Here is a 52,275-nt window from a genome sequence, read left to right on the forward strand (position 1 = left end):
CTAAAGAAAACATTTTTAGAAAATTTTGATAGACCAAATATAAAAAAATTTAAAAAATATTTTCCTCCATCCAAACACACCCTAAGTATACTATTACTTCTAAAAGTTGTCATACTTTATATGTCTCTATGCATAGCTACCTACTAAAAGGTGAATAAGCTTCAATGTATCTGTAAAACATTATTGTCTTTTGGCCAAAGTTCATGTGCTCTATAGACTATAGCTAGCTTTATAGTCATCACCAAGAAGTTGATCATTGTATGGAATATGAAAAAGTTATATTGAAAAATAATAAGAGGTCCATCTGCATAAACATAATTTAAACTTGTCCCACTGGTTACATTATCATCGAGTCCAAAAGCACATGTTTCATGTAACTTGTGTTATACAAATGCATGTATCATGTAACTTGTAGTATGCCTTATAGAGCTTTTTTACTTTCATGTCCCATATATCATGTACACACTTTCTTCAGAAGATTGTCAATCTAGAATCATGGAGTCCTTCTTTGTGATCCGTCCTCATCAGCCAACCCTTCTTCACGGATCTTGTTTAATGACAACATGTGTGTGACGACAACACAGATCTTTTTCCATATGTGTGTGTGCGCAGAAGAAAAAAGAACATGAAAGACTCTATCGATATATAATTTTGAACTCATTAACTCTAAATTCTGAAACAGAGTCAATGATATTACATCACAAGAATACAAATGTATATTATTTCTTTCGTTTAATTCGTTTGTTTGTTTTGATTTGACACAAAATTTAAGAAAGTAAAAAGAATATTTCGAATTTTGTGGTGTTAAACTAAAAATATGTAGAATATACCAAAATATTCTTTAATTCTATGGTCTTAAATATGTCATGTACAAACTTAAAATTAAAGAATTGCAAAAAAGGGGGGGGGGAGACGTTCTTTTTTAAAATAAATAAATAATAAAAGTAAGACAAATAAATTGAATAAAAGGAAGTATTTGAGATCATAAGCTAGCTGTGTGAAATCTTTTCATATCAAACATGTTCCTTTAAGGGATTGATAGTATGACACAATCAATCATCAATAACTTGTTTGATGTACCTAAAAAGGGAAAAAAATCAAGAATCAAACAGATAATTTGTACAAAAACACATGTACTGAAAGTAATCTGAAAATGGTCCACAATTGTTTATTTGCATTTTGTTCTCATGATTAATTTTAGCCTCTTTTTTCCTTCAAGAAACATTTTTAGATGGCATCCTAGGCTGAAAATCATGGAAAATACTTACCTATAATTGACGCATGCATCCAAATAATAAGCTCATTCATGTGTTTTTCTAGGATATTGATCTTAACTTTTTATGAACAGTTACTTATAATTATCTTTTGTTATATTGTTACTGTATGAACAATTACTTATAAAAAGCTCATTCATGTGTTTTTCAAGGTTATAAAATTATCTTTTAGGTCGCTTGATAGGCAAATAATTTTCATAATATTCGTGTATAGATGTTAAGAAAGAAGTCTTGGAGCAACGGTAAACATTGTCAACGTGTGATTAGGAGATCAGGAGTTCAAGGCGCAAAAATAATATACTCTTGCAGACAATACATGCAAGGTTGTTCAGTGACAGAGCTAGAATTTTCACTTAGAGAGTTCACAATATGAAAAAGTAAACATACGAAAAAGCCAAAAGGGTTCAACATCTGCTATATACATATAAAAAATAACTTTAACCATATATAAGCAATATAATTTTCCGCCCTGAGTAAAGATGCGTACATAAGACACGATGTGGTCCGACCATTCCTCAAACTACATGCATAAGAAGCTTTGTTTTCAAGTAAGAAGCTTTGTTTTCAAGTAAAAAAAAAAAGACAGAACTGAGAAGGGTAGGTGACAAAATCATGCAGCTGTCACAGAATGCATTTATTATTAGTAATACTAAAAGACATTAATCCATTTGTTAAAAGAATTTCACTTACTGATAAAGAACATTGACAAAAATAGTACCAAGACTTGCACCATTTTATTTATTGTTTTGACAATCAATAGTTATTTACATACTCATTTGACAAACAAAGATGAATAGTAGTAGTAATAAGAAAGAGAAAACAAATATTTTATGTTCTTGATCAATAGAAGTATAACAACAAATAGACAACAAAAAGCTTGCAATTTAGAGCAAGAAAGGCCAATATTCAAACAGACTTTCCTTCACAAACAAGTGGAGATTACTACTGTTAGTCAATATGTATCGCGCCAAGCAGTGATTGTTTTCCATAGCTATCAGTTAGATACTGCAATCCTCTGCAATGTGAAGCTTCAGTGCTAACCAAGAGAATGTGAAAAGGACATTGTTTGATTGTTTCATTCAGAGGAAGGTGGTAGTCTTTCTAATGCATCAGATATGTGTCTCATTGAAGGTCTTCTCTCCGGGCTGCTGTGAACACACGCCATTGCAATCTTCAAAACAGCGATCATTTCCTCTTCTTTATCAGCATCATGAGCTAGATGCAGGTCCAATACATCTGAAAGTGGCTTCTTCTCTTCAATGCACCAGTGAATCCAGTTCACAAGATCCATTTCTGTAGAACCTACTTGGATAATCGGGGTTCTTCCCGTGATCATTTCAAGCAAGATCACTCCATATGAGTAAACGTCCCATTTTTGTGATGGTTTCACCACTTTCAATGCCTCGGGAGCTTGGTAGCAAGAACCAGAAGTTGTAGTTGACGTAACTGTCCCGGACTCTGATGGTGCACTGCCTTGCTTACTTTGTTGGGGTTTCTCAGAGGTCATGTGGTTGGATTGCAATGCAGGGGATGCTCCAGCTATATTAGCAAGACGTCCAAGTCCAAAGTCGGAGATTTTGGGTTCCATGTCGTGCCCAAGTAATATATTAGATGGCTTTAGATCACCATGAACATATTTCTTGGGACTATACTCATGTAAATAAACCAAACCTTTTGCAGTTCCCTTCATTATTTTCAGTCGAAGCAACCACGAAAGAGGCGTAAATGACACCATACCGGGTTTACCTAAGAGTTGATACACAGGCAAAAAGATAAGTCAACAAATTAATAATCGCGAAAGCTTAAAACAGTTATAGAAATCAAAGAAAAAACGATAAGCAAGAATGCAACAGCCAAAGTTTGAAGCTTACCGTGAATTGCAGTGGCAAGGTTTCCATTTGGAATGAAGTCATATATCAGTAGTTTCTCATCGACAGACCAATAATAGGCACGAAGAGTCACGATATTCTGATGTCTTAGTTTTCCAATTGCTTCTACCTCTGTCTGGAATTCCTTAAATCTTTGCGAACCACCCTCACCTAGTCTCCTCACAGCCAAGTTAAGCCCGTCTTCGAGCACAACTTTGTACACAATGCCTATGCCACTTTTACCAAGAACAAAAGCAGATGCCTTGAGAAGTTCATCTAGATCAAATGCCACTTGATTATCTAGTGCCACAAGATCATATTGTTCAACATTTTCCGATAACGTCTCTGAGTCATCCTTCCTAAAACATAAACACTCTTTCCTTCCTTTCCCTCCCCCCTTCTGAAAACCAAAGCCAGATCCATCCTTTTTCCTCCCACAAGCACAGATTCTAGAATAACAATATGAGAATAGCAACCCAATAACACAAATTCCAACTACATCCCCCACAATTATCGCGATTACAGCACCTCTACTCAGACCTCTAGCATTCCCATCCCCTCCAGCACCATCTAAGGGAGGTAAGTTATTAGGCAAGAAAGGTTCTGAGGACGGTGAACTCGCCTCACTTTGTGCGGAACACGGGTTTTTCAACGGAGGTCCACAAAGCAAAGGATTTCCAATAAAAGCAGTAGGTCCTCTGTTAATCAGAGCACCATTTTGTGGAATTGGACCACTCAAATTGTTATAAGTCAAATCAATATACACCTTCTCAGGAAGATCACCAAGACTAGCCGGAATCGAACCATTAAACATATTACGAGACAAATCAACAGTTCCTTGCAAATTAGACAGATTTCCCAAATCCCTTGGAATTGTACCATCAAATTTGTTGAATGCAAGATTAAGTTTTTCCAATGCAGACAAATTACCCCCAAACCCCACTGGTAAAACACCAGTAAAACTATTATGACTTAAATCAAGAACCTTCAATCTCTTACACTGAAGTAATGTTATAGGAACAGACCCATTCAAGAAATTTTGTGATAAATCCAAAGTTTGAAGGTAATTTAGCTTTCCAACCTCAAAAGGTATAACCCCAGAAAAGGAATTCCCATAAAGAACCAAACTTTTCAAACTTTGAACTTCAAAAAGCTCAACAGGCAAACTACCAGTAAACAAATTACTCCTTAAATTAACATGTCTAAGCTCACTAAGAGATCCAAGACTAGAAGAAAGAAACCCAGTGAGTTTCTTTTTAGGAATACTAACAGATACAACTTTAAGGTCGTTGCATGTAACACCATTCCAAGAACAAGGGGTTTCATCTGAAAAGTTCCAATTTTTCAGTGACCCTTCAGGGTCCTGTCCAATACCTTTCTTGAATGACCAAAGAGCTAAACCTTCATCATTCAAAGAACTCACTAAAACACAACAACAACTATACAGAATCAAGAAAACGCAGAAACACAAAAAAGATTGCATTTTTATCTACAAGATTGATGAAATCAAGAACAGTGACAGCTGAAAATTTTCAGAAACAAGAAGGGTGTCTCAAAGACCTTACCTTTTTGTACACAAGAAAACCAAGAGTGGAGCTTAAGAGAGAAAAAGAGAGTGTGAAAGGTTAGACTTTTGAGAGTGAAAATAGTGGAAAGAAGAAAAAGGGGGTACTGTGTACACTCTCTCTCTCTCTCCCTCTCTCTGTTGAAGAAAGGTAAAGTTGATTTCAGCAAAGCAAATAAAGACGTTGGGAAAATAGATTAATGTTTTTCTTAAACTTAGAAAAACAAACAGAAGAAAGAACTAAAAAGAAACTTTAATGTATAGTATATCAATGCAGTGGGGTTGATATAATGGGACAATTTCTTGTTTTTCTTTTCGAAAATAGGCATCTATTTTTATGAAGCAATTATAAAATTTGTGTATATTTTATTCTCTCAAATTTTATTTAATAGAATTTCACAGAGTATGTTATTATTGTTATTAGAAAAAAACAGATTTGGAATAGATGAAATAACAACAATGATAGTCAAATCTAATAAATGGAGTCTCCAGAATATAGAATATACCTAAATTTTATCAATATCTCATGGAGATAGTAAAAACGCTTTTTAAGGACTCTCGGCTCAAATACAACAAATCAAAGTGGTTACAGAAAAACAAACGATAGTTGAAAAAAGTATTTAAACTAATAAGAAAAAAAGTACATAGCATTTAGAAAAAAGAAATATTAAAAACAACAAATGGTAACAGATTTCGAAAGCAAGAAACTACATGAATAGAACTAATACTACTATAGACACATTGCTTCGAATTGCCACCAAGCCTAGTTCCATAAAAAAATAAGACAATGTTCAACTATCTATAAATTTTTTACTCTAATCATGACTTCTATACCCTAGTGTAAAAAAAATTAGGCGATTATTATTATTATTTTGCATAAACTTTCATCACATTTCGGATAATCGAAATAATATGTGTTTAGATGAATACATCATGTTGATATTTGTATTATAAGAATTCATCATAAATTAATAAAAGTTATGTTATTTGTTAGGTACCACAATCCTTCTCTTTTATTGAATTTGAGACTGACAATTTAATCAAATTTTTAGTATAAACATCAAACCTGATTAAATCATCGACACTTGAGTTAGTTAGAATCAGCGAATGATCGAGCTTTTAAAATTTTCTTCAACTCCAATATATGATAAATCAACATTCAGATATCATATATGTGATATCTGAAGATAAAATTAAAAGAATGAATTTTTTTTTTACATATTTATCAATTTGATTAAAAAGTTGCTGCCATGTGACCAGGAGGTCACAGGTTCAAGCCTTGGAAACAGCCTCTGGCAGAAATGCAAGGCAAGGCTGCGTACAATAGACCCTTGTGGTCAGGCCCTTCTCCAGACCCCGCGCATAGCGGGAGCTTTAGTGCACCAGACTGCCCTTTTTTTTATTTTTATCAATTTGATTAAATAGGCTAAACATTGTCATCGTTGGCCGATTTCTCCTCTTTTGCAAGTGGTTTCACTACAAACACCACTCCTCTAGCTAATAGTCCCCAACATAGTCTATAAGAACTCTTTAGAATCATCAATCTATCATTCTGACATAATTTTAATTCGTCGAGCAAAAGTCATTTCACACACTGATGACATATTTTTATAGTCATTGAAATCTCATTGTAAATTTCAAAAACATATTTTAAATTTTATTGTCTTTTCTCAATCTATATATCCAATCAAATTCCTTTACTTAAATCTTATTTCTTTCTAGAAAATTGGAAATATGTACCAAGTGATGAACCATACCTTATGATAAAAAATTAAAGCAATGACAACTAAGAACACATCAGGCTTATCAAGAAATTGGTAAAAGTACAATCTAGCTAGTTTTGTAATAATAAACAAAATTTGAGGACCACTTTTTGTTTTTTTTTTGTTTTTTGGGGGACTAGAATTACAAGAAGATATGTAGGGCCAAGATATAAAGTTGGTAAAAAAGTGACCACATTTGACAGTAAGGATTGTCTTTATATTGTTGGACAATTGAGGTAAGTTAATCCATTGTTTAATTAGCAAAATTAAATAATAATTAACAGATTTCTATAAAAGCATGCACTTTGACTGATTAATTAATTACTCCATGCTTTATTCGACCCATAAATCACCCCGTGCCTTAATCTTTTTCTTAATGAAAATTAAACTTCCATGCTCTGATAGTATAGAAATAAATTTGAACTATTAAATTATTCTTAAAAATAAAGATATAACTTTTGTAACAAAAAAAAACCTAATCAATTAATTAATTAAACCGAATAATTAACAACTACGCTCCATAGTAGCAAACCGGACAACCGACGATTGAACCGGTCCGTACCCGGTTCATCCATGGGTAGGCCCACTACATCGTGCCTTTTATCATATCTCGAGAAAAAGCTCAAATTCTCGTGATAAGTGAAAATAAACGAGAAATATAAAAATTTTGACATGTGAATTATCAAATTAGAAGGCGTGAGAAGTTGGTTGTGATAGTTTGAGGTGGGGTAAATGCATGTTGAAGAAGTATTGAAAAAATATGGTTAAAAACGACGTCACACATCTACAATTTACTGAGAACATGATTCTAGATATATAATCGATAGGAGATTGTGTTGGTTGAAATATTCTTTCTTTCTATTCTGTGTTGAATATACTTTTTTAAAAAAATCAAAAGTTTCTAAAAAATATCTTTATTCCACAAAAATAAAAATAATATTTGTATATGTTTTACCATCTTCGGACCATATTTATGAAATTATTCGAAATATGTTATTATTATTGTATGAAATATTTGCATTCTCAATATTAATATAGAGTACATGTGGATCCAATAATTTTGTCTAAGAAATGCTTCCCATTTTTGTTTTGTTTTTCTTTGTTTTACTTTAAACATTGCCTCTATTATATACAAGTTGGACCCAATTAACGTATTTATAATTATATCCCAAATGAAATAGACGCCACGTCGACTTGAAAATAAAAAAAGAATCTCTAAGTAAATTTGATTGATATATCGATCAATCAACTGTGCTTTATTTTTTCAATGTCAAACCAGTTGATGTACGTTAAGACTTGATGTAATCCGATCATTTTTCAAATTATGTATATAGCGAAAGATTAATGTATCGAACTATTTTTTAGACGTTCTACGACATATAGAAAAGTTTAAACGCAATAGTAAGATGTTGTCATTGTATGATAGGAGGTAATGACGAAATCAAGATTTTCATTAAAGTAAGCATATAAAGAAGTCAAAGGGCGTTCAACCTATATTATATTGTTTTAATCATGCATAAATAATATAAATTTTCATCGAGTTAAAGAGGATTCGAATGACTCCCTCTATTCTATCTGGCTCCGCCCCTGATAAGAGGTCACAATTGATTAAAGCAACGAAAATAATCTCCAACAAAAATACAAGGGACCTAGGTCCGAGAACATAAAATTTAATGTTGGGGCGGAGCCACATTATGGCTAAGGAGGTTCATCCGAGCCTCTTTCGACGAAAAAATATACTATTTATATATAGTTAAAATAAATTTTTATGTATAAATAATAGACGTTGAATCCCCTTCGATTAATTTTTATATCTACTTTTTCAGAATTTGAATCCCCTTATTAAAATCATGGCTCTGCCATTGCCTTTTAATCCTTTCTCGAACTCTTATGCGCAAATAATCACAAATGATCTATTCAACATTCTTAATTTTGGCGTGATTAAAGGAGCAGTCACGGAAATGAGTCAAATTGACCTAAAATCCAAGTCATTAATTGAAATGTTTCTTTAGTGAATGACCAAAAATTTCAAGTCATAAATATTTAACTTTGAGAATTCAATGGAATCTATAATTTTTAACACAAAATAAGAATATATATATATATATATATATATATATATATATATATATATATATATATATATATATATGTGAAAAATAACAAATTTTTCACAAATTAATTTTGAATTCACAATTTAAAAGATAAATTTTGAAAGTTGAACCCAACAAGTAAAAATAATCTGCCTTGGGTGGGTCAAATAACGAGTTTAATTTATTATATTATCAACCAAGCCTCATTTGAAATATTAATATTATCACGTTGAATTGTTCATTGATTGAAAGGAAGATCGCTTAACCCTTCGTTTCTATTTATAAGTAGTGATTTATAAAAATAGTTATTTTAAATTATTATTATTTTAAAAAATTAAGAAGAAAGCATGATTAACAAATCAATCATTATAGACTATTATGATTGATGACACATAAATAGAATAAAAGAAAAATTATATTTTAAAACATAAATAAGAGTAAGCTATAACCTTTGTTATTAACCGGCATGATAATCGTTTGCTTTGAATCATTTTTTCTTAAGCAAAGAATTTATTAAAATTAATATTTCTTCCTCCACAAAATAAAAATAAAATTTGTGTATAAACTATCCTCATCGTGGCTCACTTATGAAATTACGTCATATATTGTTGTTGTAGTAGTTGTAACGAAACGTGGCAATAAAGTATTATAATTTGACTTTCTAGTAAATTATATTCTTAAATTTTTGTAAAACATTATGATAATTTTCTGATTTCTGATTAGTGCGACCAAACGACGCCGTTCGGACGAAATAAAATTTGACGGAAAAAGCAGACAAAAGCGAACTGATCGTATTCGTCCATTGACGGCGACGGCGATGGCGACGATGACCGATAATTACCGCCGAGCTCTTGTGGAAGCTATACATTCTTCTCCTACTCAAGCTGTCATTTATCTCTCCGGCGGAGCCTCTCAGGTCACTCTCTTGTCTCTCTCTATATATAGATTTATTGTGATAAGTTTATTGATTTAGCTAAATTTAGCAGATTCTTTTTTTTTTTGATGAAATGTTATGAATTTGTTCAGGTGCTGGGTTGGTTGATGTCAGTTCCGGGAGCATCGAATACTGTACTTGAATCTGTAGTTACTTATTCCAGAATGTCTATGATTCAATTACTTGGCAAGGTCGTTTGATTTTCAAGTTTAATCATCATTTTTCGTTGATTTTGATTGATTGATTTTGAAATTATCGTTAGTTCACTGCTAAAAATTTGTGCAAATTTGTGTTTTTCCTTTTTCTGGAACAGTTTCCTGCTCAAGCAGCTAGTTCGCAAACGGCGGAGGAAATGGCGTTGTTGGCTTATAATAGAGCATTAAAGCTTTCTAAACCAGGTTGTGATTTTGAATCTGTTGGAGTTTTGTAGTTTGATTGTGGATTTTATGGTTTTGTCTTGTACATTTATCTCTTAGCTAAACGAATTTAGCCACTCATTTTTAAAACTTTCTAGTTTAGTTAAGAGATTTGAGAAAACTCTGTTTATTGAGCTCAAAGCATAGCCTGTTCCAAGCATAAAGGAGGTAGGTAAATAGATTAAATATGTGAAGGAAGTGATCATACTATCAATAATGCCATGGAGATCATCAGAACTCAGAAGTTAAGCATGCTTAGGCGAGTGTAATACTAGTGTGTAATCTCAGGGGAAGTCCTCATGTTGCATATTTTTCTGAACCTTACTAGTTTAGTTGATTTTACTTGATGATTGTTAAGCATGTAGAGAACGATTAAAAAGATAAAAGCTTTTTAGTGTCAAATTGAAGTGTTGGAAGACACTGAACAGATGGTTCATATCCGAGATGACTCCTTGATTAATCAGGAGTTGTTTATTTGATATATGTGCGTGTAATAATTTGAATGCCATGCCTAAATGATGAAGGTTTTTGGTTTTCCTATCATGACAAAGCTATAATGACATTCTAGTGTGTGAAATTTGTGCTTGCTACTGAAGATATATTAAGGCAATAAGTCCGTACAGCAAAGAAGCCAAAGAGGGTACTATCCTTTCAGTTGCTAGGTTTAGCAGCATAGGTTTATTTTATTATTGTTCCATCTGATAAATATTCTCTCACAAAAAAGAGAGCCTCTAATTTTCTCATTCTTCCTCATTTTTATATTGGATTGTGTGCATGGTTGTAAGAATAGTGAGGTCACTTTGAGTTAAAGTCATCTGACTATTTTACATCTAGATGTGTATTACAAAGTTTCACCATTTATTATTTAGTAGCATTTTGTTCCTTGATACGTGTTGTTTTATTTAAATGACATGATTTCAATTTGTTTGAGCGTACAGGTTCACCAGTTCTAGGTGTGGGTTTTACTGGTGCCTTGGCTAGTGCACATCCAAAACGTGGAGATCATAGGTATTCTTGTTGCATCAGTCGGTTTTTCCTGATATATCTTCTCAGATTCTTATTCCCTTAGGAGCAGCTTGCATTCAGGAGTTGTCATTTTTGTTTCATAGATTCACTAGGAGGGGTATAAACTGGTTTTCTTTGAATGATTTACGTGAGATTTCTATTCCATAAGAAGAGGTGACTATCCTGATTACCAATCGCTTTTACTACAACATGAAATGGGTCAGATTAAGGCAAAAATGTAATATATGGTAAGATGTATTTGTTTATTCCTCTTTGAAAAATGGAGGTGGTTGACTAAAGGGTAGTCATCCAAAGCACAAGATAGTATTAATGACAGCAGTTTCCTCCTTGATCTTGTGGTGAAAATAATTGCTTTTCTCTTTTGTTGGAGACATGACAAAAGATTCTGCAGTCAGGAATAGTATATTTTGTCCGTGTTGATGAACTGTTTGTTAATATTTCATGCACATCCTACTTTTTAAATTGGTATCAACAAAGCACAAATTTTGTTTACATCTTATATGTATGGACGTAAAGAACACACAAGGATTCTTCTTTCTGAAAATGTGGTTGAGTGGTGTTCATATTGGAATCATTTCATCTGTCAGTTGTATCCCCTAAAGGGAAGAATAAAAGCACCAGACTTTTTTGCTATTATTAAGTTTGAATGCTCTGCATCCCTTCAAAGATGCATGTGGACCATGTTTGGATCTGTACAAAGATGCCTTTCGACCAAGTAATTGGTATTCCTAGCATTGGAATTTTGATTTGAGAACTTATTACTCTTTCATTTGTACTTTAAATTTGGATCTCTTTCTGAGCTTTAATAGTGCTTTATGAGTAGGTTTCACGTGTCAACCAGAACATCTGACCGGTTTTGGACCTCGACGGTTACTTTGACTAAGGTATTATTCATGCAAGTTTCTCCTTTAGTCATCTTTACCCTCTTTATATTAGGATCTTTGGATTTCAATGACTGAAGTACTGCTTTTGTTTAAACTGAATGGATGTATACAGGGTCTCCGAACTCGTGAGCAGGAAGATGGAATCTCGAGTCAATACTTAATCAAGGTGTGCATACAATTTCGAGAGACCTTCTAAAAGAGGAATTAGAACATTTCATACTCCCATTACAAGTTCAACATACAACTGCACTGGTTTAATCAACTAAATGTACATAGCCGTGAATGAAATGTATAAGTGCATGGCCAATTTGGAATTCAAAGGTTCCAATACTGCTTTTTAGGCATTTCTCTATTTTCAAATCCAATGCTAGATGCTATTTATTTTATTGTATATAATCAATGTTATAATACTAGGGTCCTTAATGTATTATATATCCAAAATAATCAAAAGTTAAGCATTTCCTAATAGTGTTCACTACTAGAACCCCATACTTTATTGCATTATCTTGATATTGGGTAGGTTAAAGTTAAATGTGTAATGGAAGGTTACATTGAATGGACTTGTTTCCTCTATCAATTTATCCATGCTTGTTTGTCCAGGGAGATTATAATAGTTTCTCTTAGGTTTTTCAGCTATATATTTGTTTATCTTACAACTGAACGAGTCTAATAAGTACATATTTTGCTTGTTTGAGCACCATTGAGGCTTCAAGACAATTACCGATAACCAGTAGAGTTTTGGTTCAAAGTGTGGGTTTGTAGATACCTAAAATGTAACTCTGCTGCCGTTAAAATTTTCTGTAGATCCTCTCTAGCTCAGTATGCAATAGTATTTGCTAATCCTTCTATACTGGATCTTTTATCAAATCAATCCCGTAGATTATTATATTAGCTTCTGTCTTCTGGTTCAGGCAATTGCAAATGCTAGCAAGGTTCCAGGAACTTTTGTTCCAGACTTGACTGAATCAGAAGTTCCAGATGAATATGAAAAGCAATTCGATGAAGACGAAGAGCTAAAGCAACTTCTCAGTGGGATTATATGCTGCAAAGTGTATCCTTTCTCAAGTGGTATGTGTTAATGCAATCAACATAGTCACATTCAGAAGCCAAAGATTCACCGCATATGTTGATACAGGAATTTTGCAGACACATCTAATGAAGAGAGGAAAATAATTCTGTCTGGTTCCTTTAATCCATTGCATGATGGTCACCTTAAGCTCTTGGAAATTGCAACTAGGTACACATCTCTAGCATTAAACATGATTTTTAACTATTGAAAAGATTGATTTGTATATGCATCAGGAAAAGATCTGTTTATCTCTTAAGGAATTACATCTTTCTGCAGAATGCCAAACTTTTTCCTTCAATTTTCACAAGTAAAAGAAAAGAGAAGATGTGTAGTACATTGTAGAACTTCGAATTTGGAAAATCATTCACTTCATTTAATTATTTCATGCAGCATTTATGGTGGTGGATATCCATGCTTTGAGTTGTCGGCTGTCAATGCGGACAAACCTCCATTGGAAATATCTCAAATCAAAGATCGTGTTAAGCAATTTGAAAAAGTTGGTAAGATCCTAAAATATGATGCTTTACGCACACAGATAGTAAGGGTTGAGAAACGGCTGCATTGACCTGTTTTTTTAATTCTTTGCCCAGCTTCTCAAATGCTTCAAATGCTAAATTATACTTTGAGGTTATTTCCTGCCAAAAACTGTTTTACACCACTCAGTCTTTGATGCAATACAAATAGGAAAGCAAGAAAAAGAAATTTGAGAGAACTATATGCGTTCACTACAGTTTATCCATAGTAGTTTCATATCTGAGTATCATTACATTCTTACCTGTTTTCATATTCAAAATATGCTGGTGTTTGAATGGTTTCGGCCTTTGAAAATGCAGGAAAGACGGTCATAGTGTCTAACCAGCCATATTTTTACAAGAAAGCAGAACTTTTTCCTGGAAGTGCTTTTGTCATTGGTGCAGACACAGTTGCAAGACTTGTACATGTAAGGTTCTTTCATTTGCTTCTACAAGATTGAGATTACATGAGATCAAGAATATAGTAAATTCAATAAAGCTCCAACCTTTTTCTGAATGGCAAACATGTTGTCTTCCAAGAACACAGGGAAAGTATGCTTCATATTTTGTTCTTTTGATGATAGTGAACAAAAACATTGCATTGTTGGCGGTACTTGATAGTCTGGTGGCCTATTTTCATAAACTAATCATGTGTTCTCCTCTATTACAATTCATGGTGTTGTCTACTTAGTTTGGGAATACAATTATTGGGAGGAAGAGAATTTGTGTCAAATTTTGTGATAGAGAATCCTGCTATCCCGCTGGTTTCTAAGAGTATCTGCTAATCTAGCACCTGATGCAAGTTATATTCATGTATAGAAACACTAGCACTCAAATATTAAGTTTGTATGAAGGAGATGAAACAAAAGTGCACTCGGCTACTCGGAAATACCAAAAGTGGTCCTTATTTGTGATTTAAAGTTCGGATTTTTGCATAACCAACCTTTGCTGATAAATGAGGCGATATCCTGCTATATAAATAGGAAGGTTCCCAAAAGTTTATGTACTGATCTTTGCAAGTTGCTCTTTCCAGCCAAAGTACTATGGTGATGACTATGGAAAGATGTTGGAGATACTTCTGGGATGTAAAAACATGGGATGTACTTTCCTAGTTGGTGGTCGAAATGTTAATGGAACTTTCAAGGTACACTACCAAACTCTCTGCGGCCTTCGTGTATTTTAACACTTCAGATCTTCGAAACTCTTATAAATTTTATATCATGTCTATCTCTCTAGGTTCTTGGGGATTTCGACATTCCAGCAGAGCTAAAAGACATGTTTGTGCCTATACCAGTCGAGAAGTTCTGTATGGATATATCGTCCACTGAAATTCGAAAGACTCAAGGACTCTTGTAAGCTGTTTGCATCATTTTCGCTCAGGTATCTGCATTGGTACTTAGTTTCGTTTAAACAATTAACTCTATCTACGTAACATTAAAATAAAGTGCCAAATAGGAAAAGGAAAAAAAACAGAAAGCTTTATCCATTTTTTATTGTTTGCTCTTTCCAGTCTCAACAGAACTGAGAATGTTTGAAATTGTTGTTCTCTGATTTGAGTTTCCTTTTTTACATTTGTATATTAATCGGTTCTTGGTTTTAAACATAATCAGGTTATGTCGATTTTATATCCAAATCATTGACTTAAGCTTTTCTTTTTCTTCATTATGACGTTTTCTGGGGTATTGCTTACCGTCTACTCAGAAAAAATAGCTGTCTGAGAATTGTACAATTGAACATTGCCATCCAAGTATTACAAGGACATGTAATTGAGCTATCACCCGCCCCCTCCCCCAGCCACCCTCATTATAAGTAGAACATATGCAGAAGGAAAGAAATTTCCTAACAAGACTTATAGTCTAGTGGTATTAGTGGGAGTCATCTTCCACGTAATAGGCGTGGATTTGATTCTCACTATTTCCTTTCTCCTCCCTTTCCCTTTTTCATAGTCAGGCGCCACAGGCAGCTCCACAACCTGTACCACATCCGGCACCATAGTTATCGGTATGAGTTGTTGCTTCTTTCTCTTTAGAAACACCATCTGCACAAGAGAAAATGATTGTTGAAATAATACACAAGCAAACCAAAATCATTAACCACAGACTCCAAATGCCAACATTTGTTATATCTTCAACACCTCTTATTCCTTCCCAGCTACTTCTTCCCACAGTTTCTCTCAATTCCCTAACCATATTGTCTAAGTGGTTTATAGGGGGAGATATTTTCAAGTGTGTTATGATAAGAGCAGTTTGACAAGACTTTCTTATCACAAAAAATGAGTTTCTCTTATCAAGTGATGGCTTTTAAAGATGGTTGGAGACTTGATAATGAGTGGTCTGAATAAACTACCTTGTGTTTTGGGTAAAGTGTTCTGACTTTTTTTTGGTAGTGCTTATCCAAATGGTTGAATACTTGGGCACATGGCTAAATGTAGTGTGAACAGATTCTTGTTTGTGATTCACACAATAGCAAAAAGTTGTTGAGCTTGATAGGAAAGCCAAGTAGAGAAAGTTGAGAGATTATTTTAAAGTTGAGAGATTATTTCGGGGGCGTTTGATTATGAAAATTGCTGAAAGTTTTGAAATTTTATGATCAAACGTGTTTTTTGGAGTTCAAATCCGAAAAAAAAATAATTCATGGCCAAATGCCCCCTTAATAAGTGTTTTGTTTATCAACCTGGCCAATTATTTCAACAAATGTTATTTTTTAACTCCTGCTAAGAATCGAAATTGCCTATGAGAATTTTTTATTTTGTATTTGATTAATCAACATTTATATTTATGGGATTATCCACCATTTACTTTAATTAATCCTTCATAAAACTTAAAGAGGTTTGACAACTTGAATTTATATACTCTTGGGGTTTATCTTTCAATAACTTTAGTTAGGTCATTGCCTCGAAAAAGTTCATAGCATGCCATCTTTCTTTGAAAAAAAAAAAGTTGCTCATGCACTACCTGACTACCATCGCACTTATTATATACAATAATAAAATAATAATAATGTCTTGAATTTATTTATTCATATTTGACAAATAATTTATTGGCAATTTGTTTGCAAGTTCAAGTGAGTTGGTTGGAAATTTAGTATTGGTGAAGAATCCTATCTATGAGTAGGCATTTCATTTTCATTGTCTAGTTATGACATGAAGGGGAGCCTTGGAGTAACTGGTAAAGTTGTTGCTATGTGATCAGAAGGTCACAGATTCAAACCTTGGAAACAGCCTCTGGCAGGAATGCAAGGTAAGGCTAGGTAAGGCTGCGTATAATAGATCCTTGTGGTCAGGCTCTTTTCCGGACCTCGCGTATAGCGGAAGCTTTAGTGCATCGGTCTGCCCTTTGTCTAGTTATGGCATGGGAAATATAAATTTATCTATAAAAATTCATTAGCATTGTAATAAATAATAATTTGAAAATACAATAAGTTTAACGAGAAGAACTTTAAAGATTGAATTCATATAATTTAAATTTTGGATTTATTTCTACGTGAAATGAAATATGTGAATGACCTTGATAGTCTAACTATTTGAGGGTTGTGAACGAAATAGCAATAATATGTTTAATGTAGTTTCACAAACAAATTATAGAGAAAGTGATGTGTACATAATTTTATTTTTATTTTGTGTAGGTGGAGAATCTGATTCAATAGACGCTCAAAATAAAATAGAAAGAAAAAAACAAAGTAGACAATCAAGTTTGAAAACTGGAAACATCAATAAAGACCAGTGACATGTGGACACTTGGTTTAAATTTTAACCACTTGCACTCCATCGAAACTTCTAGATTTTCACATTCTTGTATGACACCTCCACACTAAGTCATGAACTTTAATATATGCATAGAATGGATATCGAATCAAAGTCTTGAGTTTGAGTTTTAAGAATTAAATTATATTTGATAAAGAATATTTGTTGATTCTTCGGGGCGGCCCAGTGATTTAGGTTTGGAACTTTTATATTGGATGTCTCAAGTTCGAATTTTTTTGTCAGCGAAAGCAAGGTATTTGCCTTTTGGATCGAGCTCGTTGCATCGGACTTGCCTAGTGTGGGTTACCTCTTCTATGTGGTTTGCGAGTTATTGCATAGGAGCGGGAGTTTTACCTTGTGCGCACCCAAATGATAGCGACTGTGGATTTCTCTTGTCATAATAAATAAACAAATTATCTATACAGTAAGACCTTCAACGCAAATATAAATTAATTAAATTTTAATTAAAACGGATATCGAATTCGAATGAAAATTTTGATTTTCTAGTAAAGTTTGTAACCTAATTCTTTTACTTTCCCAAAAATCTTTTGATTTTCTAGAGTTCTCTTTTTTTTCTTGAAAATGTTGGTGGAATAATTGGCTCTTTGTTATATTGACGGGACAAGTAAATATGTAAGGATGATTTATTTTCATCTCTTATTTAGATGCAACGACCGTTTGTTACAATAATATATCTTTTTCCCAGGTGAAATCTATAAAAAAGAATTGATTAGAGTTTCATTATTTTAACCAAATAATTATAAATTCAAATATAAAGTTCCAATCATACACATGGGTCATGGAATAATGACTTCTTATTACTTTCATATTATAATGTACTGAAAATACAAGTAATTACATGAACAACAATACAATTCCTGCATCATTGAACCATTTACATAAATTACAATTACATTGTTCATAATTTAAACACAATCCACAGCCAATTCTTGAACTTTTTTCTTAAAATATAATTTTGAGAAATGACTCAAAACTTTTTCTTTTGCTTGACAGGTCCTCTTGGAATCTTGTTGAGCACTTCAGTATCAAATTTATTGTATAGTTTTTTCATATCTTGGTTACCTTGCTTTACTAAATAATCAACCTCATTTTGATACCTTTCATATAAAGCTGGTAACGTTGCCAAGCAAACAAACCCTATAAATCAATTAAACACATCATAATTCAAATCATAGAGTCACGAGTTTGAATCCTGCTCGCCTTTTTTTTTTGGGGGGGGGGGGGGGGTTGTTCCGTATTAATTATTACATCCGTTTTATTTTATGTAGTTGTGTTTGACTAGATGCGAAATCAAAGAAAAAAAAAGACTTTTGAAACTTGTAATTTTAAACATGTCATGACATTTCTGTGGTTGTAAAAGTCGGGAGTGGGGATAGGTTTTGACATATAAGTTCGGCTAAACTTTATAGTTTTAGTACAAATGATGTATATACGTTAAAAAAATCCACCAAATATATACACAAATTGAATGCAGAACCTAGTTACTAATACTTGAGGTCACTGTCCCAGAATCAAAAACCTATAAAGTTCAATTTCTGAATTCGTTTCTGATAAAAGCATATCATTACTTAAGAATAAAATGAAAAATTTAAAGTTTATTAATTGCTTCGAAATGTGAAAAGTTTCCATCTTTTTGGACACTTTCATTTTTAGTTAGTTATAGTAAAAGAAATGTCATGACATAATAGTTTTAAAATTTCGCGTACTCACTTAAATAGATTCACATAAAATGAAACTAAGAAAATATGTTATAAAGAAAAAAATAAGGTCCAAATTCCAAAACCTTACCTAGATACAATAAATTCAGAGAGCTGAAGTAACTTCCAATAACTGATAATATCCATAGGAAAGTGATTACCTAAGACCAAATAAACCAAAAATTGGAGTTAAAACAAAAATTCAATAGAAAATAATAGGAAAACAATTAAATGTGATAAAAAAAAAATGTACCAGGAAAAAAGTTCTGAAATCTTTCTCAGATGAAATTTCATAGAATTTCACTAACATAGAGTTGAATTTCCCGCATAACCATCTAAATGTTGAATCTGATATCATAAATGCCCGAAAATCGGGAGGATTCCTGAAATATTAAGAATTTTCACACTATCATATCATCAAATAACCCTTCATAAAAGTAAATTTCTAATCTTGAAAATTAACATTCCAAAAAATCCCTATATTCCAATTGGAATTTTCAACTTAATCCATTGAATTTTGGCTTGTCAAGAATCCCTTGCCACAAATCAAATTCCAATGGGATATCCATTAGGAATTAGTGATTTCTTGATAAGTAACAAGACATGACAAGTTATTTGTTACAGCAGATAAAATCGACCTGATAATTTAACAATTTTGTATATTTTCATTGTATATAGTTAGATTCGAACATCTATAATAAAAGATTACCAATCAACAAATCCAGCTCCCACAGACCAAATGAAGAGAATTAACATCACGCTCATAGAAATGTGACACAAAAGTGTCACAAAATTGTACTCCATAACTTCAAAAAGGGACCAAATTACTGTGAATCCAATTAAAATTGATGCTGTTAATGTCTTGTCTCTCCATAACAATATGTCAGCAACTGTCAAAAAAGAAAAAACAAGTTATAATCAATAAAGATCAAACAAATAACATGCCATATAGGCTTATATGCTGGTTTGTGAATAAAGTTTCATATTTTTCAAATTGATCAAAAAAAGAAGAAGTTATATATAAAGAAGAAGTTGCTTTTGAAGAAAATCATGTTACTTTAACACAAAACAAATGTTACCATACATGTCTTATTATTTGGGATGTACCAACAAAGTCTCGCATCGAAAATTGATGAGAAAATTTGAGGGTTAAAATTCACAAATAGCCATTTTTAACTGTTCTGTAGTTGAAAAATATATAGTCATTGTTTTTTAGCTTTAAATTTCAACAGGTGTAACTCCCAAGATAATATTCTGGAGTATTTTCACCCGTAAATTTTAAAACTCATGTGATAATGACTATTTTTTAAAGACAGGGCTGAAAAGTGACAAGTGGGAGCTATTTCTACAAAAAAAAGCTACACATAAAGTATTGGAATAATCTTGTAGATTTTAAACTTTTTGGGGAAGTTTATGCGAATTTTGCGCAAAACGAATAATATCACACCATGTTAAGAACTTCTCTTTGTGCTAAATTAGCCCAACATGCCTCAATCAATATATATGTTATGCTAAGTTCAGATCAAAAATAATGAATTCAATTGAACACACGAAAACGCAATGAAGAAAATTAAATGAATATACCTTTTCCTCCTCCAAGAATTGAATGCATTGGTCTATCATGAGCCAAAAATCTTCTTGTGGGTGCTGAATGTGAAGGGTGTGGGTCATCAGAATCAGAAGAATAAATTGGCATATTGTTTTATGAATTTTATCAACAATATTGAATTATTATGAATAATAATATTATTGAAACTTGTTGGAGTTTGAATATAATAGGGAAGTACTATGGTTTTAATTTTATTTATAGTTTGTTGTAATTCTAAATTTTGGGAGACAAGTAAGTATACATACAATAGAACAAGCAAAGAAAGGAATAGCTTTAGCATGGCATTGAAGTTTTGCTGTCACATAAGAAACCTAAGCTAGCTAGCTTCTTTGTTGTTATAGTATTATATTACTAATTCATCTTCTTTGGCATGTGTGTGTTTTTAACATAGAAAAAGTAAGTTACCACCGAAGTTTGTGATGAGATGGATAGAATATGTTCTCGGGTTCGAATTCTTGAAATGAAAAATGCTCATGATAAGAAGCAGTGATGGAGCCACTATAATTGACACCCCTTCATCGAAAAACTACATTGCTTAGCTATATGTTAACTCTCCTATTTTTACGCTTGTCTCTATTGTTTTATATTTTGACATTCCTTAGTAAAATTTATAGTTCCGCCATTGATAAGAAGTATTTATCTTTTTAATGGATCGTATGCAACACGAATCTGAAATAGTCGGGACCTCCCAAGAGGTGCTGAACACTAAATGAAAAAATTACGTTAGTACTCTACTGACTGAAATTTCATGATTTAGCCTATAAATGGACTACTCTTTAGTTTTTGTTCTATGAATAGGTTGATTTTTAACTTTTACCTCTAGAAATCGAATTTATGTCTAGCGGGACATAAGTTCTTTAAGAGTGCGGAGCATAACTTATGCGATATTATGATCCAAAAATATAAACTTATGTCCTGCAATGCCTTAAGGGGTAAAAATTTAAAGAACCAACACAAAATATGTCCGAAAAGTGCAAATGATCTAAATTACAATTCAATTCACTAGGCCCGATTTCTTTTACAGGCCCATTTAGAATCAAACGGATCATACCAGGCAGAAATTGCATTAGGTAGCCACAATTTCAAACTTCAGATTAGAATTAGACTGCACTAGTGTTAAATACATTACAAAATTCGATTATGTTTTAAATGACGGTCCTAAAAGCTAATATTTATGCGCTTCGACTTAACCTTCATGCTATGTTCAACCTATGAACTTCATTGCTATTTTGCTCGTAATTATCATAAGAATTGATTGTTTAATAATAAAATTTGTTTGTCGCTAAATTCTATTTTTTAAAGTACTGCTAGATTTATTTTTATATATAAGTTGTTGGTAAAATTAAAAGTAATTGAGCCAAAGACATAAATCAATGTCATGTCATTTTCCAATTTATTTATGCAATCTGAACATTAGACTTAAATGTCCACTTTTTGTAATAAAAGTTTCCATATTTATTGGCTTTTTATATAATATAATCAAAGATTAGATAGGATCTTTGACCACTAAATTGTCTTAACAAAAAACATTTTAACTTTTCCTTGCTGTGGTGATCTTATTAATCATCAAAAGATTTACATTTACAGTTTAAAATTTTAAAATTAACCTCTTAAGTTCCATAGGGTATCAAAAATTCTACAATGAAGCAATCATTAGTGATTCTTATTAGTTATGGTACATTTTAGGTCCTGTTTATAGACTAATCATTGCCAAAATTAATTAAAGCATTTGTTTATTCATTGAATTTCAACTCAATTTATGCATCAAAACTTTTGATTCAAAATTAGTTCCCCCCTCCTTTTTTTTGGGTGGAGGTTGAAGTCGGTGACAAATTTATGTTATTCGGAAGCTCGTTAATTCAGATCCGCATTATGTAAAATTTTACAAATTATGAAAGTTTTTTATTTTTCAGTACTCGAACTCAAGAGCTCATGACTACGCCCCTTGACATTATATCATAATATATTATACAGTATGGTCAGGGGTGGAGCCACATTGTGGCTAGGGGTTCATCCGAACTCCCTTCGGCAAAAAAATATACTATTTATACATGGTTAAAGTAATTTTTTATGTATAAATAGTAGATGTCAAACCACCTTCGGCTAGTTTGTGTGTCTACTTCTTCAGATTTTGAACCTCCTTATTGGAAATCCTGGCTCCACCACTGAGTATGGTACTTGTAATATTTGACTTACTGGTGATATATTATATTTCAGTCCATAAGAGACTTTAACAATATACTAGGTTTTTCGTATATGAGTGAAGAGTCGTATATATACATATACTATATAGTATAATCTAAATGTTGAATATTTATACGTGATGCATGCCAAGATTGGGCCCTTTCTATAATGATGAAATCATATATTATCTTGACTTATAATAACAATAATAAAAATAGTAGACAGCAATAAAGTGTGATACTATATATATATATAGGAGGCGCATGCCCAAAAGTTAAATGATCGGATCACATCACCGAAAAGAATGTCTCCTTCATGATTAGAAGACACTATTTATTACATCAAATATTTTACTCGCACCTGATAACTGATAAAGTTACTGTCATGTGATCAGGAGGTCACGGGTTCAAGTCTTGAAAACAGCTTCTGGCAGAAATGCAAGGTAAGACTGCGTACAATAGACCCTTGTGGTCAGGCTCTTTCCCGGACTCCGCACATAGCAGGAGCTTTAGTACACCGGACTGCCCTACTTGATATTTATATCACATCAATATATAAATATATAATCATTGGAATTTTTAAGGTGTTATGTCGATAGTGTTCTCTCGTTTTTTTAAATGATAAATCACCGAACCAAAATTTATCTTACATAGACAAGGGCTTGTTGGATTTTCTAAGCGTAATGAATCGAAGCTCAAAACGGATCAAGATAGTTTAGAAAGAGTAAATTACGTTCTTGTTACATTCTCTACAATTCGCCTGTCCAAACGAATATTAAAATATAAACCTTGATGTCAATAAATTTTTGTAATGCAAGACTTACATCGAATAACCTTTCAACTCAACTCCATACGAGAAGGGGGCTCAATCGAACATGATATTTTTAGTTTAAATATTATATCTATATTAAAATAGTGCTAAATTTCAAAATTCATAAATTTTAAATTTTAAATTCGTCTCCAATTCATATAGGACCACCTAAAAAAAGTTGAAAATAAAAACTTTAATTGATTCATAATATTTACTCATACTCATGATTGTTATGATAGCTTCTACTAATGGTAAGCATGCCGGTATTATTACTAATAATGCGTAAATAACTTTAAACCATATGTCGACGCTTCGTTACATTGAATTTATCTAGTGCGAATTATATTTTTAACGTATTTCACAAATTATTATACATGAACGGATTTACACAGTACACATTTAAAAAATTGCGATTATAAGCTTCCCCAAAAAATAGCTTTAAAAGTCTTATTTTTTAAAATATCAACTACTTATAGTTGGCTCAATCTAGTCCACTTTCTACTAATTAATAGATGTACATTAATAACACTATAAAATAAAAGAGGAAAAAGAAATGGAAATTAACTACGAAATTTATTGTTTATTTATTGCTAAGTAATTCGTAGCTATCATATCTTTTTGTTAAATTGTTGTTAAAGAGGATTAACGACAGACTTTCATTGTTTAGCGATAAAAGCTATCCATCGCTAATTCTTATTTTCTTTTTGTAGTGTAAATCCAGAAAACCAAAAAAAAAAATCAAGAAAAATAGCAGGTAGATGTTCATAATTAAAATTAGTTGGTTTTATCATTTTTTTACTTTATTCTGTAGTTTTTATTTTATATACTTTTTTTTGCATGACACTTGTTCAACCACAGATAAGAAGACTAAGTTTTTTTTTTTTAATAATAAAATATGTACATGACAAAGTTATTTCTGTGTGGCATAAAAAGTGGAAAGATTTCAATCTTCCAAATCAAATGATTTGTGAAAAATAAATCCTTAGTTTACTTTAACCAAGCACATGAAGGGGAAAAAATTGGAGGGAAAAAAAGAAAATTTTCTTTTTATTATACTTTTTCAATATATGTTAAACTTTATACAAGTGAAGTCAGCATTTTCGACACAACCATAGATATAAACGTGAAAAATAATTAAAGTTTGGGCTAATATAAAGTTATGTACCTATAAATTTCACAAAAATGAGATATTTCATCTTTGCTAAGAGCTTTAAAAGTTGAACTCGTCAAATTTACTTTTCACTACTAGCAATAGAGGGTTTTTTTAATCCCAAAAATTAATGGAATATTCGTATTATAATACATGATTTTCCCACTCATTTCCTGTCTAACCAGCTCACTGGAAAAATGCATGGTGGAAAAACAGATTCTCACTGAAATACCGAATAACTTTCTAACTTTTTGTATAAAAACACACTAAACATTTTTTAATAGTGTTTGGGTCAGCCTATAAATAGAGCTTACATGCCAATGCATTCATCGCAACACAAACAACAACAACAATAACATTGTACTCTCATCACTTACAAACAATTCTCTCTTGCTACCCACACAAACACACACACTAGATCATTCCAAAATGACAATGAGGTTTGTGGCTATTATTGCAATTGTACTTTTTTTTGTTCTTGTTCAAGAAACTAAGGTAACAAAAGCAAATGTGAGTTGCAATCCGTTGCAACTAAGTCCATGTGCAAATGCCATAACATCATCCTCAACTCCAAGTTCAATTTGTTGCTCAAAGTTGAAAGAACAAAGGCCATGTCTTTGCAAATACATGAAGGATCCAAGACTTCAAAAGATGATTTCTTCTCCTAATGCCAAGAAAGTGGCTTCTACTTGTGGTTCCCCTTTCCCAAATTGCTAAGAAAACTAATGTCCCACTTCTATATGATTAGCCTTTAATATTGGCCTAAGACGAGTTTATATGGAGTAGCATGGTACGATCAGTGAGGAGTCATATAGTCGACCCTTCCTTGTTTACGTAGTAGCTGTTTGTTGTTCTCTATAATTAGCCTTTAATGTTGTTCTAAGATGATTGGAGTAACATGGTCAGAGAGGAGTCATATTGTCAATCCCGACTTGTTTGCGACTGAGCCGTATGTAGTAGTTGTTGTTGTATTCTATAATTAGCTTTTATGTTTAAGATATAACTAAGATGTGTATTTTCTTTTTGTTGAAGAGTGTAATATATATCCTTAATGTTGTTCTTCAATAGTAATATTGGTATTAATGTTGGGAGTTAATTATCTTGAAAATGTTACTCTTTTTGTAATATAAGTTTACCAATGTTGGTTGTTGTAATTCTAGTTTTCTTCAAGAAAAATGTGTTTGATTAATAGTAAATGTGCTTTTCAATTAATGATGTCTTCTATATGAATAATTTCATTGATTTTTCTGCCTCTAACCAACTAATTAAAGTTTTGTTAACCCACGATTAGTAGTACAAATTACAATAATGAGTTCAACATAAAGAAGGGATAATTTATAACTTAATAACACATCTCTTGGACTAATTCAAATTCGCATTGTGTAGGCCTTATTATTGGGAAAGTGCTGCCAACATGGGTTCTTTCATTCCCCGTTTATTTTTCGAATTTGAACTCGAGATTTTTAGTAAAGAGGGAAGATATTGTATCCATCACACAATTAATACCCCTTCATGGTTAGATAAAACTGATTGTAGATAGACAATTGGCATGTCCAAACTCCAAACCAAACTAGGAATATAATTTGAGAAGACTTAGGCAAGAAATTGTTTTTCTATATACAAAGAAATAAGAGCAAGGGGTGTTGGCTGTAATTCAGACATGTTTTTCAAACAATATGAATTTTTTTCAAGATAGTTAACCACGAGGGAGATCATTCAGAATCCGTTGGCTTGATGAATTGATCAACTTGTTGTATTGGTCTTTTTTTTTTAAAGAGATTTAGTAAGTCTATTTTAGCTCGTATAATTTCATTAATGAAAATCAATATTCAAAAACATATCCAAACATTGAGAAGCTTTTCACCCTCGAGTTTGCTAGTTTTATGAGTCATTGTGTGTGTATATATCACCTAATTTATCATAATTTTTGGACATAAAAGTGTGAGAATAAAAATTAGAGTATGAATTGAGAAATAAGAATCTTTTGTCATGAGAATCATAACCCAAATTCAAAGATAAATAACTCTCAATATATACAACAACAAGATTCATCATGAATTGATAAATTTTACATTGATTATCAGTCTACTACAGCCTTCCTCCATTATTAGAACTTGCGACCAGCAATGTGACCAAGCTCATACAGAGTTAAATTGGGTCTTTATATCTGAACAAAAATTGTGCACATTCTATCGAAACAAATTCGAAAAAAGAAATAATCTTTTCATCCTCTACAAGGAAAGTGAATACCATTCTTTCATTTCATAGTTTGTCCACTGACATAGAATCACAAAATAAACTGCAGAAAATAGTTTCAAACTGTAAAATTGTACCCTTTTTCAAGTTCACTACCAAGAAAATCATACCTCAGAAAAGCTATTACAGACACGACGTGGACGTGGACGCGGATGCTGCTAATACGACTTTACTTAAATTCCTATGGACTACGTTCATATATAATATATTATGTATGTAACTAAGGATGGTACAAACCCAAACAAAGAACTAGAACTCTTCATGTTTAAGTTCCTTATCAAAATACCTTGTTCGATTTGTAAATGTAATGGACCTTTAGAAGAAACACGGATTCAGCCCTTTCTTTCAGTAGATTCGGTGTAGTTAGATGTTGCCATTCCAAGTCCTTCGTTTTGGTGTTTTTGCCATCCACCGGTATCAGCCTTTGAGTGTATCCAGTAGTAGAAAATTGATCCGATCATTGATAATAAGGTCAGGGCAGCGCCAGCAGCAAATACACCTTTTCGGAGGGTGGCACATGACAAGTTTTCAACTCGGAAAACTGCGCGATACTTTGTATGATATGCATTCCTTGCTGATCCTGCCAATAAGCATGCTTCTGCTCCTAAAAAGCTAACCCTGTGTATCATTCAAAAGAGGAAGTAAGCAATATATTTATGTAATTCTAATGCGATCAAGTTTCCGTGGCTGCTATAGATAGGGAGGTTAAGCAGGGGGGAAAGATCAACAAAGTAACTATCGTGACAACGGCCATAGACTGTGGAGCCAAAAGGTAAAAAGAATGTGACAGAGAAGAAAATGTGTATAAAGTAATGAAAGTATCTCCGAGAATTTTGCTAGTACTCTCACTCCCCTCTCCCTTGCGCCCTCACCATTTTTCCGCTAGCATTTGGCCATATATTTGGGAGTAGTTTTTGAAATTTATCTTCAAATATATGTTTGGCCATGAAATTTGATCAAATATTCAAACATTTTCAAGTTCCCAAAACTGGCTTCGGACTAGTTTTTGGTTTTTTGGGGACTTCTACTCACAAAACTTCAAAAAACTTCCAAGTAAAATGATGTCCAAACACAACTTCAAACGGGAGCGAATCATTTTCAGGGGAACAAAGTTGAATGTGTTTTTATTACTTCATATGTTTATTTTAACAGGTCTTTGCCTATTGTTTGCATCTTAACTTATATATTCATCATTTCAAGTAATGGATTATTTATTTCAATTTGGCATCTTAATATCACTTTATGTTCTTTTACATACGAATGTTAATTAAATCTTTTGTTACTTTAATCCACCACTGCAAACACCACCGTCAACATCGAAACCAATGAGAATAGCCTCATGCACTAGCCAACTATCTAAACTAGATATCACCTATCATCACCATCAAAACCATCCGCGTCTATGAGAATTTTCCTGGTAAAAACTAAGTTGTACTCTGTGTTTACACCAAACAAATGAATGCAACACCAGTGTCTTTCATATACTTGTTCCATGGTTAAGTGATATGTATAATTACTGTAATTTTTAACTGCTATAGTTATATTGTTCGGTTTGATGTAAACACCAAGCACGAGTAAGTACTTAGCATCCTTCTTATCCCTTTTGTAATCTTCAACTCTGTTACCATTTTTAATTTCTGGAGTTGCTGGTTCAGGACTTGGGCACTATAAGAGCAGGACAACAACAAACTACAAGAAAGTTCTCTGAATGGGTTTTCTAATTTAACATTAACAAATAACTTTTACTTCCCTTAATTAAGTCTCCACGGAAAATGACAAAGAGGATCAATTTAAAAATAAGAAATATGGTCCAAGAATATTATTTTTTTGTGGGGAGGATTAAGAATTGAAAGTGCAGGGAGAAGAGAAATTACACTAGTCATTGTAGCTATGTATGAGAAACAATAATTTAACTTACCAATAAAAAGAAAATGAAAGACAAACAATTTTTTTGGATGACGGTGGTAGGCAAGCCAGCTTGTGAGTACCTCGACTAATTCCACTGGGTACTTATAAGCAATTACCCACAAAGGCTTGTCACGAATGGGAAGAAATCACCTAGTATTATTTTTTATTGCTGTTGGAATTTGAACCCAAGATCTCGTAGTTCTGCCCCACTCCACACCCTTGAGTGCATAAGACAGCAAATTTAAAGTTATCTGCCATAGGAAGGCATTGAGATTGACGTGTTGGGAGTTTGAACTGTTAGTGTGAACTTAAGCTTTCTAGTTTGGGATGAGGTGAACATGAGGGTGAATAAGAATACGGGAGAACAACAATTAAGATTCTCCGGCGAAACAACTGGAGAAGCCCAAAAGGATCGATGATCAGTAAACTAGAGTTTGGACGAAGAAAAGTGACGCAGTCAATGGTGCATAGCAGATGGGCAAGTGAAGCAGTCATTCACGCTTACTCCATCAAACTAGAGGTAGAATTTACTTGAGTCGAGGGTCTTTCGGAAACAACCTCTCTGTCTTCACAATGTAGGCATAAGGTCAGCATACACACCACTCTCCCCAGACCCCACTTGTTGGATTAGACTAAGTATGTTGTTGTTGTCATCTCTCTCCTAATTTAGAGACACTAACTTACAGAGGTGGAGCCAGGACTTAAAGCTTATGGGTTTGGAATTCCAGTGCTTTCAAGTTATTGGGTTCTAAACTAAATAATTTGTATGTATTTGACAGATTTCTTAAGAATGCAAAATTAGGACTAAAGCTATTGGATTCGGCCGAACCCAAACACTGAGCAGAACTGGCTGAAAGTTACATATGTATACTTCCAAAAGGCAAAAACTATCATCATCGATTGTTGAAGTTTCCTCTTTCAAATTCAGTTACAATATTTATGGAAATTGCTTTTCATGTTTCTTCCTAATTAACTTGTGTATACATACATCACGAGATAACCAGACTAACTGTTGTACAAAAAGAGAAGTCAAAACTCACCTCAGCAGAACTCCAAAATATTTTCATTATCTTTATCTATTCAACCACTTATTTTAGTGCCGGTAAGATTGGGGCAAACGTCAAGTGGCAATTCAAAGATCCATTAAGGGTTTGCACCTGTTACAGGTGCCACAGCTACTCACAAACAACTTAAAGAATCAATTTCCTCGGTGAAAAAGTTATATTGGTTTTGACCTTTATAGCGTAACTCTAAGTTGTCATTGTACTTGTGCAATAGGTGAATAAATGCTCAAGACCAATATAACACTTTTTTAATCTCAAAATAGGATATTGGTTTTGAGCATTTCTTTACCTATTGCACAAGTACGATCACAATTTAGTGCACATTATAAAGATCACAATCAATCTAGTGGCACCGTTTTGGCTCAAACAAAAAGGAATCTAGAGGCCGTTTGGATTGGCTTATAAGCTGTTTTCAGCTTTTTTTGAGTGTTTGGCTGGCCAACTTAAAGTCATTTTGTGCTTAAAATAAGCCTCAATAAATAGTTGAGTTTATTTGGATGAACTTATTTTAAGCAGTTTATAAGTTGAAAACAGCTTATAAGTCAAAAAAAAAAAGTTGGCCTGCACCTACTTTTTTCTTTTTAACTTATAAGCAATTTTCAACTTATAAGCTGCTTAAAAATAAGTCAATCCAGACAGGCTACTAAACCGTGAAAGAAAGAAAAGGGTACAAAACTCCATCAAATGGTGCAAACAGACGGGAAGAGTAAGATGACTAATGAAACCCTAGAATACTTAGCACCCAACTATGGTTACTTTATGGCAAGATTAAGTTTCAACAAGGTATGATGCCTTCATTAGTTTAGAATTGCAGAAGCATCAATCTTAAACTTAACAAATAACAATTAAGCCAATCAACAAACCAATCTCATCACCTAAATCACATGAATATTTCGTAAACTCAAGGGGGTAAACGCACTACAACCAGACAAAAGAATGTGAATAAACTAAAAGTAAAAGAGAGAACAGTAATTATATTCTTACCAGGAGAAGACAAAGAAGAAAATGGCACAAGTAGTAGAACTACCACCCATCATTCCTCTTCCAAAACACAAGCACTTGGTAACGCCGTTAACCAACGTTTGGCTAATCAGAAGCAACCCAAATGCCGCCAATCCATAGGCTGTAGAAGCATCCGTTCCATACAAACAGTACGTCCTTTCATCATACTCATCCGGTACAACTTTCGCCTTCACAAACACAAAACAACATTCAAAATTCCATCTTTAACAACCAAGAAACCCACTACTACTACGCCTCAATCCCATCTCGAACAACAACAACAATTACTATGCCTCAATTCCAAGCAAGTTGGGTCGGCTATATGAATACTTGAAATATGAATCCTCATGGACCATGCAACTATACCCAAAAAAACAGAAGAAATTCAAATCTTTAACTATACCCCAGAAAAAAAAACACCAAAAAAAATTGTTCTTCAACTAGACTCATTAGCAACAAAAACAACAACATACCAGTGTAATCCAACTATGGGGAGTACGCCTTACCTTGGAAGGTAGAGAGGCTGTCTTCGATAGACCCTAAGCTCAAAGAAGACTCATTAGCAAATAAACCCAAAAACTCAATCTTTACAACACTCAGAAACAAAAATAGCACCAAAAATATTCAATCTTTAACTACACCCAGAAACAAAAAACACCCAAAAAATTCATTTTTTAATTATTCAACTCCATCAAGAAACACCAAACACCCCAAAAAATCAATCTTTAGCAACACAAGAAACCAAACACATCCAACACATCCCAATCTTTAACAACACCCAGAAACAAACTCACTCACTAACACAGTAACACACAAAAAATGGATCTTTCCCTACCTCCAAGAAACAAAGAACAAAACACAATCTTTAACTATACCCAGAAACAAAAAACACCCCAAAAAATCAATCTTTAGCAACACAAGAAACCAAAAACATCCAACACAATCCAATCTTTAACTACACCCAGAAACAAACACACACACACACAAAAAAAAGAATCAATCTTTGCCTATCTCCAAGAAACAAAGAACCAAAAAAGAACCAATCTTTAACTACACCCACAAGCAAAAAAAGCAAAAAAAACAGAGAAAATATAAGATAAGGTAAAAAGGGTACCGTGCTACGACGTCGTTCAGCACCGACAGCAAGAACAAAGGCAATGAGATGAAGTGCAATAACAATTACAAGAACAGGAATAGAAACCGCCATTACTGGCCAAACTGGAAAACAATTTCTTTACTTTCCCCTTCTTTATTTCTCAAATTCACTCTACTTTTTTCTTTGTTAAGTGGGGGGCTTTAACTTTACTTTTATTCCAATATATTTAGCAGCACTTAGCAGCTGCTTTTTTGAAGCTTTGGGTTACTATAACTAGTGTATATCATTTTTGTTGCTTTATGAGAAAAAAAGAGTAAAAAAGAGTGAAAATGATTAATCTAATAGTGTTTTTGGAAGGTAGGGTCATACATTTTTGTTTGATAGTTGTGGAGTGTACGTTATAGTTTGAATGTCGACCCGTGAATTAAGTTATTTCGAGATTGCTAGGAAAATCCAATGGGACAAAGAGAATTTAGAAAAATATTTGAAGAATAAGTTCATTTTATAAAATATTTTTTTAAATATTTAAACTAATCAATCATGAGAGAATGGAAAAAATATTTGTACTAGTATAAGTATTCCCCTTTCGGCAAAATACGTGATGCACTTTCTATTATAGTTTTATTTTAAAAAGATTATAATTTAAAGTTTAATTTCTAAATTTATTACTGCTCAGCTATATATTAACATGGGCCCAAGAAGAGCCCAATCACTTATTGGGTTGTCTAGTTCCTGGTCCAATAGCTTAGCTTGTAGCCAACCTCTGTCTATATAACTGGCCCATAAACTTCATACAAATTGATCTTTTGAACTTACTTCAAGCTATCATGGTAATATGTTCCACCAATCTTGGGAGGGGGTTGGGGGTGGGTGGGGAGAGTAAATTATCTCTATTACTTATGTTTATTTTATTTTCACTATCTGGTTCTTGTACATAAAAAATGAGATGAAGGGTATGTTCGATACAATAGAAAATGTTTTTCTTCATATCGAACACATCCTAAGTGATGTTATTACGCACTCTTTCAAAAATGTTTGCTTTTAGAAAAGCCTTCTTTGTTCGAGCTTCAATTTCAACTACATTTAATCCTCCAATATGCTCATGAACTTAAAGTCGTTCAAATCGCTAGTTTGATTTACAAGCAAAAGTTATTGAATTCAGTCGAACTCGATTCTTGATAATTTCTACCTCTACCCCTTTATTAGGGTCAGAGTACTTCTGAGGATGGAGTCATCTTTGACAAGACCCTAAAACATATACCGAACATGAAGTGGAGAAAATAGGTGTTTGAAACAAGCTTATATATGATTTATCCAAATTAACTGGATCTCAAAACGTATACCGAACATGAAGTGGAGAAATAGGGATTTGAAGCAAGACTATATATGATTTAGGATGATTACAAATAATTTATTCTTATAAAATAAATTAACTTAGCAATTTATTAAGAAAAGAGATAGTAAAAGAATGAGAGAATTAAGAGAATTTCTTGTGTGTTCTTGTTGTATAATTGCTGCAAATGGAAAAATAAACAAGTGGGGGAGGGGACAAATTGAAGTGGAGAGAAAAGTAAAAGAAGGAAGAAAATGAGGAAAAGGGGAAAGGGACGTCCATAGTGGACATCTACTTTCATAATACTCCCCCTTGGATGTCCACGTGTAGTGTGCCTCATTAAAATTTTACAAGGAACAATATACATAGTAGTTATTCTGAACCCTCATAGATGTTGTGCCTCGTTAAAACCTTATTAGGAAAAATTTAGTGAAAAAAGCCTAACGAAGGAAAAAGAATACACACATCTGATAATACGCCTTGAGTGCTGCCTCATTAAAAACATTGCTAGGAAAACCCAATGGGACAAAATCTAAATTAAGAAAAAAAGAGTGCAGCGCGTATTATACTCCCCCTGATGAAGACATCATTTAATATCTCGAAGATGACTCATTCCAATCCTGTATCTCAATTTCTCAAAGGTTGAAGTTGGCAATGCCTTGGTGAATATGTCTGCTAAATTATCACTTGAACGAACTTGTTGAATATCTATTTCACCTTTCTTTTGAAGATCATGGGTAAAGAAGAATTTTGGTGAAATATGTTTTGTTCTGTCTCATTTGATGTATCCTCTCTTTAATTGAGCTATACGTGCAACATTATCTTCATACAATATTGTTGGAGTATCTCTTGCCAAATAAAGGTCACACGTTTCTTGAATGTTTTGAGTTATTGATTTTAACCAAACACATTCTCAACTTGCTTCATGAATAACTATTATCTCTACATAATTTGAAGAAGTGGCAATCATAGTTTGCTTTGTTGAACGTCATTTGTTATATCCCATATTTTTTTTAATTTCCACAATAGGACATTTTTGGGATAACGGTAACAAGTCAAGGGCAAAACTATGTTTGATTTTGTTGGATACATAATTCTTATGACTAAATTGGGATTTGGAAATATTGGAAAAGTTTAAGGGTAAAATTGGAATTTCACATGTGGAAATACTATAAAAGGTTAAGGACAAAATTGGAATTTCACATATGGAAATACTACAAAAGGTTAAGGACAAAATTGGAATTTCAACTTGAGAATATTAGAAAAGGTGAGAGGCAAAATTGAAATTTTACATGGGAGTCATCATCCAATTCTTAGAAGATTCAAGAGAATTGGAGAAGATAGAAGTGAGAAAAATTGAGGAAAACAAAGAAGAAGAAGAAAATCGGCTAAGGAAAAAAAATAGGGAGAAAATTAAAATCTTGCTCCAAAAAATATTTTCTCCTAGTATTCCTACTAATTCAAGGATCCTCTACAACATGAGGAAGTTATTTTGGAAGATAGGAGCCTTGTTTGGTTGATTGAGTGTCATGGTTAAGTGAAGAAGTTAGAAGGAAAAGGTAAGAATTAATCCAATTTCTTTGTGTTATGAAGTTTGTTGATGTTGTAGTAAGTAGGGGTGTGTAGAATTTAAGGAAATATGAAAGTTTGTATGGTAATATGGTGCCATGTATACATGTTCTTATATGAGTAAGATTTACTCAATTTTTGTGTAGTATTTTTGTGTAATATTTTTGGTGTAGTATTTGAATAGTAGTATGATAAATATTTGATGTTGAAAATGGAAGTTGGATGAAATTAATTGAAGTTGGAAATATGGGTTAGGTGATGAGATGGGAAAAATTAAGGTTGTATAGCTTGTTAATTATTGTTGTGATTCTTGGAACATAAGGGAAGCTTAAATGGTTTAAGTTGGTATTAAAATGGATTGTAGGGAATTATGTATTTTTAGTATGATTTTATAATATTATGGAAGTAAAGTTGTTCAAGTATGGATTGTTGTTGTTGATTATGAAGTTGAAAGAAGGAAATGAATTTGATTATGAAGTTGAAAGAAGAAAATGAATTGTAATAGTTTTGTTGCATTTATGGAATTTTTGGGTGAAATATGGAATTGAGGAATAATGGAATAGCTTACTTGGAATATTTTTCACCTATGTTTGAATGAGTTTAAATTAGTTATGAACATGAAATATTCATATTTATTTGGAAATGCAAAGTTGGGTTGAAAGTTATTGCATTAGTTGGAAAAGAAATCAATTCATGTTATGGTGCGTTTTAAATTGATTGTTGATGGTATCGGTGTTGTTGTTGGCTTGGTTGTTGATATGGTGGCCGAGTTGTAATCTCGGGGTTGTCATATATATAAGGGAGATGCTGCCGAAATTTTTGTAGACAAATATTGGTAGAACTGAATTTTTAAAGTCTTGTGAATAGTAATTGATAAATGTGACCAATTGTAGATTTTGGAGGAAACGGGAGTTGAATTTGGACAAACGTGAAAAGCCGATAAGGTATGTAAACTTTACATTTTCTTCTCTTGGCATGTCCTACATGTAATAGGAGTGAATACGAACCTCGGGGATCACTCTACTCTTCGAAATCGACGCTCGAAAATTTCCCTTTTCTATTCAATAGAATTGAATTAGGTAATTATGAATAGTTTTGGAAAAAATGTCTAAACTTCTAGATTTTGCACAAATGAATTCCGAATACCTTGAAACTCTTCTAAATAATGTTATGAAGTCTAACGCACGTGATTTGTATACGCCACTTCATTTGATCGAGGTGGGCCCCACTATTCCGAATTTTTCTTCGTTATTCCGTTTGAATTACGGTAGATAGAATTTGAAAGAAACTCTTTGCTATACTTCCTAATATTATATGAATAATTATTCCGTTAATTCCCATAATATATTTGGAAGTACGGAGATGATTCGGAAAATACTATTTTTACGTAGACTATTGTGATATTGGAAGTACTTGTACTATTATTATTATTCAAGTTTCCTTTTATGATTTGTTATCAAAATTATGCCATCGAGTCTGTATAAATGTTTTGTAATTTAAATTGCATTTAGTTTCTCACTACTCCACTCGTGGATGCCTCAATGCTTCTTTCACTGAGCCTGAGCCAGGATATGTTTTCGTGCATATTTCTCTGCATTATTCGCCGTGTCCCGACGTGAGGGGGCAGGTATGACATGTACATGGGGTGGTAAATGTTATGCCACGGAGTTATGCTGTGCCATGTACATATATGTTTGTGATATGATATGATTTGATATGGCCATCTGATATGATATGATTTGTTACGGAGATATTTCCTACTCTGGTGTTATGCTGTGCCGTGGTGCCGATGATGGGAGGGCAACCACACTTTGTTCACCGAGTCCATAATGGGTTCGGATATGGCATATGTCTGTGCATATATGGTTTGAGATTTTGATAAGCATTTTGAAATTCTAAACGTTGATTTCATGTTTTGCATATACTATTCAGATTATGATTTTATATATTACAGTGCATGCTTTCCATATTCGGTACATTTTCCATACTGACCCCCTTTCTTCGGGGGGCTGTGTTACATGCCCGCAGGTACCGAAGTTCGATTTGCTGATCCATCTGTTTAGGATATTTGTTGCGTCGTTGACAATGCTCCCTTGTTTGGAGCTTGTATTTTGGTACTGACTTTATCTCTGTATATTTGGATATTTTGGTCAGGGGTACGACGGGGCCCTGTCCCATCATATGACTATGCTATCATCTGTAGAGGTCTGTAGACAGATTTATGTTGTGGGTTTTGTATATATGGTTTGGGTTTTGTGTGTTTTGTGGCGGCCTATCATCCCTCGTGCCTACATCTATTTTTTTTGATCTATTTAGCATTTTTTTTATCACTACCTTTGTTTATTCGGTTAAAAGGCTAATTTGGGATAAGGGTACGTTTGGGTGCTCAATTCGGGCACCAGTCACGACCTACGGGGTTGGGTCATGACATCATTATATAGCTGTACCACCACATGTAAATAAATAGCCCATCTGCAATCGACCTTTATGGGGATCAGATAAATATCCTGCATCTGCATAACCAATCAATTCTGACATGGATTCATTTGAGTAAAACAATCCCATACCTATGGTCCCTCGGAGGTATCTGAATATATGTCTAATTTCATTCCAATGTCTTCGCATTGGGAAGAACTAAATCTTGCTAACAAGTTTACTGAGAAAGTTATATCTGGTGTAGAATTATTGGCAAGATACATTAATGCACCAATTGCACTAAAGTATGGTATTTCAGCACCAGCAAACTCTTCATCATTTTTATGAGGTCGAAATGGATCTTTATTAATATCAAGAGATCTCACAACCATTGGGATACTCAATGAGTGTGTTTTATTCATGTAAAATCTTCTTAAAATATTTTTTGTATATGTTGATTGATGGACAAATATTCCATTTGCAAAATGTTCAATTTGTAAATCAAGAAATTTTGTTGTCTTTCTGAGGTCTTTCATTTCAAATTCCCTTTTCAGATATTTTACTGCCTTTGTAAGTTCTTCAGGAGTTCTGATGATATTCAAATCATCAACATATACTGCTGTTATGACAAATTTAGATCTAGACCTTTTCATAAAGACACAAGGGCAAATTGGATCATTTTTATAGCCTTCTTTTAGCAAATATTCGCTAAGACGATTGTACCACATTCGCCCTGATTGTTTCAGCCCATATAAAGATTTTGAAGTTTTATTGAACAAGTTTTTCGGGAGTTTTTATATATTTCAGGTATTTTAAATCCTTCAAGATTTTCATAAAAATATCGTTATCGAGAGAACCATATTAATAGGCTGTAACGACATCCATTAGATGCATGCCATATTTTTCATGAACTGTCAGATTTATAAGATACCTGAAAGTGGTTACATCCACCACAGGAGAATATGTTTCCATATAATCAATGTCCAGGTTTTTGCAAAAAATCTTGTACCACAAGTCGTGTTTTATATCTTACGACTTCATTTTTCTCATTTCTTTTTCGCACAAAGACCTATTTATACCCCACTGATTTTATACCCTTCATGTATTCATATTATCGTTCCGAAAACCTTGCATTTTTCAAGCGAAACTAATTCAACTTGAATTGCATCTTTCTATTTCGTCCATTCATTCCTCTGTCTACATTCATCGACAGATCTTGGTTCAAGATCTCTATTTTATTGCATTATTTCAATAGCAACATTATAAGCAAAACTCTTGTCAACAATTATATTATTTTGGTTTCATATTTTTTCTGATGAGACATAATTTATTGAAATTTCTTTATCATTTACAGACGCCTTAACCTCTTGTAAGGTCTTATCAATTGTTACGTCTCCTCACTCTTCTTGAGCAGGTTCTTTCATATCATGACCATCTTGATTGTTTGCTCCTTTTATTTTTAGAGGATTTTTATCTTTGGAACCGATCGGTCTACCACGTTTTAAATGTGGTTTAGACTCATTTGCGTTAATTAATTGTCCTACTGGGACATCAACTCGAATTGGAGCATTAGCAACTGGAATATAAGATTTAGTAACTCTTGATAGGTCAGTGAATACATTTGGCAGTTGATTTGCAATATTTTGCAAATGAATTATCTTTTGAACTTTTAGTTCACATTTATTTGTACGAGGATCTAAATGAGATAGTGATAATGCATTCCAATCTATTTCTCTTTTCAACTGCTTATTGTCTCCCCTAATGTTGGGTATGCTGATTCATCAAAATGACAATCAACAAATATTGCAGTAAATAAATCTCCAGTCATAGGTTCCAAATATTTTATGATAGAAGGTGTTACAACCCGTATTTTGTACATTTGAACATTTGGGATAATTGTAACAAGTGAAGGATAATGCTATGTTTTGGTCTTGTTTGATACATAAGTTGGTTATGGAATTTTGGAGGTGGAAATATTGAAAAAGACTAAGAGAAAAATTGGAAGTTCACAAAATAAAGTTTTATAAAAACATATGGGCTAAGAGGTTGGGCTTGGAAAGAAATCAAAACAAATAATAAGAGAGGCCCAACCATAAGCCATGGCCCCAAAAAAAAAGGATTTAAGCCCATGTAAATTCATCCATGTGATGAATGAAATAAAGAGGGCTATTTAGTCATCCAAGTCCTAGAACTCTCTAGACAATTTGAGAAAGGTGAAGAGCAAAAGAAAGAAGAGAAAGCAAAGAGAGAAAATCGGCCATGGCAAGGAAAATATGACTCCTTGAAATCTTGTCCTAAAAATTATTTTCTTCTAGTATTTCCACTAATTCAAGGGTCCTCTATAACATGGTGGAGTTATTTTGGAAGATTGGATGCTTGTTTGGTTGATTTAGGACCTTGGTTAAGCGAAGAAGTTAGAAGAAAAAAGGTAAGAATTAATTTCTTTTTATTATGTTATGGAGGTTTGCTCATGTGTAGTATGTAGTAGTGGGTAGAAGTTACGGAAATATGAAAGTTTGCATGGTAGTATAGTGTCATGTATACATGTTCTTATTTGGGCAAGATTTATTAATTTTTTTCTTGTAATATTCTAGTAATAGTTATTCTAGTAGTGGTTATTGTGGATTTTATATTGGAAATGAAAGTTGGATGAATTTAATTGAAGTTGGAAATGAGGAGTAAGGTGATGAGATGAAAAGAATTAAGTTTGTGTAGTAGGTTAGTTTTTTTGTGATTCTTATAATATAAAGGAAGCTTAAATAGTTAAGTTGGTATTGAAAATGGATTATAGGGAATTATGTCATTCTAGTGTGATTTTATAATATTATGGAAATAAAGTTGTTAAAGTGTAAATTGTTGTTGTTGATTATGGAGTTGAAAGAAGAAAGTGTATTATAATAGCTTTGTTGCATATATGGAGATTTTGGGTGAAATATGGAAATTGTAAGTATTGTATAAATTAAATTGGAATTTTCTTGGCCTATAATTGAATGGTCTTAGAATGATATGTATAAACATAATATGTGGATATTGACTTGAAACTTGAAAGTGCAAAGTTAGATTGGAAATTATTGCACTATTTGGAAAAGAAATCAATTTATGTTATGGTGTGTTGTAAATGGATTGTTGATGTTATTGGTGGTGTGGTTGGCATGGTTGTTGACATTGTGGTCGAGTTGAAATCTCGGGGATGTTGAATTTATAGGGGAGATGTTGCCGAAATTTTGGTAGACAAGTATTGGGTAAGATTGAATTCTTACAACCATATAATTAATATTTGGTAAATATGACCAATTGTAGATTTTGGAGGAAACGGAAGTTGAATTTGGACAAGCGTAAAAGGACAATAAGGTATGTAAAGCTTTACCTTTCCTTCCCTTGGCATGTCTTAGGTGTAATAGGTTTGGATACGAGCCTCGGGGATGACTCAACTCTCCAAAATTTAAGCCTAAAGTTGTCCATTTTTCATTCAATATAATTGAATTAAATATTTATGAATAGTTGGAAAATAATTGCCTAAACCTCTATAACTTGTACAAATAGAATCCGACTATCTTAACACTCTCAAAAGTAATGTCATAAAGCTTAACGCACATAATTTGTGTACACCACCTCATTCGACCGAGGTGGGCCCCCTATTCCCGAACTTTCTTTATTATTTCATTTGGCTTATGTTGAGTAGAATTTAAAATATTAAACGACTATTATTTAATTAGTCCATTAAGCTCCATAATATATTTTAAAATATGGAGAAGATTGCAGAAAAATTATTTTGACATAGACTAACGTGATATAAGAAAGACATGTGCTACGATTATTGAGTCTCTATAAGTGTTTTGTATATTAAATTGCATTTAGATTCTCACTACTCCGCTCGTGCATACTATTATGATATCGTTCGTCGAAACCCGAGCCGACTTTGTAATTGTGCGCCCTATAATATATTCGGCAGTATGATGTGTTACGGGTCCCGAGACCTCGCCATAGGGCCGAGTACCGTTTATGGTGTTATGATGTGATATGACATATGACATATTGTGATGATATGATGTGTTCGGAGTTTGTACGGAGATTTGAAACCTTCCGGAGTATGATGTGTTGTGGTGCCAGCGTCAGGGTGGTTACCACATTCCCGAGCCTTATGCAAGATTTTTATTTGCATTATGTACATATGTTTTGAGTATAGATTTTGATGTCCTGGTTTGGTATGTACTCCTTGTACCTTTCCTTTCAGTTACGATCTATATTTTTTTATACTTCATGCTTTACATACTCAGTACACATGTCATACTGACCCCCTTTCTGTAGGGGCTGCATTTCATGCCCGCAGGTACAGACGTTCGTGACCCGTCAGCGTAGGCTACCCACCTTCTGCTACTACAGAGTGCTCCTTTGACTTGGAGCCGCACTTTGGTATATGGTTTACCTATGTACATACTCTTGTATATCTGATCTTTTGGGTACGGCGGGGCCCTGTCCCATCATATACTTCCATTGTGTTCTATAGAGACCTGTAGACATATGTGTGGGTCATGGGTCGTGTCTGTTCGTCTGATTATGCCTTGTGTATTAATGCGGTCCCTTTTGTTATAACGGCCAAAACGGCCCATATGTTTGTATATATGCACGTATCCGGTGACGCGCCTTCCGTCGCTCCTTTTGGTTTGATATGTTATTTTCTGCACACGCGACTCGTTAACGTAATGATCGCCTACTGTTCTGATTGGAACAAATATTAAATTTGAATTATTCTACAGTATGGCGATTTGGTATATGAGTTCGTTTGGGTATCCAAATAGGATGCCAGTCGCGGCCCATAGGGCTGGGTCATGACAGAAGGAGATTCATACCCAACATATATCCTCATTCTTCTTTGGGTCCCATTTTTGTGCGTTGTGGTGGAGCAATTGGAACATATACTGCACATCCAAATATTCTAAGATGGGAAATGTTCAGCTCCTGACCAAAAGTCAATTGTAATGGGGAGACTTTATGATAACTTATGGGTCTGATCCGCACAAGACTTGCTGCATTCAAAATAGCATGACCCCATAATGAAATGGGAAGTTTTGTTCTCATAAGCATTGGTCTAGCAATTAATTGGGGACGTTTAATTAATGATTCCGCTAGACCATTTTGAGTATGAACATGAGCAACCGGATGCTCAAATGTTATTCCAGTGGACAAACAATAATCATTAAATGTTTGAGATGTGAATTCGCCAGCATTATCAAAACGAATTGTCTTTATTGCATAATCTGAAAATTGTGTTTTTAAGTTGACTATTTGAGCAAGTAATCTCATAAATGCTATGATTACGAGTTGATAATATGCACACATATGACCATATTGTAGATGCATCTATTAAAATCATATAATATTTAAATGGTCCACATGATGGGTGAATGAACCCACATATATCACCCTGTATATGTTTCAGAAATGCTGGGGATTCATTTCCCACTTTGATTACTGTTAGTAAACCTTTGGTTCACTGTGACATGTGTTTCAACCATGCTAATACTTGTGAAGTATGAGTCGGATGAAAGAGCGGGTAACTTTTCAAGTATAAATGTTTTGTCCGACATCATTATAGTAATGTAAATATATTCATTCTTTTCATCATTTGTAGTCTCAATATGATAACCATTTTGATGAATGTCTTTGAAACTTAATAAGTTTCTTTGAGACTTACTACAATATAATGCTTCATTAATTGTTAAATTGTTCCTCCGATAAGAACAAATTTAGCTTTTTCGAATCCTTCAATTAATCTTGTACTATCAGATATTGTATTAACATTAGCTTCTTTCATAATCAAACAAGAGAAATATTTATTATCTCTTAAAATAGTGTGTGTTGTGACACTATTAATAAGACATATATCATCATAATTGTTTTGGATCCAACTGATGACTGGGAAATTTCCATATTCTGATATAGAATTCAATATGTCTGAAGAAAATTAAAGTTTCGTGTTGATAACGTGTTATAAAATAAATTAACTTAACAATTTATTAAGAAAAGAGATAGTAAGAGAATCAGAGAATTGAGAGAAGCCACTGCGAATGGAAAAATATATAAGTGGGGGAGAGAACAAATTAAAGTGGAGAGAAAAGTAAAAGAAGGAAGAAAAATGAGGAAAAAGGGAAAGGGGCGTCCACAGTGGACATTCACTTTCATAATATTTGTTAATTATTAAATCACTTCTTAATTAGGTTCAAGATAATTAATAGGGCATAACTCTATGTATCATGATCTAATCCAAATTAAATTTTATAACAGGAAGAAGCATATCTTGATTGACCTTTTGCTAACCAAACAAGAAAATAGATAAAATTTAAGTTATTTTTAATGTTCAAAATGTGACTATGCCAAATTAGAATATGGTTGCATTCAAAGAACCAATGGATTAACGATAGGGATGATAAATGGACAACTATTAAGATATTAATATACTATTAGTTGTGTCAATTAATAGGTGGTTGTGCCTAATCTTAAGTTGAATTTTTTTTATATTAAAAGGAAACACATAACTACATTAATAAAATAATCTCTTAAATTTATCATTAAATTTTATTGACATTCGAACTATAACTTGATTCAATTGAACACATAATAAAGTGTTCTTATATATTAGACATTTTCGATTCAAATTTTGAAAGACAACTAAAAATAAAAATAAAAAAAATTATGGCATTCAATGAATACTTGACACACACACACACACACATATATATATATATATATATATTAAGTAATTAAACAATATTGTTTATATTGTCACCTTTATTTACAACTTAATCATGATAAATCTATTTGACACTGATCATCGTGTGAAAATAATATTTTACAAAAAAGTTACATATAATAGCCATGTTTTAATTTCGAATAATTTTCATTTCATTTCATTGATCATTAAGTCGGAACATAATTATATAAATATTATTTTAAAAAGGCACCTCTAAAATCCGGGTGGCATATTTGTGAACATCCGTTAAAGTTTTAATACACTCATCAGCACGTCAGCATATCATCAAGCCTTTTGACTTCTAGTTTAGATAATGCTATAAAAAAACTGATTTACAATATGAAATATAAACTAATAATACTTTAATCTCGAGACGAGAGTAGAATTTTGAGTTTTTAAATTATAGATAAATCACTATATATCTTTAACGTAATTTTAAATAAAAATATAAAATTTGAGTCAAAAACTATTGAATTTCGTGATATAGACTAGAGTTGTGGTATCAGATTCATCTGAACCCTGTATTTTTTTTAAAAATATATAAAAATTTACTAAAATTATAATAAATAGTCGACATGAACCCATAAATATAAAAATAGCTAAGAACCTCAAAAATCGAACCCACAAACCCTAAATTCTGGTAAGCTGAACTGTAGCTCCACCCATGCAATTTCACCCATCAATCAAACCAATATATTGTTTTGTGCGGCGACTCGACTACGCCTATATCTTAATTAATAATTTTAATTTCTTTATTTGCATGATCTACCCCTTATATATATATATATATATATATATATCATGATCATGTTTAGAGTCTTATATATTTCAAAAATCTTTTGAAAGATTTATATATATTCATTAAGATCTTGATATATATAATCTTTGGGGATTATTTTTAATTATCTCTTTAATTTTTTAATTTTTTTGATTTTGAAGTATAGAGAAAGATATGGCTCCAGATCTATCAATGATTCTTCCTAGGGTTCTAATCGTCTCTAGAAGAACTGTTCGTAAGAACAAATTTGTTGATTTTGTTGGTACGTAGTCGATAAATCTCTCTTTGTTTTAATTTTCTTTATGAAATTCATCATTAATTCCTGTTTTTTTCTTAGAGTTGTTTTCTAGAATCAGAGAGAGAAAAGTACGTTTTTCTTATAACTAAAAAGTGTAGCATGATTGAATTTAACTGAGGTTCGTGTTGGTGGAGGAATTGGATCGAGGATAAAAGAGGGATTTTGGTTGTAAGATGTTTTATGAATAAAAAAAGGATTAACTATGATATCTTTGAAAATTTGTCATGTTCATGGTTACATCAATTCTTGTGATGGTCTTCTTTTGTTTATGGAAAAAAAATATATTCAACGTTTTACTTTTCTATTTTTATTTGCTTTTTATTGTTGTTGAGAATTGATTTAATTGATAAGCAAAGAAGATCTAACACATAAATATGTGTAATCATAATCTTGTTTTGATGATTCATTTCAGTTGTTGAATTGTGTTAACGACTCATCTAAAATTATTAAAAGTTGGAAACAACACACTTATTTTACTTATTTATACCTCCAAGACTAATATCATCATTGAATGTCTGAAGAGCACATTTTTATTTACTTAATTATATCTTCAACGACTGCAGGAGAATATCACTTAGATCTCATCGTGAGTTATGGAGCAGCGCCTGTTATAGTGCCGCGAGTTAGTGGTGTACACTTGTTACTAGAAAGCTTTCAACCAATTCATGGAGTTCTTCTATGTGAAGGAGAGGACATTGATCCATCACTTTATGATGCTGAATTATCTGGATTATCACAAGAAGAACTTGAAGAAATCAAGAAAGTACATTCAAGTGACACAACAATTGATAGAGAAAAAGATTCAATTGAACTAGCTCTTGCAAAACTTTGTCTTGAGAGGAACATACCTTATTTGGGAATTTGTAGAGGTTCACAAGTCCTTAATGTTGCTTGTGGTGGCACCCTTTATCAAGATTTAGAGAAAGAATTGTCCAAGAATTGTCAATCACTATCTCGCTCGGACTCTCCAGAAATGTCATTAATGTTGCACCCGTGTCTGATTGGAGAATCAGACACGAACCCATCGACATTATTGAAGTGTCTGAACACCATAGAAGAAGAATTGTCCAAGAATAGTAAAAAACTTTGCTGGTCAGACTCTCCAGAAATGTTATCGCATCCATGTCAGATGGGAGGATCGGCTGACATGCACCCGTCGATAGTATTGAAGTCATGTCCGAGTAATATAGAGAAAGAATTGTTAAAAAATTGTCAGAAGATATGTTTCTCGGACTCTCAAGAAATAGGTCAAAAGTATGAAAAAGTTGTACATATGAACTATGAAAATTATGATGGACATAGGCATGTGGTGAAAATAGTTGAAAATACACCATTACACAAATGGTTTAAAGATTCATTAGAAGATAATGATGATGGGAACAAAATGGAGATTTGGGTTAATAGTTATCATCATCAAGGAGTTAAGAAATTAGCACAAAGATTTGTGCCAATGGCATTTGCTAATGATGGATTAATTGAAGGTTTTTATGATCCAGATGCATATAATCCTGAAGAAGGCAAATTTATTATGGGTTTACAATTTCATCCTGAACGTATGCGTGGACAAGATAATGGTGATTTTGATTATCCAGGTTGTGCTATGGCTTACCAGGTAGATAAATAAACTCTCAACTTGCTAATTAATTTTATTGAGTTCAGATATTTTGAGTTCGTGTCCTAGAAATGAAAAAACGTTTGATGACGGCGTATCCTGATGAACAAATTCATGAGGTTTTTGGGTCAAAGCATATAATACGTGTCATGATCTTGAATTTTAAAGGCCTTACGAAGATCGAATATGAATCAGTCAGTTAAATAAATATCGAATACCAGATGATGATGATACAATAAAAGGTATAAAAGAGACTTTTCTAATGTTGGATAGTATATTGACCACTTGTTTCTGTCCTTTACCAATTGTGTATCACGAAATCATGTGATTGATCAACCATAAAGTGTTAAAAAAAATTAATGAACAGAAAGTATGTAAAGTAAGCTTTGAAAGTGAAAAAAACAATATTGTGTGTTATATTATAATTTATAATTAAGAGAAATGCAAACAATTTTTTTGAGAATACATACAAAAAACAAATGTATCATATCAACTTAACCACAGTGATTAGTATTTATATAACTAATCATATAAGTGAAACTAGGTCTTTTCTAAACATACATTTTTTTTAATCATCTGGTATTCAAAATTTAATTTTCCGATTAATTCAAATTCACCCCATAAAAAACAATATAGGAATGTTAGCTCTCCTTACCAAGAGGATTCTCCTTTCAAGACTCGAACTTACGACTCCTGATTAAATGTGGGAGACCATTTACTATTCCACCACATCCCTTAGCTAGTTCTCTGAACAGAGTACTTAAATTACTTGATATTAATATTATTATTTTTATGTATTTTATACTGACAGTGCATAGAACTTGACTTTAAATGTATTTGATTGGTTTTGTAGGAATTTGTTAAAGCAGTAATTGCATATGCAAAGAAGCTTAATGGTTCTGGAAATATGCCAAGTAGAGGTGTAAAATTCAACCATGAATTAGAGAGCAAAAGAAAAAGCATTGTTAAAAGTTTTTCAATTGCAAAAAATATGTATAGCACAGGATGTGGCAGAATTTCAGAAAAAGAATCTGAACTTGAACCTGGAGCTGAATTTCTTCAGGTACAATTTTATATATATATATATTGAAATTTTTTGGAGCAACAATAAAGTTGTCTCTGTGTAACCTATAGGTCACATATTTGAACGGTCACTAATACTTGCATTAGGGTTGGTTGTCTATATCACACCATTAGGCTGCAGCCCTTACTCAGACCCTACTAACGTGAGGTTATAAACATGTTTTTCATGGTTGACCCTACTACGTCACAGTCTCTCTACTCTATAAAAATCTGCGTATATCCAACCCTCCCAAAAACCCACTTGCGGGATTACATGCACTAGGGATGTTGTTTTATATGCATATGTCAGAGGTGAATTCTATTGGTTCACGCTCTTAGTAGCTCAGTTGGTTGACTACCTGAACTTTCAACTTTTTGGTAAGGGTTTGATTCTCGGCCACCTTGTAATCCTTTCCTCCATTTCCACTTCCCCTGCCGAAATAAATAAATATGCATAATAAAATCACACTCATTTGGAAGAATTTGAACTCACTGACTCTAGATTTTGAACGTTTTTGCGTATGACATGTAGGCAAACACAGCATTGAGTGTACAACAAGAGAATAGGTTGAAGCAAATGGGAGCAACAGTGAGGAATGCATCAACATACATGAACAGATTGAAGATGAATGAAGAAAGAGAAAAAATGGCTAGGGCTATTCTTGCAAAAATGTCAATTGAACAACTCTCAGATATGGTTAGTTTTTATCATAAAATGGGACAACTTTGTTCTGAGGCTTTAGACAAAAAGTTCAATGACATGGAATTAGCTTGAACTAAAAGGCAAGGAAACTCAGTTCACTAAGCTCCTGTTATATGTGAGGTCCAAGAAAAGATCGAACCACAAGGGTCTATTGAACTATACATCTCTTTTTTCTACAAAATCTCTCTCTATGTTTATGATATGAAATCAAGTTTTGTTTGTTTTTTTGTTGGTTGCTAATATTGTGTTTTTGAATAATGGAGAGGTTTTACACTACAAGAAAAACACAGATTTATGAGGGAATTTTTTAGCACATTGCTTAGCGTTACTTACACATGGATTACATCGACAACTACAACTACGCCTCAATTTCAAACAAATTAGGATAGATTTCATCGACAATCTTATTATTTTTTTTAATAAAATAAGATCGTCAATCTACAGGCTGATGGTATATGCTGAGAGGTACTCGAACGTGTCAATTGAAGGGAAAAAATCATCATAAATTGGCTTATTTTACGTTGATTGTCAACCTACGGGCTATGGGCTATGAGCAAGATCACACAGTACTATAGTTAATCTCACATCTGAAGTAATTTAGCAGCATATGCATCACTACTTGAATTGCTACCAAGTACCTAGTAGCATATTATCTTTCTTATGTGGCACATCGACCTCACAACATATATGTTGTTCGGATTCTTCAAAATTAAATGTTGCCATGTTAAAGTCAAAACTTTAAAATATAGTGCATATTTGGAGATCCGACAACATTTTGGAAAGTACGAACCAGATATCCTCACAACAGTAAAAAGGCAACCACTATATTTCGACCGCTTCATTCACGACGTAACAATAGGAAATGACTAAGCTTTCGAAAAATGAAAAAAATGCCTAATTCCGCTTGTGCGGTCCCTAAAAGCTATGAATTTGTCGTGCAACGTGAAGAGGCTACACGTAGTGATCCCCCGGGTACTTACAGAGGATCCCATAAAGGTTTCAAAAAAAAATTGGCTAGATGCAAAATCACCAAAATATTCATTGGCTAAAACACACGAAAAAGGAGAAAATTGCCTAATTTCGTTTGTGCGGCCCCTAAATGCTATGAATGTCTCATGGATCATATCGAGACTACATGCACTGATCCTTCGGATACTTATGAGGGGTCCCATAAAGGTTTTGGAATAAAATTAAATGAAAGTTAGTTCACCAAAATATTCATTGGCTAACACACATGAAAAATGAGAAAATCGTCCAATCCCGCTTGTGCAGCCCCTAAATGCTATGAATTTATCGTGGATCATGCTAAGGCTACACGTAACGATTCCTCAGGTACATACGTAGGGTCTCATAAAGGTTTCGGAAAAAAATTGACCGAAAGTCAAACCACCAAAATATTCATGGAATAACACATACGAAAATGAGAAAATCGCATAATTTTGCTTGTGCGACCCCGAAATGGTAGGAATGAGTCATGGATCATGCTGAGGCTACACGTAGTGATCTCCAAAGTATTTACGGAGGATAACATAAAGGTTTGGGAAAACATTGACCGAAAGGCAGTTCACCAAAATATTCATTGGCTAATAAACACGAAAAATTAGAAAATCACCTAATTTCGCTTGTGTGGCCCTAACATTTTGAATGTGTCATGGATCATGTCGAGGCTACACGTACCAATTTCCGAGTAATTACGGAAGGTCCCATAAAACTTTTGAAAAAATTGATCAAAAGTTAGTTCACCAAAATACTCATGGGCTAACACACACGGAAAAAGAGAAAATCACTTAATTTCGCTTGTCCGGCCTCTAAATGCTATGAATGTGCCATGGATCGTGCCGATACTATACTTACTCATCCCTCAGCTTACAGAGGGTGCCATAAAGGTTTCGAAAAAACTTGAAATGAAAGCCACTTCACCAAAATATTCATGGATAACACATCCGAAAAAAGAGAAAATAGCCTAATTTTGCTTGTGCGGCCTCTAAATGTTATGAATGTGTTGAGGCTACACATACTGATCCCTTGGATACTTACGGAGTGTCCCATAAAGGTTTCAGAAAAAATTGACCAGAAGCCAGTTCACCAAAATATTCATGGGCCAACATACACGAAAAATGGGAAAATCGCTTAATTCCACATATGCGGCCCCTAAATGATATGAATGTATCGTGGATCAAGACGAGGCTACATGTATTGATCCAACAGGTACTTATGTTGAGTCCAATAAAGGTTTCGGTAAAAATTAATCGAAGTCGGTTCACAAAAATATTATTGGGCTAACAACTACGAAAAATAAGAAAATCGCTTAATTCCGCTTGTGCGACCCTGAAATGCTATGAATGTGCCGTGAATCGTATCGAGGCTACACATACTGATCCCCCGTGTACTTACGAAGGGTCCCATAAAGGTTTTAGAAAAATTGATAAGAAGCCATTACACCAAAATATTCATAGGCTAATACACACGAAAAATAATAACATCACCTAATTTCGTTTGTGCAGACCCTAAATGTTATAAATGTATTGTGGATCGTGTCGAAGCTACACTTATTGATCACCAGGGTACTTATGAAGAGTCCAATAAAGGTTTCGAAAAGAATTGATCGAAATTCATTTCACCAAAATAATCATAAGGTAACACGCACGTAAAATGATAAAATCGTCTAATTCCGCTTTGAGACCCCTAAATGCTATGAATGTGCCATAGTTCGTGTCGACGCTACACGTACTGATCCTTATGGTACTCACGGAGGGTCCCATAAGGATTTCAAAAAAAATTTGATCAGAAGTCAGTTCACCAAAATATTAGTGGGCCAACATAAACGAAAAATGAGAAAATCACTTAATTTCGCATGTGCGTCCCTTAAATGCTATGAAGGTACCGTGGATTGTGCTGAACCTACACGTATTGATCCCCCAGTTACTTACGGGGGATCCCCTAAATATTTCAAAAAATTTTTAAACAAAAGTCAGTTCACAAAAATATTATTGGGTTAACACACAAGAAAAATAATGGACGTGGATCATGCTGAAGCTACACATACTGATCCCTCTAGTCTTACGAGGGATCCCACAAAAGTTTAAGAAAATAAATTGATCGAAAGCAGTTCACCAAAATATTCATGGATAAATCACACGAAAAATGAGAAAATAGTCTAATTTCATTTTTGCGGATTCTAAATGCTATAAATATGTCGTGGATCGTGCTGAGACTACACATACTGATCCCCAGGGTAATTACAAAGGGTTCTATAAAAGTTTTAAAAAATAGACCGAAATCCAGTTCACCAAAATATTAATTGTCTAACACACACGAAAAATGAGAAAATCACTTAATTATGCTTGTGCGATCCCTAAAAGCTATTAATGTGTCATGTATCGTTTCATGGGTACACGTATTGAGATCTCGAGTACTTAGGATGGTCCCATTAAGGTTTCGAAAAAAAATTGACTGAAAACCAGTTCACCAAAATATTCATGGGCTAACACATACGAAAAATGAGAAAATAGCCTAATTCTGCTTGTGCGGCCCTTAAATGCTATTAATGTGTCATGAATCATGGCGAAACTACACATAATAAACCCCCTGGTACTTTGGAGGGTCCCAAAAAAGTTTCAGAAATGTTTTATCGAAGGTCAGTTCACTAAAATATAGTAGGTTAACATATACGAAAAATGAGAAAATCGCCTAATTTTGCCTGTGCGGTCTCTAAATGTTATGAATATGCCGAGGCTACACATACAGAGGGTCCATAAATGTTTTAAAAAAATAGATCGAAAGTCAAATCTCCAAAATATTCATGGCTAACA

At 33.1% G+C, this 52,275-nt stretch overlaps 5 protein-coding genes and 1 long non-coding RNA gene across 9 annotated transcripts; 3 read left to right on the forward strand and 3 right to left on the reverse strand.

Moving 5' to 3' along the window:
- Positions 1-1,889: 1,889 nt before the first annotated feature.
- Positions 1,890-4,929, reverse strand: LOC129879922 (receptor protein kinase-like protein ZAR1). The gene is made up of 2 exons (XM_055953668.1): positions 3,146-4,929; positions 1,890-3,020 (listed from the first exon to the last, which is right to left on the reverse strand). Exons 1-2 carry the CDS (start codon positions 4,623-4,625, stop codon positions 2,350-2,352), a joined length of 2,151 nt encoding a protein of 716 aa, XP_055809643.1. The 5' UTR covers positions 4,626-4,929; the 3' UTR covers positions 1,890-2,349.
- Positions 4,930-9,243: 4,314 nt separating this feature from the next.
- Positions 9,244-17,627, forward strand: LOC129879923 (uncharacterized). 4 transcript variants are annotated; one of them, XM_055953672.1, is made up of 13 exons: positions 9,244-9,478; positions 9,589-9,687; positions 9,810-9,894; positions 10,851-10,920; positions 11,762-11,822; positions 11,935-11,988; positions 12,734-12,890; positions 12,969-13,059; positions 13,282-13,391; positions 13,725-13,831; positions 14,437-14,547; positions 14,640-14,783; positions 17,389-17,627. In XM_055953672.1, exons 1-12 carry the CDS (start codon positions 9,380-9,382, stop codon positions 14,757-14,759), a joined length of 1,164 nt encoding a protein of 387 aa, XP_055809647.1. In that variant the 5' UTR covers positions 9,244-9,379; the 3' UTR covers positions 14,760-14,783; positions 17,389-17,627. The 4 variants fall into 4 exon arrangements, with proteins under 4 accessions (XP_055809647.1, XP_055809645.1, XP_055809646.1 ...); XM_055953670.1 differs by lacking the exon at positions 17,389-17,627 and adding an exon at positions 17,028-17,317; XM_055953671.1 differs by lacking the exon at positions 17,389-17,627 and adding an exon at positions 16,539-16,658.
- A 315-nt stretch (positions 17,628-17,942) lies between these two features.
- Positions 17,943-20,644, reverse strand: LOC129874079 (reticulon-like protein B9). Its single transcript, XM_055949306.1, has 5 exons — positions 20,448-20,644; positions 19,573-19,753; positions 19,117-19,246; positions 18,955-19,024; positions 17,943-18,303 (listed from the first exon to the last, which is right to left on the reverse strand). The coding sequence occupies exons 1-5, from the start codon at positions 20,557-20,559 to the stop codon at positions 18,134-18,136; spliced, it is 663 nt and encodes a 220-aa protein (XP_055805281.1). The 5' UTR covers positions 20,560-20,644; the 3' UTR covers positions 17,943-18,133.
- Positions 20,645-26,854: 6,210 nt separating this feature from the next.
- On the reverse strand, positions 26,855-32,252 carry LOC129879925 (uncharacterized). The gene is made up of 3 exons (XM_055953673.1): positions 31,961-32,252; positions 30,829-31,034; positions 26,855-27,490 (listed from the first exon to the last, which is right to left on the reverse strand). The coding sequence occupies exons 1-3, from the start codon at positions 32,051-32,053 to the stop codon at positions 27,205-27,207; spliced, it is 585 nt and encodes a 194-aa protein (XP_055809648.1). The 5' UTR covers positions 32,054-32,252; the 3' UTR covers positions 26,855-27,204.
- Positions 32,253-34,318: 2,066 nt separating this feature from the next.
- LOC129874089 (uncharacterized) lies at positions 34,319-37,116 on the forward strand. The gene is made up of 3 exons (XR_008762834.1): positions 34,319-34,834; positions 35,738-35,788; positions 36,873-37,116. It is a non-coding gene; the product is annotated as an uncharacterized LOC129874089 (long non-coding RNA).
- A 7,476-nt stretch (positions 37,117-44,592) lies between these two features.
- Positions 44,593-48,766, forward strand: LOC129874095 (putative glutamine amidotransferase GAT1_2.1). Its single transcript, XM_055949325.1, has 5 exons — positions 44,593-44,650; positions 44,955-45,050; positions 45,650-46,698; positions 47,552-47,761; positions 48,293-48,766. Exons 2-5 carry the CDS (start codon positions 44,963-44,965, stop codon positions 48,533-48,535), a joined length of 1,590 nt encoding a protein of 529 aa, XP_055805300.1. The 5' UTR covers positions 44,593-44,650; positions 44,955-44,962; the 3' UTR covers positions 48,536-48,766.
- The last annotated feature ends 3,509 nt before the right edge of the window (positions 48,767-52,275 follow it).

This window comes from Solanum dulcamara, chromosome 2, assembly GCF_947179165.1.
Source record: "Solanum dulcamara chromosome 2, daSolDulc1.2, whole genome shotgun sequence".
Classification (NCBI taxonomy): Eukaryota; Viridiplantae; Streptophyta; class Magnoliopsida; order Solanales; family Solanaceae; genus Solanum; species Solanum dulcamara.

What these genes read in the sequence shown, in the direction of transcription:
- LOC129879922 (XM_055953668.1), bottom strand. Translation starts at nt 4,625, where the DNA reads ATGCAATCTTTTTTGTGTTTCTGCGTTTTCTTGATTCTGTATAGTTGT. An exon ending in CCTTGCCACTGCAATTCACG is followed by an intron (nt 3,021 to 3,145) that starts GTAAGCTTCAAA and finishes ATCAACTCTTAG; the next exon opens with GTAAACCCGGTATGGTGTCA.
- LOC129879923 (XM_055953672.1), top strand. Translation starts at nt 9,380, where the DNA reads ATGGCGACGATGACCGATAATTACCGCCGAGCTCTTGTGGAAGCTATA. An exon ending in ATTAAAGCTTTCTAAACCAG is followed by an intron (nt 9,895 to 10,850) that starts GTTGTGATTTTG and finishes TTGAGCGTACAG; the next exon opens with GTTCACCAGTTCTAGGTGTG. An exon ending in CCAAAACGTGGAGATCATAG is followed by an intron (nt 10,921 to 11,761) that starts GTATTCTTGTTG and finishes CTTTATGAGTAG; the next exon opens with GTTTCACGTGTCAACCAGAA.
- LOC129874079 (XM_055949306.1), bottom strand. Translation starts at nt 20,559, where the DNA reads ATGCCAATTTATTCTTCTGATTCTGATGACCCACACCCTTCACATTCA. An exon ending in GGAGCTGGATTTGTTGATTG is followed by an intron (nt 19,247 to 19,572) that starts GTAATCTTTTAT and finishes TTAATATTTCAG; the next exon opens with GAATCCTCCCGATTTTCGGG. An exon ending in ATTTCAGAACTTTTTTCCTG is followed by an intron (nt 19,025 to 19,116) that starts GTACATTTTTTT and finishes ATTTGGTCTTAG; the next exon opens with GTAATCACTTTCCTATGGAT.
- LOC129879925 (XM_055953673.1), bottom strand. Translation starts at nt 32,053, where the DNA reads ATGGCGGTTTCTATTCCTGTTCTTGTAATTGTTATTGCACTTCATCTC. An exon ending in CTGAACGACGTCGTAGCACG is followed by an intron (nt 31,035 to 31,960) that starts GTACCCTTTTTA and finishes GTGTTTGTGAAG; the next exon opens with GCGAAAGTTGTACCGGATGA. An exon ending in TTCTTCTTTGTCTTCTCCTG is followed by an intron (nt 27,491 to 30,828) that starts GTAAGAATATAA and finishes AATGATACACAG; the next exon opens with GGTTAGCTTTTTAGGAGCAG.
- LOC129874095 (XM_055949325.1), top strand. Translation starts at nt 44,963, where the DNA reads ATGGCTCCAGATCTATCAATGATTCTTCCTAGGGTTCTAATCGTCTCT. An exon ending in CAAATTTGTTGATTTTGTTG is followed by an intron (nt 45,051 to 45,649) that starts GTACGTAGTCGA and finishes CAACGACTGCAG; the next exon opens with GAGAATATCACTTAGATCTC. An exon ending in GTTGTGCTATGGCTTACCAG is followed by an intron (nt 46,699 to 47,551) that starts GTAGATAAATAA and finishes TTGGTTTTGTAG; the next exon opens with GAATTTGTTAAAGCAGTAAT.